The sequence below is a fragment of the Malus domestica genome, chromosome 13 (assembly GCF_042453785.1).
Source record: "Malus domestica chromosome 13, GDT2T_hap1".
NCBI lineage: Eukaryota > Viridiplantae > Streptophyta > Magnoliopsida > Rosales > Rosaceae > Malus > Malus domestica.
Genome location: NC_091673.1, coordinates 38,262,050 through 38,334,138, shown reverse-complemented (window position 1 = coordinate 38,334,138; position 72,089 = coordinate 38,262,050). Strand labels below are relative to the sequence as shown.

Sequence of the window (72,089 nt, the reverse complement as noted above, 5' to 3'; positions counted from 1 at the left end):
GGCAATTTGAAAAACTGCCCAGAAACCGGCGAACCAATCCGGCGAGCCGAGGAAGAAGACGCGCGTGGGGGCGCGTGGACCGCCACTTTGGGTGGCGCGTGGGGGTGCGTCCGGCCTCCGACCGGCGCGTGGTTGGTACTTACGCGTTCGTGTCGTCGAGTAGATCGATTTTACATATTTATACCCTAGGTTTGAGCAAATTATGAGCGTTTTATTTAGGTTTCTGTTATGTGCTTTAATTAATGTTATTTAGTTATTTCACATATAGGGGAAACTTATTCCGTGGATTTTCGAGGCCAAGCTAGGCTCGGGGGCTACGACCCAACGACGTACTTGTGAGTGGGCAGTTGTTTATACCTATATATATTTATAGTTTCCATAAATGCGTATTTACTTCATTTTTACGCCTATATTGCCTAGTATCATTATTGTGATATAAATTGTGATAAATGCTGCTATATGGTTGTGATATTACTGTCATGGCATTCATACATACTTGTGTACATGCTCATCTTGCTGCACCCCGTGTTAGTACTCGCCCCAGGGCCAGGGCCAGTCCTTCACGTGTATGTTCACATCCGCACCATTCGCTCACCTTGGATCCAAGTTTAGGTGCCAGTCTTGTCGGGTAGATTGCATTAGGCGATCCGACTTGTATGTGATGTGCTTTTGCACCAGTTTTCACGTGATCGTAGTACTAGAGCATATTGATTACACCCAGTCCTGTTCGTGTCAGAAACCATATGTCCGAACTTGTGTGTCAGCTTAGATGGATGAGCACTTAGTCGTATTGATTATCACTTGATTATTATTGTGGCATATGATCCATCGTTGACTTGGCATAATTCTGGTTATATGGTTGATATATATTGGATTTCATACTTACGTAGTATGTTTTGAGGAAACTATACTTGTTTTACGGCGAGGGGTTAGTATATTCAAAGATAAAGGTTTTCTTATAAGCATTGTTTTACTGACCCACTCAAATTTGTTTTGCGCCCCTCCAGGTATAAGATAACAGAGCTTTGGTGGCCACAAGGAATCCAACGATGTTCTGACATAATTCATAAAAGTAGGACTCACCCTCGGGTGTTTCATCTTAGTAATTGTATTCTTTAAAGCTTCCGAACTGTGTAAATGGTTACGTCACTCTCACGTGACGGCCAGCATGCCCTCCTTTGGGATGGGGTGTGTCAGGTGTTCATTGTATACATCATTATGCTTGTAAGCCAACAAAAAAGGTTTACGCAACCTTTTTTTTTTAATTCAAAATCCCACCCATCCCTACATATTTAAAATTCAAAAAACCACTTCATCGTTTGCATCATTATGGTTATCAGGCAATAAAAAAGGTTTACAAAACCTTTTTTAAAATTTAAAATCCAGCTGATCCCTACAAATTTTTTAAAATCCAATAAAACCACTACAGTGGAGATGAACCAAAGAAGGAGCATCCCAATATTCTTCGGGCGATTAAACTTGCAAATCCAATTGTACAACCCAAAAAAGTTCTTCTACCCATTTTCTTTCGGTGGATTACTACGATTTCGAGGTGAATACATAGTGTGAACCACTAACTTGTTTCGATTGACACCTTTTCCATAGACACGTAAACCCATTCTTGTTTTTTCTATTTTTCGTGCTCTCGATGTGCTGGGTCCTGGAGCAATCTCTAAGTAAAACAATTTTGTCCCTCGAAGTTGTTCTTCTTTTCGAGCTATTACCAAGCTTCTTAAATCTTTTACCAAAACCCCTCCTAAAATTTGTTGTTCTTTTCGATCGATCTCTTTCACCATTTTATTTTCTCTGAATCACAAATTAAATATAATGTTAATAAATCAAAAAATAAATAAAAAATTCGGTTGACTCAATAGACACGACCAACATTGTTTAAAATCTTAAAAATCCAAAACAACAAAGAAAATAAATCAAAATTTTTTTTATAAGCAAACAATACGTGAAGGCAAATATTTATAAATCTTTATGAATAAATCGAAATGAAACCAAACTGTTTTTTTTTTCCAAACATTACATATTTACTTACACTTATCAAATGCAAGTGTTAATTTATGCTGAAAATTAATAAAATAAGATCATCTGCATGTTTTCACTTAGCCACAAAGGAGATTCGTATTTTGCAACAGAGGCTGATTAGCATAATAAAGTCTACATTGAACATGTAAATGAGGATGGGAAAATTGTTTATAAGTCAACACTATATTTGCTTGTAACAGTCGACATATATTCCAACTCCATATATATATATACAACACACTTGTTTTTACACCTTTAAATGTGAATTACAACCATGGCAAAATACCAAAAAGATTGGAAATGAATGTCATTCTATAGTTAGAAAACCGCTATGAATGAATATACCTCAAAAAGCCAAAGCCCCAAGTGTTCCCTTCGAGTATCCAAATTTCTGAAATTCACAAACATAGCAAATCCAACACCACTAATCCTGTATATACACACACATGCACATCGAGAGCACGAAAAATAGAAAAAACAAGTACATACAGCATGTACATACACACACACGCATACAAATGCATGCATACATACATATACATGTACATACACATAGCATGCATACATACATATACATATACATGTACATACACACACAGATGCATGCATGCATACATACATATACCTATACATACACACATACACACAGATGCATCCATACATACATATGTATATACATATAGTTATACAGGTACTTATACATGTACACAGATATACATATAGTTATACAGGTGCCCATACATACATATATACATGTACACAGATATACATATAGTTATATAGGTGCCTATACATATATCTAGACATATACTTAGGTATACACTAACACATATACTTGCACATACATTTATACACATGCACACATATAAACTGCACTTTTCAGCAAATGGGAGTGTTTCACAGTTTTAAAAATGTGTAGTTAGTTAAAGAGTTTTTTACATGTACACATACATACATATAGATGTGCACACCCTAAAAACATGTGTAGTTAAAGGGTTCCAATTAAAATCACAAAAAAAAAAAAAAACTTTTTAAAAAAAAAAGGTTTTTAATGCCAATCACCAAAAAATGGCAGCAACTTAACAACAAATAACAACACTCTAAAATTCATTGGCCAAAGATAAACAAATACGGAAAATGAAACCAAGATTAATCCACAAACAGTTAAACTTCCCATCGTTTTTTAAAGGTTTTTGAAAGAATCCCAATTAATCACATCGTTGTCCAATAATAAACACCAAATGAAAAACGTTTTGCACAAACAACACAAAAATATTTTGGACAACACAAATAAGTAAGCCACAAACAGTTATAGTCGCACAACATTAAAAATTTAGGGTTAGTGAATGAAACCTGTAATGCAAAATCCCGAGTTGGCGGTACGTTTCCTGCAATCCATAAAAAGAGAAGAAAAATTAGTTTTCTTGTTCTTAAACAATCGAAATAAAAATATCGCATTCAAATTAGTCAAAGGGTTTTACACACTCATTACCAATTCAAATCACAGAAGAAAAACTTCTTTAAAAAAAATAAAAAAATTTACACTAATTACTTAAAAATGGCAGCAACTTAACAACAACTAATAACAGTCTAAAACAGAAGCTAACAATATGCTCAAAGGGTTTATTATAGGCATAAATATTTGCACATACACACAGATATGCACATACACAAACACAGAGGCAAAAATACAAATAATTTAAAACAGAGCTCAACTTAAATATGGCATTTTTTAAGAAAATCACAGATTGTAAATCAATCTGCTGTGTTTACTAATTTTGTTCCAATTCAAATCACAGAATAAAAACTTCTTTAAAAAAAAAAAAAACTTTTTAATACTAATTACCAAAAAATGGCAACAACTTAACAACAACTAACAACAGTCTAAACAGAAGCTAACAATACACTCAAAAGGTTTATTACAGCCATAAATATTGTAATCAAACACGAATGGCAAAAGCTCAGATGAAAAATTTGAAAACGTAAAAACAAGGTAAGGAACGAACCTTGGAAAAATTATCTGACAGAGAGAAACCGAGAATGAGATGAAAAACCCAAAAGCAACCAAGTATATAGAGACCCAGAAAATCCCCAAATCGATTAAAAAAATACAGAAACCTAACCTAATCAAACATGGAAAAAAGATTTGCAAATTTTTTTTGACATTTCAATCACCATATGCAGGCAACCATAAATGCAAGAAACAATAAAAAAAGTAAAAATTTGAAACAACACTTAATTGATGCAATAGAGAATGAGCAGTGATGCCGACCCCTACCTCTCCCCTCTCGCTTTCTCTCTATCTCTTTCTCTCTCTCTCTCTTTCTCTCTCTCGATTTGTCTCTATCTCTCTGTGACGGCATGGATTGAAGCATAGATGGGCAGTCATCCCGCCCTTACCGCTCCCCTCTCCATCTCCCTCTCCCTCTCCCTCTCTCTCTCTCTCTCTATCTGCCTCCATCTATCCGTTTCTGTCAGGGCTCTATATCTCTCTCTGTGTCACGGCTAGCTTGAAGAAAGAAGAAGGAAATGATGGGAAGTGGGAAAACCTAACCCCAATACCTGTGAAACCCCAAGAACGAAATGACAACTCCACCCCTCTAACTTGTAATCCCGATGGTGAGCCCAGATGGGCAGTCTCGTCATTTAGACTCCCAAAAGGCCGGCCTCACACCAGCAAATAAGAAAGCCCAGGGAAAGCATCATGCGTGGCCCAAAACAACTCAGCCTCAATACCAGGCCAAACGTGATGGGTTTCTTGTAAATAAGGTGAAATTGGATGGCAAACCTGTGACTGTAGCCAAGCTACAGTCAAATCCTTCCTCAATTTTAGAATGGATAATGATAAGCTTAATAGTCCCGATGATTATGACCAGTTGGTGCAGGCTGAAATACCAAATCCAAATGAATAGCTTGAACTGTATAATGTTATGTTAAGGTATATGATACATGGTCCATGTGGAAGGCACAATTCACAATCACCCTGTATAAAACATAGGAGCTATAAACGAAATTATCCCAAGCCATTTGCACCAACTACAATTCAAGGAAATGATTCTTATCCAATCTATCGTAGAAGAGATAATCATGATCATGTTCCAGTAAATCACAATGCACGTATAATGGTGGACAATTGGTGGGTCATTCCGTACAACTCATGGCTACTCCTTAGATATGATTGTTATATTAATGTTGAGATTTGTTGCAGCTAGGGGTGGGTTCGGTTCAAATTGGTTCGGTTTTTTGCCAAAATCGAAACCGAACCGAAATTTCGATTCGGTTCGGTTCGGTTCAATTTTTTTTCGGTTTTTTCAGTTCGGTTTTTTTTCGGTTCGATTTTTTCCGTTTCGGTTTCGGTTTTTTTTTTTTAAATGAAAAAATTTGAAATCTTAAATTTTAACATATCCAACACAATCATAACATAAATATTTCGACTAGACTTAAAGATAATGAAAATAAATATTTAAAGTTCAACTAGAATTATAACATAAAGGTTTTTTTTAAAATATTTTGGGTTTAAAGTTTAACTGTAAATAGATTTCTTTTTAGACGATGATGATGGAGTACGACCTTATTCATTCCTCTCTTTCTCTCAATCTCTCTCTCTCTCTCTCTCTCTCTCTCTCTCTCTCTCTCTCTCTCTCTATATATATATATATATATATATATATATACATGTATTCTTCACTAGCAATAAGATAAACATTCTATAATGTACTATTTAGTTTGATTATTGTCTAGGCAACAATTTTTTATATTTTCTTTATCTTTATGGTCCGAATTTTTTTTATCCATATATGTGGTTACATAATATAATTTCTACATTCTGTGTTCAACTTCTAGCACCAGCAAATTTTGAAGAGGTGTTCATCAATTTTTTTTTAATATATTGATATACTTTTCAAAATTGTTAGGCCACGGAAGCTACCATACTTGGCCATAGGTGAGAAAGTTTGAATTTTGTTTTTGATCTCGTAGTGTTTAATAAACTCATGAGACTTTTATACGTTGTTTGCTTTCCCTAATCAACTGCAGTGCAGTTGAGATATGTGTTCTTATATATGTGTTGCACTTAATGATATAAACTAGAAATATTGCATGTAATGGTATAAATTCTAATTTTTGTTGTAGATGGAGAAGCTGAGAAGACAATTTGAATTGGAAAGCAAACAAGTCCTACCAAAGCAGTAGTCCGAAGTATCATATTCTAATATAATAAAATCAAATAATTAAATAAATTAAATTAAAAAAATATTAATTTAATTATTTCGGTTCGGTTCGGTTTGGTTCGGTTTCTAGACCACCAAAACCGAACCGAACCAAAAGAGTTCGGTTCGGTTCGGTTTTTTCAATTCGGTTAGGTTTTTCCGTTCGGTTCAGTTTTTTCAGTTTCGATTCGGTTCGGTTTTCGGTTTTTTTAACCCACCCCTAGTTGCAGCATTAAAAGCATTAAGTATTTGTACAAATATGTTTGCAAAGGTCCCGACAAAGTAGCTTTCGAAGTTCATCCGGAACCTATTAAAGATGAAATAAAGCAGTTTGTTGATACAAGATGGGTTTGTGCATCTGAAGCTTTGTGGAGAATATTCGAATGTGTACCTAATTGACTTTATCCATTGGTTGAACGACTACAGATTCATCTTCCCAAAGGACAAACTGTTCACTTTTACCCTCACCAAACAGTATTAGATATTTTGGCAGATGACACAAACTCGAATACTATGTTGACAAAGTTTTTTTTACCAAGAATGCCACTTGCACGGAAGCACGACAATACTTATACCTAGAGTTCCCTGAAGAGTTCAAATGGAGTCAAAAATATAAAATCTAAAGTGAAAGGAACAATAACCAGAAAGTTATTGGCCGAATATATGCAATCTCTCTGAATGAGGGTGAAAAATTCTACTTACGCATCCTTCTTAATCATATTAAAGGACCAACATCAATTGAGAATTTAAGAACAGTTAATCACATCGTTCAACCAACATTTAAGAAAGCAGTGCAACGAGGTTTTCTAAAAGATGATGATTGCATCAAACAGTGTCTTTGTGAGGCCTCTAACATTCGAATGCCGTCAGCTTTACAAAGGTTGTTTGTTACCATCTTGGTTTACTGTGAGCCACATGGAGTAAGAAGATTGTGGGATGAGTTTAATTCATTTATGGTAGAAGATTATTCTGTTTCAAGTACCATAAGTAATAGTTCTATCTTGAACAAGCTTTTGCGAGACTTAAACGAGCTATTGTGCAACATAGTAAGTCTGTGTCCGATTACGATCTACCACATATAACACAAGATTTTGTTAGAGACAACACACTTCCAAGGATAATACAAGATAAAGTTTCACTTGACATCTCTAAAGAAGACCTCAATGCGGTGCATAATCCAAAGGAAGATCAAATGGCGGAATATGACTTGATTGTATCTGCAATTCAACGTCGAGATAATGCCATATTTTTTTGTGGATGGTCCTGGAAGGAAGGGAAAGACATACTTATATTGTGCATTGTTAGCAACCTTAAGGAGAAATAGTCATATTATATTGGCAACATCATCTGAAGTTGCAGCAACAATATTGTGAGGAAGAGCACAATCAAGATTTAAAATTCCTCTCAATCCAGATGCATTTTCCACATGCTCTATTAGTATTCAATCAAATTTGGCATAATTGATAAGAAGAACATCAACTGTTATTTGGGATAAAGCAACAATGACACACCGATTTGCATTTAAGGCTCTTGATCGAACATTCAAATATACAAAAGGAGTTGACTCGCCATATGGAGGAAATGTTATGATTTTTTTAGGAGATTTCCTACAAATTCTTCATGTTGTTTTGAAACATACAAGGTCTGAATTGATGCAAGAAAGTTTTATTAATGCTTCATTTTGGGGACATGTAAAAATCCTTCATCTTAGGCAAAACATAAGATCCATCAACGATCAAGATTTTTCAAAATTCTTACTTCGTGTTGGTAATGGGGAACAAGAAACAGTGATTGACAACATGATGCAATTACCATCATTAATAGTCATACAATGGAATGTCGAAGAATCCATTGTCTAATTGGTTAATCAGTTTTTCCCGATTTGGAATGTCATGTAAATGATGCAAGATACTTGGTGGAAAGAGCGCTTATAAAAGGATGCTGGCAAACTTAATCAAATGATCATTGATAAATTTTCAGGATCTGAATACATATTATACTTTTTCGATCCAGTTGAGGACGATGTGAGAAATTTGTATCAACAAGAATTCTTGAATTCAATTTCACTTGGTGGCATGCCCTTTCATCAATTAACTTTAAAAATAGGTGCCCCCATAATGCTATTAAGAAATATCGATACGAACATGGGGTTGTGCAATGGTACAAGACTAGCTTGCCATGGAGCTTATAATAATCTAATTGAAGCTGAAATCTTATTTGGCCAATTTGATTGAACTAGAGTGTTTTTACTAAGAATCTGTTTAAAGACCACAGAAAGTGCTGAACTCCCATTTGAACTGATGAGAAAATAGTTTCATGTGAAATTGAGTTTTGCACTAACCATAAATAAATCACAAGGGCAGACATTACCAAACGGGGGTATTTATCTACCAGACCACGTATTCAGTCGTGGACAATTGTACGTGGCTTTATCAAGGGGAGTATCGTCGTCTTCAACAAAAATCTTGGTGAAGAAAGGAGAATTACACGGTCACGAAGGAGTCTTCACAAGAAATGTTGTGTACAAAGATATTTTGCTTCCATCAAATATATGATAAGGTTACATTCATTCTTTTGATGTTTAATTCACTTTTCAAATCCACGTAGATAAATACATTTAAATTGTATAAGTGGCGCGTCGAATGCCGTAATTATAAAAAGGAAATTTTATGTGATGGCACAAAGCAATAACAGGCATGGTGGTGGGTCTAATGTTCCAATTAGACTTTCAAAAGTGCATTGCCATATCAAGATTCAACATGGTGAAAGAAAAAAAAGTTAAACAAAATTCACCATACAAGACTTCAAGTCACACCTCTTACACATGACAAATGTATGTTTATGTTGTGCCTTGAAGTGGGGGCATTTGTAGGCACCGAAATTTCAGTGAAATAGATATCACCGACTAATTAAGTTTTTTGACATGTCAGGGTTTACGTGGCATATGTCACATGTCTCACAAATTATACACATAGCATATGCCTTATCAAGAAACCAGACAAGTCATCAAGGGTGTCACGTTTCGACATTTGGCGTGATCAAATTAAAGATGAGATGTGAAAGATAACTTGATCAAAGATTATTTGGTGGGCTCAAGTCACAAACCACACCTAAAGCAAGGCTCGGTCCATTCGTCCATTAACCAAGCCCAAATCAAACATCAAGCCCAAATCAAGACTTCAAAAGTCTTTAAATATGAGGCTCCAAGACAAAGAAGGGACTCTTAGAAAACATATTTTTCACACTTAGACGCTCAAGCCTCCAAAAGCTCTCCAACACTTTAAAGAATCAGAAAGTTCTCTACGTTCTTCGCCACACTCGTGAAGAACTATCAAGCACCACTACACGTGCCAGTTTGTCCGTCGCCACAATCCAAATCCTTGCGACGTTCATCGGTTCGAGATCAAGTCACTACGACCCTAGAATCACTCACCTACACTTTGCATTTTTTTTAGATCGAAACAGAAGGGTCAAATCTTGTAACAGAGTTTGTAATCCTAATTTTTCATTAATACAATTATTTTGTACACATGTTCTTATGCCGTTCATTTCAGGAAATTTCGTGTTTATAGTCATGAACTCTAGCAGCAAGATCCTTGCCACAGCGGGATCATGAGTTGTGATGGGTAGGATTGGTTTGATGAAGAAGATGGGAGGGCTAGGGTTAGGGATCACGAATTGTGAGGTGTGAGTATACTTATGGATACTCCTCTTGAGTTTGACAGAACTTCCAAATGAGAACTACAAGCATTGCATATGAATAGTTAGGCATACGAATTCCTCAGACAAGCTTCTGGAAGGTTAACTTTGGCAGTGACGTTGTGTAGAGGTTAGCAAGGTTGTATGGGATCAGCTTGCATGACTTCAATCTCCTAATGCTTTACTGATGTAGATGTAGACGCAATATGTCTTGGTGTTGACTTCGTTGATGTATCATGTCTTGGTTGAGTTGATACATGAGGCATAGTCTTCATGGATCGTCATTGGGACTTAACGATGGATGAAAACAGCAAGTACTTCAAATGTGCTTAACAAGAACTCCTAACCATGTCTCACATATGGCGTAGTGAAGTAAGGTGAGTCTTGGAACGATCCGAAGATTTCGTAACTAAGGTCATATTGACGACCTCCAAGATATTGCGATATCCCTAAAGGTAAAGACATAACCATTTGGGGGCGTGCCTTATGCGAGTTTGATAAGTAACCAGCATCAGCATAATAAACAAGGCAATTATCATTCCGAGGATCAGGGGGGTTAGATCTACTAGAGATGCGTTAGGATTAGCCCAAATATGTAGTACCTTCAGGGTACGTCTTTAATACCAATTCAGTGGTTATGTGTAGGCGCGATGCTGCATCTTTACCAATAGATTAACATCTAAAGAGATGTCATGTCTAATATAATGAGTTAAGTATAACGAAGCACAAAGTTGGATAGAGAATTTCGGATTCCATAACCTCTTCAAGGGCCTCATTTGGATACAACATATGGACGATCACAGGTATACTTAAAGGTAACACCTTCAAGGTGTAGTTCGACTGGTAGACCAAAGTACCATCAAAACAATGCTTCAACTTCAAGTCAAGGCATAAATGAGTTTTCCCAAGATCCTTCATCTTAAATTTCATCTTCAGGTGCGAGTCAGTTTTCTCAAGCTATTTCAGAGTCTTAATGAGATTCATGTCAACGACATAAACTGTAACTCTAGCAATTCGGAATAAGATTTCACAATTTAACATGCAAGGGCATTCATTCATATCCCTGCCTGATCAAATAATCACTTAGACGGGTATACCACATCCGTCAAATTGTTTCAATCCATAAGGGAATGCCTAAAAAAGAGTTGAGAGGGTGTTCCGTGGTTTAGAACTATTTGAACCAGTCCATGTAATTCTTCAAGAGCTTACATGTAAATCTCTGTATCTATATCCCCATGGAGAAACACCAACCACATTTCATAATGCTGCAATCAATCATAGGGCGTTTGAGAGAAACCTTGCACCGTAAGGCGTGCACCATATCGCATTATTTCATTCATCTCATTACCTCTTCCTTTCCCACTTGTAACACAACAAGGTTACCTTGGGGAGTGTAGGAACGATAAGTCCAAAACACACTTTGGTAAGGAATTTTAACCTGGATTGTAATTTCGGTTGTCCAATTAGTTCTACGTTGTCACTTAATCAATGGAACACGGTTCGATATCGTCGCTTTTCATTTATGTCGGTAGCTACCATATAAGTTAGGGGTGGGTTCAAAAAACCGAAAACCGAAAAAAACCAAAAATCGAACCAAACTGAACAGAAAAAACCGAATCGAACGAAAAAACCGAACCAAATTGAAAAAACCGAACCGAACTGAATTCTTTTGGTTCGGTTTCGGTTTTAGTGATCTAGAAACCGAACCAAACCGAACCGAACCGAATTAATTAAATCAATTTTTTTTATTTAATTATTTGTTTTGGGTATTATTTTCTAAACCCAATTTATAAGTTAAAATGTGCTAAACCCAATGTGTTGCCAAACTTTAAGCTCAAAATATTTAAAAAAGGCCTATAAAAACTCTAAACCCTAACCTATTATTTCTCCCCATATAAGGTTCCAGACCCAAACATCCTGAAGTACCTACATCCATCTCCATAGCACTGTCTCCTTCTACCCCAGCTTTCTTTTCCAAATCTACTCTTATATAACATGTAATAGAATCCATAAACATTTATTTCGGATAGATTACTTGCGTAATTTGTGATGGAAAAGAATCCAACACACACTAAATAAATCCACCGACGAATTACTTTTACTAATCAAGTTGTCAACATGCAGTTACAAGCAAACATCCTTGATCCTTGAACAACATCATACAATTTAACTTTTCTAAGTCATTTGTATGATTTTTGTGTTGTGAGGTTGTTAGTTTGGACTTTGGAAGACTTGATTGATGATTTTAGTTCCAACTTTAAATGTTTATTTTCATTGTCTTTGATTCTAGTTAGAATGCTTATGTTATGATTGTGTTGGAGATGTTAAAATTTAAAATTTCAATGTTTTTCATTTTTTTGAAAGAAACAAAAACAAAAAACCGAAACCGAACCGGAAAAAACAGAACCGAAACCGAAACCGAACTGGAAAAAATCGAACCAAAAAAAACCGAAAAAAAATGAACCGAGCCGAAGCGAACAAAAATTTTGGTTTGGTTTCGGTTTTGGCAAAAAACCGAACCGATTTGAACCAAACCCATCCCTAATGTAAGTGAAAATATCATCGATGGTAATCTCATTTCAATTCCATAAACTCATCTAAACTAGTATACTAGACCAAGAACTTCAAGTCTCGGGAGTAATCCGGATTAATCTCATGAGATGGAAATGATTTGAGACAGCGATCAAGTATAGATTCATTGTTGTGTCGTGACCTTCCTCTTCTTGGGAAGGGAATCCTATGAACCGAGTGATCTGTCATGCTCCAGGCTAAGACAAAATTGATTGGCTATCTGTCGATGTACCAGATCATCCAACAGGGGTATCCAAACCGTCCAACAGGGGCAGAACACGTTTTAGGGATGTTAACTCGACATCTGTTAAGTACATATATCCTTGCAGACATGTTTGCAGCTGGTATATGATCTCGTCACTTTAGCTAGATTAGATGAATGTGTCTAGAGCAACATTCTAAAAGCTTGAATTCATCGTACTTGCTTATCATACTTGTACGGTATGGGGATCGAGATAAGACATAGTGGGCAATGTCCACGCAAATTCGCACTGTTCTATAGGAATGTTGACGTTCTTATCTCCCCTTAATGGCGAGAAGACTATCTCATTGAAGTGACAATCCGCAAATGAGCGGTAAAGAGATCGCATGCAAGAGCTCCAAGAGAGCTAGTGTGAAGGAGAATCATAATCGACAAAGATTCACATTTTTCTTTAAAGACCCATATTGGTACGTTGCGGCAGTGCAACTTGGCACATGGAATACACATCCAAAACGCGTAAATACGAAGCATCAGGTTCGTACCTAGTAACCAATTGTAACGTCAAATAGGTTGGGTGGCAATGTGCCTCAAGGCGGACTAACATACCTACATACAAGATTGCATAGCCCTAGGTAGAAACCGAAAACTTGGTACGTTCACCAAGGTCTGGGTAATCATTTAAATTGCGCTTTACGATCACTATGCGAGACTGTTTTAGGGTGAACATGGGAATTCGATGTTCAATTATAAACCCAAAAGACATGCAATACTTATTGAAAACCGTTGATATAAACTCTTAAGCATTATCTAGTCTTCCAGACTTTATGGGATAAGTAGGGTGTTGAACCCTTAAAATTGGCCAGGAGGTTTAGCGGCAATGTGTGTGGACAAACATATGACCAGTTTGTCGATTCATCAACCAAAACCATAAGTATTTATATGGTTTGCATTTTGGTTGGATTAGTCCACATATATCCCCTTGAATCCACTATGAAAAGAGGGTCGTTTCGTATCTTTGCGAGGGATGATTTAGAAAATCAATTTTCCTAATGAGCAGGCTTGGCAAAGTGTGCTTGTAGGCACAAGATCCATAATCGGGTAAGGAGATGCGTCGTGGCATCATTGTTTGACCTAAGTATTCCAAAAGGTCGTGCCAAAGCAAGTAATTGCTCGAATCACCCGGCTCCAGGCTGGCCACATGTGGCGTGTTCCCAATTAAGAAATAGCTCATTGGCCCCAAAGCAAAGCTTCAGGCTCATTTTTTGGAGGTGGTGCAAAGATATTTGACTCTATATTCTTCAGTGGTTTCATTGATGAACATTGTCATCTCAAATATCCTTTAAAACTCAACGACGTTCTTCTGGAATTAGGAGAATATAAGGTCATTTTAATGGTAATGTAGTACCATTTATACAACGAGGAGCGTGCCAATGCTCTTAATCAGGTTAGATAGACCTAAAGTCGTTGCTAGAGATGTGATTTAGGTGTAAAGTTAGTGTGCGTAGTGTCGCATTCATCCAAACAACTAACTTTCCCACATTCATACCTAATCACGTGTTTAATTGAACTTGGTCACATGTATACAAGAAACATGATTCAATTAACTCATATTTGGGGACAATATCAATAAGTTTATCCATAACGAAAAACAAACACCAAACTTGAATCCAAGAACATGGAAAAATGTTCACAAAGTAAACCAAAGTTACTAAGGGGATTCGGCAAACAAGGTCATTCATGTCAAAATTTTGCTCTTCCAATGGTGTTTGGTGGAGCAAAATCAATCTCACATATTGACTACGAGAATGGTACTCCTCAACGACATTGGTAGGGGCACAAACAAGTGCATAACCAATGATGTATTCTATCTAGACGGAAGTAGATTTTGTAGGGTTGAGGTTCGGGAACAATATCCCTAATTCTTGAAGTTTTAGGTCTTAGGTGCCAAGGATCATGCTTCGGGCATGATGCCACACCTTGGCAGTCCCTGATTCTACCATATGTTGTAAAAACAAACTCGAAATTGGATTGTGAGAAACATACCCAAAATTGGCTTCGGTAGGCTCCAACCGAAGCTGGAGGGGTCTATTCGGTAAGCCTCTGTAGAAGCAAAGCAGTATCGTTCGGTGCACCTCTGTCGAAGCAGAGCATGCCCTTCGGTGCATCCCTGTCGAAGCAGGGCACCACCATTTGGTAGGCTATGACCAAACTAGGTTGAGCCATTCGGTAGATTCCAACCGAAGTAAGTCTATACCTTTGGGCTCCATTATACGATTGCCTAGTAGCCCAACTTGATTGCAAGTCAATGGGCCAAGGAAGGAGGGCAAAGCCCAACAACGATAGGCTTATTGGCTTTGGGCAGTGGCGTGAAAGGAAGCCCATCTTTCGCTGGCTTCTAGTTGACGCAATACAAGCCTAGCAAGCAAAGGCTTGCTGGCTAATTTGGGCAAAGTGCGCGGACAAGCCCAGCATGGACTGGTGCGAGCTGGACCATGAGAAAGCCTAGCAAACAAATGCTGGTATGCTGTTTTATAGGGTTGCGGGCCTAACAACTTTCAAAACCCCAGGCCGTGGCTCAGCCAAATATTTCCTAAGAATTTTAAATTTTTTTTCGAAATTTATAGGGTTGGAAAAATTCTAATTGCTTCTAATTTCTTTTGACTCACATATTCCACATAGCAAAAATTGCGTAATGCATGAATGTATATATATTGACAAATATATGAAACATATACAATATATATCGGAAGGTAAATATAAATGTAGAGGGTTCATGCATCATGGGAATGTTTTCATACTTCATGGTCATTTCAAATATCTTAATTTATTTAAAAAAAACTTGATTGGCAGAAAACAACTGAGCATTTGAATTAGTAGAAGATCATTCTCTGAAAGTCGGAATTGTATCTCCAATACATTGTATCACGTTCAACAAAGAAAAATTAAATTGAATTAATAATATGTAGATCAATTCAATAAAATAATAAATTAATCATAAAAAGAATGATTAAAATGTAATACTATCCTGATTAAAGATCAAATTCTCTTTAGCGTAGCGTCAAGAGCGTGTTGATAACGTATTGTAGACATAATTTACTGAACAATTATGGAGGCCATAAAGAAAGAGGGGCTGCGGCACATATAGAAAAAAGAGATGTGTAATTGTGAGGTGTGTTATCTCACCCCATTGTGCCTTATTTATAGTAGTAAGAAATGTTAATTCCTTACCCTAATAGGATTACAACTCTAACACTATGTTTGGATAAAGGAAATAAAATTAGAAATTGGATAAAAGTCAGAATTTATAAATTGACATGTATCAATTCCCTTGTTTGGATTCATAAACATAGAAATTTAAAATTTCTACATGGAAAAAGAACTTGGAATTTAGGATCTCCAATTCCCAAGTTTAAATTTCATGTAAATAGATGTCATTTCCCAATTTCTATAATTGAGAGTTTAAAAATAACAAATTCCGAATTCAATTTCATTGTTCTTTTAGGTTAACTAAACAAGAAAATTCATAAATTATAGAAAATAAAATAATGTCATTTCAATTTCCATTATTTTAAAATTCCTCAGTAATCTTAAATCTTTTCATCCAAATATAGTGTTAGAATTTCCAAGTAACAAAAAAAAAAACTTGGAATTTAGGGCCTCCAATTCCTAAGTTTAAATTCCATGTAAATAGGTGTCATTTTCCAATTTCTATGATTGAGACTTTAAAATTAACAAGTTCCATTCTCAATTTCATTGTTCTTTTAGGTTAACTAAACAAGAAAATTCACAAATTATAGAAAATAAAATCCCGTCATTTCAATTTCTGTCATTTTAAAATTCCTTAGTAATTTTAAATTTCTTTATCCAAACATAATGTAATTGGATAATATCTAACCCTAAAGAATATTCCAAAATATCCCTTGATACACTAGGATCACAACTTTAATAGAATAACCCTAAAGAATATTTCAAGATATCTCTAAATATATTGTAATTTACACAATCACATCTTTAATCTAATAGGACTGCAACAATATATCATTTTTTTCTATTTCCCATTATTTTTTTTTACCGCGTTTCTATCTTTCTCGCCTAAACAAAGCAGCACCAACGGCCCATTTGATTCCTCAACCCAACCACCCGCTACTCTCACTAGGGTTTTAGACTTTTAGTTTTTCATCGTACTGTTCCGGACTTTGGAGGTTTTGCCACTCGAAGCCCTCCAGTTGCTGCGGAGGCTCTTCTCTCTTATTTGATCCGAATCGTCGAGAGCCATTCTTCTCCTTTCCTTCTCCACCCGATACTCTCCGAGTTTTGTTGCCGATCGAAGGCAGAGCATAAACAGCACTAACAATGGCGGGCCTCGTTCCTCCTCCTCCAACCGCGGCTGATACGATTCCGAAGCCGAAAGAGGATGAGAAAGTGGATTACTTGAATCTTCCTTGCCCTATTCCGTATGAGGAGATCCACCGTGAAGCTCTCAGTCAGTCTCTCTCTCTGTTCCCCCCTTTTTTGTTTCATTTTTCTCTCTCTAGTTTACACTGATTTGTTCTTTAATTTGAAAAGTATGTGGATTTGTGTTTATTCTTGTTAGGATTTAAACATCTGCTTTTATGGTCTTTTATTTTACATGCAATTGATGAAAGTTTTATTGTGAAATAATATGTTATATAACTTATATTTGAATTATGAATTCTCGGAGAAATAAAAATGTATTAGGTCTTGTAACTATCATTTTTGTGTCTCATGTTACACAGCCCGATTTTAGAAATCGAATGGAATGGGTTTTTATTTTTGGGTTTACTTGGACAATAAAGAAGTGCTCCAATGTTGGGTCTAAGAAGAGATTATTTGTATGTGTATGCAGTGTCTTTAAAGCCTGAACTGTTTGAAGGGATGCGCTTCGATTTTACTAAAGGACTCAATCAGAGATTCTCACTCAGTCACAGGTCTGATCGGACTTCCAATTCATTCCCATCATCATTCTATTTAATCCTTATTATTTAGACACTGATCTGAATCATAACGCTCCTATGCCATCAGCGTGTTCATGGGACCTACGGAGATTCCTTCACAATCTCCTGAAACTATTAAAATTCCCACTGCTCACTATGAGTTTGGTGCCAACTTTATAGATCCAAAGGTAACTAACCGTCTTATGATATTAGTCATCTGGGATACTTTTCTATGACAAGCTGAATTTAAATTCTCATTTAAATATTTGGTGTCATGCAGTTGATGCTTTTTGGGAGAATGATGACTGATGGAAGGCTTAATGCAAGAATAAAGTGTGATTTATCTGAGAATCTTACTTTGAAGGCCAATTCTCAGGTGATTTGAAAGACTGTTGAAGAACTTTATCTCTTTTTTTATTTTCAGAGTTTGTGCAGATAATCTGTAATGTCTAAGCTTGTTTGTTAACTTCTCTGTGCTTTTTTCCAGCTTACCAACGAGCCTCACATGTCACATGGCATGGTCAATTTTGATTACAAGGTAAGACATTGACTTTGGAATATCTTTCAGTTACTTTTATTTTTATATAATGGTGTTCCAACCAGGAAGAGGTTAAACTTCTCGCTGAAACAAATTACATGCATTGCAGTCATTGTGAAAGAACTTTTATATAGCTATTTTAACTTTTAAGTACCTGTTTGGGACAACATTTTGAGCAATGTAGAAGTTTTGCTGCAGTAAAGGTGCTTTTTTGTGTTTCCATATTTTGCTGCACTCAAAAGAAAACTTCCTGTTGGGTCATGCAAAAGCTAAAAACTGCTTGTGATAGAAAATGAGACAGTTGTATTAAATCTAGCTAAGAACTTTTTGTGGAGAACCATTAAGTTGTAGGCTTTATAGCTGAGAAGCATCTTATGGTGGAAGCAGTTACCCTCTTTAATAACTTTTTGTGCAGAACCATTAAGTTCCCTGTAATTTTAATTTAATTTCATCACTCCCTTTTACTTTTGACAATAATCAGTAATATGGATGGCTACTTGGTTGGTTTCAAAAATTGTTGCTTGATGGTTATTGGGTCAAATCAGTTTTTATTTTCTTGCTGTCTGGTAGTTGGTAGTGTGGATAGTATGAGAGTTTGGGAAGAATTTGGGTGGATGAATTTACTTTAAGAAGCTTGTCTTCTTGGTTAATTTTATTGTTGTCCAGGTAGGCAGGTACCATAATGGAACCATTTAGCCTTCATTTGACATATCTATTCTGGTGAATTGGGATTTTGGTTTTAGACTTTTAGGAGGTACTTAATGAGGTGGAGGAATTATCTTCTTTCCTGGTTATTTTGGATAAGGGTAGGTTTCGGATGCTAGAGTAGAATCAAGAAGATTGAATCTGGATCTTCAGCTTCCTACTTGTATGTCTTATTTGGAACTTAGTTTCACTATGACACAATTCTAGAATTTCTACCAGCAGGAAGGGGAAGCTTCTTTCATGGATTTTGCTCCTGGTAGGGTTAACATGTGCAATTTAATTCAAAGACAAGCAAATTGATGTATTTCAATTTTCACCTCATTGGTGCATTTTGTATAAGCAGGGTGAGGAGTGCTGATGATATACATGTTCTCTGTCCAGTATCTCGAATATTGCAGAATATATTCAGGGAGGTCAGTGAGTCAGGTGGTTACAGCAGGTTTTTATCCGCTGTTAAGTGATAAGGCTTAAAGCCCTTTGAGATTTTTTTTGTGCTGGTAAGTGAAGGAGGTTCTAGGAGTATATAGGGGTTTGTGAATGACCAACAGTCTGGCAGATCCATATAGGGGCCCGAGTGGTCCCGGGACCCTTCGGAAGCCTGAAGAAACACTTATGATCGACCTTCAGGACCCTTCAACAATTTGGGCAAGTGCAGTGGAGAGGCTTGTTGCCTCCATGGATGTGCAGGCAGCAGTGCTTATAAACAAAGAAGAAGAGGTTTTTAATTTTTATTTTAAAAGACCTAGCCAAAACGACAGCGTTTTTAAGCTAGGTCATTATAAAAAATTAAAAAAAAACTAAAATATCTCTGTTTTATCTATAGAGCCCGAAAACCCCAGTCTTTTCAAGTATCCCCAAATTATATTTAACAACTCCCAGCCCCAATCGTCGCAACCTTCCAACTTTAAACCCAAGTTATTAGGGAGAATGACAAGTCATCTAAGTCTGCTACTGTTAATAATTCTGTTACTGTACATTAACTGATTGTATTAGTTGTGATTAGTTAAGATAGTTATAAAGTAGTTAGGGGTATCTATGTAAATAGCCAAAGGCTATATATATTCCTACACTATGTGTAAAGTTCTCAGTCAAGTAAATACAATCAAGAAAACTTACTGTTGAAGTTTTCTGTTTCTATATGGTATCATGCCATTCCGCTTCACAGCTTCGATCTTTCTCTTCGCTTGCTGCATCGATCGACTCTTGATTGATTTTTCTTCTCTGATCGTCACTTCTTCCCTTCCGATCTTGTAGTATTTCTTGATTTCTGTCAGTAATGGCGGCTCAATCGACTGGTCATCTTCTCCGGTCATCTCCCCCTCGAGCCCAAACCCTAATTTCTCTGGAAACCCTAATTCCTCTGGAAATCCGAGTCCTCTGACTTCCTACACTTCTCTCACAATTCATAACATTGGCAGCATGGTGCCGATCAAGCTCAAAAGATCCAATTACCTACCATGGCGTGCCCTGTTTGGCCTGATTTTCCGGCGATACAAGCTTCTTGGAGTAATCGATGGTACTGACGTCTGTCCATCTCCATTTCTGCCTGATCGTAGCATCAATCCTGCTTTTGAGGTATAGTCTTCAACCTTACTTTCATAGCAAATTGGATCCCAAGAGCAAAAAGTGTGTTTTCTTGGGGTATAGTCTTCAACACAAAGGATATAGGTGCCTTGATCCTATCACCAATCGCATCTACATCTCTCGTCATGTTGTATTCGATGAAAGTACTTATCCATTTCAGTTGTCCCACAATCAACACTCTTTTCCTGTTCCAAGTCCTCCATCTTCCTCACCAACAATTTCATCCTCTCTGGATCTTCATTTTAGCAAACACATTCCTCCTGTTTTCAGTCAGCCATCTACATCACCATTATGTGCTTCTGTGCCTGTTCCTATTTCTTCATCTTCATCCTCCCCTGCACCTGTCTCAGTTGGCTCTTCTTCCAGTTTTGTTCCTCCTTCAACACATTCATCTTTCTCCCAAAATCAACAGAGTCATCCTCCTGCCCCTGTTAATTCTTATCCAATGATTACTAGATCCAAGGCTGGTATACTCACGTCGAGAGCCTGTGCAGCAACTAAGCACCCACTTCCAGTTGATATGGATTATGTTCCTACAACATACTTGCAAGCTTCTAAGCATGCTCATTGGAGGCAAGCTATGCAAGATGAATTTAATGCCTTGCTAACCACTGGTACTTGGTCTCTTGTTCCTTCTCACCATTCTCAAAACTTAGTGGGCTGCAAGTGGGTTTTCCGGATTAAGAAGAAGCCCGATGGCACTGTTGACAGATATAAAGCCCGGCTTGTGGCCAAGGGTTTTCATCAACAAGAAGGTATTGACTTTCAAGAAACCTTCAGTCCAGTTGCCAAACCGGTTACAATTCGGATCCTTCTTACCCTTGCTGTGCAATATAATTGGTTTCTCAATCAATTGGACATTAGTAATGCCTTTCTTTATGGAGACTTAAAGGAGGATGTCTACATGCAACAACCCCCTGGTTTTGTTGATCCCTTACACCCTACATCTGTGTGTAAGTTGAGGAAATCGTTGTATGGCCTCAAACAAGCTCCTCAAGCTTGGTTTGATAAACTGTTCCAAGCTCTTCACTCTCTTGGATTCACCCAATCATCCTCAGATGCTTCTTTATTTGTTCTCAATGGTCCTCAGTTAGTCATTGTCCTTGTCTATGTTGATGACATTCTTGTCACCGGACCCTATCCTCACCTCTGTCAACACTTCATTCAGCAACTTGGGGCTCAATTTCCAGTAAAAGACCTTGGTCCTCTTCATTATTTCTTGGGATTAGAAGTACATCGATCTTCACAGGGTATATTTCTCCATCAAACAAAGTACTTATTGGATCTTCTCAAGAAAACAAATATGGAGGGTGCAAAACCTTGTTGCACTCCCCTTGGCTCTAAGAAATTAGATCACAGTGGCCCTCTTCTGTCCAATCCTACTGAATATCGCTCCATTGTTGGTGGTTTACAAAATCTTACTTGGACTAGACCCGACCTTGCTTTTGCTGTGAACCAAATCTGCCAATTCATGCATGCTCCCAGGGAACAACATCTCCAGGCAGCAAAAAGGGTTCTCAGATTTCTCAAAGGCTCTATCTCACATGGTGTGTGGTTCACTAAAGGTCCTGTCCATCTTTCTGCCTACTCGGATGCCGATTGGGCTGGTTGCACAATTGACAGGAGATCAACCACTGGTTATTGTGTATTTTTGGGTTCCAATCTTATCAGCTGGAGTGCCAAGAAACAAAGTACTGTTGCAAGGTCCTCTACAGAGGCTGAATATCGCTCCTTAGCTCACACAGCTGCTGAGATAACTTGGGTTTGCAAGATTCTCAAAGATCTGCACTATCCTCTCTCTACATTCCCTACTCTTTGGTGTGACAACATATCAGCAATATCTTTAGCATCTAATCCTGTCTTTCATGCTCGAACAAAGCATGTTGAGATCGATTATCACTATATTAGAGAATTGGTTTTGGCTCAACTTCTCAAAGTCAAGTTCATCTGCAGTGAAGACCAATTAGTTGATCTTCACACCAAGTCTCTGTCTAAAACCAGATTTAATTATCTGTGTTCCAAGCTTCCCATTGGCCTCATTTCTGATCCCCCTTTCTCGCTTGAGGGGGTGTATTAGGGAGAATGACAAGTCATCTAAGTCTGCTACTGTTAATAATTTTGTTACTGTACATTAACTGATTGTATTAGTTGTGATTAGTTAAGATAGTTATAAAGTAGTTAGGGGTATCTATGTAAATAGCCAAAGGCTATATATATTCCTACACTATGTGTAAAGTTCTCAGTCAAGTAAATACAATCAAGAAAACTTACTGTTGAAGTTTTCCGTTTCTATACAAGTTACCCTATTCCCCACCACCATTTGCCGTTCCACTGCCCTTTAGCTCCCTAATTTTATTTCTTCCAAATTCATATAAGTTTTTTAATCCTAGACTCTAGTCCCAACTCCCAATTAATAATATATATGTTACATTAACAAATTTTATCTTTGTAGTCACTAATTGCGTTATGTTGTTGAGGAGAATTTGTTGGTTTTATTATCTTTGAGATTAATCTTGATTTATTCAATGAACCAAAATTACCAAATTTTATAGAAATAGTGGTATGGAACCAAATTAGTCTAACATTTTTTTGAACTTTTATGTTGGGACCCCCCGATCTTGAAATCCTGGATCCGTCATTGCCAACAGAGTTAGGTTTTGGGATTTGATTTGGTCATCTGTTTCAGTTGAATTTAGGGGGTGTTCTTTTCTACTCATCTTCTAGATTCGATGGTAGTTGTGCCTTAGATGCTTCTTATTCTAGTTTTATTTAAATTTTACAAGTTATATGTAGTAAAGACTTGGATCTAACGGAGGACATGACACAGAACCAAGCGCAATGGCGTTCTAGGATTCATATAGCCAACCCCACTTAGTGGGAAAAGGCTTTGTTGTTGTTGTTGTATATGTAGTAAAGTAGGTCTGGTGTTTTGCTTTCAATTTGGACTTCTCCACAGTATTAAAAAATACCAGGATTTTAAGGATAGCTATTAGAATTTGATTGGATTGACCTTTGATCTGCTTTAGGGATTAAGCGCAAGGGCTTTAAGAAGAAATGATTTAGACTTCCTTTCCTCCTCCCATCTGTTTACTTTTCCTCATTTTTTCAACAACTGGAACTCAATACACATGGGGGCGACCAAATGATGTGGCACTTTCTATTTGAAAAGATTGTCCAATGTATATGGAGTTAATGCTCTTTTATTTGTTTTTAAATAACATGATTATTTATTAATTTTTGTTCTGTATTTTGAGCTAACCACTTTGGTATTAATTTTCTAATAATCTTTGTGTACTTATATTGCTTTACCCAACATTGACTTCCTCTGTACAGGGCAAAGATTACAGGTCACAGTTTCAACTAGGAAATGGTGCATTGTTTGGAGCAAACTACATTCAGGTAAAATATTGGATACCGTATTCTCTGTTTAACCTTTTCATTAGTTTATGACCGCATTAATCAGCACAAAATGGATTCTACAAGTTTCCTTTACGTGAGAGGGTTCATTATTTGCTTCCCTTCTACGCTTCTGTATCTTCGAATTTCTGGATAACTTATTTTCTTGTCATGTGTTAATTGGCGAAGATGCTATAGTTTAAATATGTGATAGGGTTTTTTTTTTTTGTTTTGTTTCATGTAATGCTTTTTTCAGTTGGTGACTGAGCTGTTCTGTAATTGTTTATGGGCTTGCTATCGGTGGATGCCTTTTCCATGGTTTCTGTAATCTTTTTCATTTCTCTAAATTTCTGTGTTCTTTTCTTTCAGATACAAGAGTTTATGTTTTCTCTTAATGAAGAAAAGAGTTATTTTGATTTTTTCATGTGTTGTGTATTTCACAACATTTTGGGAGAGCACTTAATACAAAGACAGAAATGTATAATCTGTATTAATTATACTAAACATAATTTAACTATATGATGACCATGTCTTTTTGCCAATTACTATTAACTGCTTGTTTTCTAGCATTTATTTTTCATTTCCTTCGTTTTCCCAGCTTTTATCATTTCTATGATTCTATTAAGATGTAGAAGCTGTTATTGGCACTCCATAAAGGTCATCCTGCTCTCCTCGCTTATAAATCCAAGGAAGAAATTGCACTTCAAGTGAAGGATGACTTCTAGTGTGCCAATAACTGTTTCCTAAGATTTTGTCAAAACTCTTTTAGCTTTTAAAGCACTTGGATTTTATTTGAGCATGAACCAAAGGTAAATGGAGCAATAAATGTAAGTGTATAAGATAATTACAGGAATGACTCAAAATTTATCATCTTACTATTAGTAGTGACATGTATTATGAGTTATACTTGGCATTTATTATGTATTCTCCATTGTTTTTCTCTGTAATTGATTGTTCCATTTTAATTCCTAGTGATAAGCATATTTTGTTGCCTTTATGTCAATGGCACACCTAGGGGATCATTGGGAAGTGCATTTAAAATGATCGAAAGAGTTTTTAGTGAAAATGTTTTTGGAACTAATCCTTTGTAAAAATGTAAGTGAATCTTGGAAGAGCACTTGAAGTGCATGCTTCTTCCACGAAGCGCTTCAAGTGCTTTTGGAATCCAAAAAACATTTTATTTAAAAGTGGTTTTAGTCATTTTAAAAGCACTTCCAAATGAGCCCTAGTTCTCTCTATTGATTTACCTAGCGCATTTTACCAATCTTCAAAGTGCTTATTACTTTTCAGAGCGTGACCCCCCATATGGCTTTGGGTGGTGAAGTGTTCTGGGCTGGTCAGCATCGTAAGTCTGGTATTGGCTATGCTGCTCGGTACAACACAGACAAGATGGTAAATTCTTGAAGCCTTATTATAACTTCCTGGTTATCCGACATAATGTTTTCATTGCTTCCGACTGTTGTTTACTCATTTATTCTTGTATGGAAACAAGATATTAGTTTGTTTTTTACATTCTATGGCACCAGAAAGGCATCAAGATTTGTGCATCTAGAATGTATCTAAAGTTAACTGTATGCTTGCTCACTCTTGTTTCTTTTTTCAAAAACCTTGTTTCATGCCACAATTTTAGGGTGAAGTAAGTCTTGGCCCATGATGTAGAGTTAAAACATCATGAACATTTATTGCAATGTTTCCTTATGAAATTAATTTTATGAAACTCTACCATTATAAGGGTTAGTTCAAAAATGATGTTGAAATAATTGGAAATAAAGGAAACTAATGATATGACAGAACAATTGGAAATGAAGGAATACTTTTATTTTTTTTTTTTTCAATAAACCAAATAATTGCATACTAATAATAGGATGGGGTTGCAGGCTCATTGTCTCTATTGTAGAGGTATGTGGCTAAGATCCTCCACATTAAACATTGGACTAATGCTACTACTTTCATGTAGTTCAAGCCAGCATTACGCCTTAGATCCACCATTTGAGTACTGCAGGGCCTTGCTTTCCTTCTTTTTTTGGTCTGAGGGTCCTGCTTTCCTTGAGTGAAATACAACAAAGCCTTTTTCCACTAAGTGGGGTCGGCTATATGAATCCTAGAATGTCATTGCGCTCGGTTCTGTGTCATGTCCTCCGTTAGATCCAAGTACTCTTAAGTCTTTTCTTAGTCTCTTCCAAAGTTTTCCTAGGTTTTCCTCTTCCCCTTTGGCCATGGACCTTTGTTCCGTAGTCGCATCTTCTAACTGAAGCGTCGGTAGATCTTCTTTGCACATGTCTAAACCACCGTAACTGATTTTCTCTCATCTTTCCTTCAATTTCGGCTACTCCTACTTTACCTAGGATATCCTCATTCCTAATCTTATCATTTCTCGTGTGCCCACACATCCAACGAAACATCCTCATCTCCGCTACACCCATTTTATGTATGTGTTGATACTTCACCGCCCAACATTTCGTGCCATACAACATCGCCGTTCTTATTGTCGTCATATAAAATTTTCCCTTGAGTTTCAGTGGCATACAACGGTCACACAACACGCCAGATGCCCTCTTCCACTTCATCCATCCAGCTTATATTCTATGGTTGAGGTCACTAATTCTCCATTCTTTTGCAAGATAGATCCTAAGTAGCGAAAGCGGTCGCTCTTTGGTACTTCCTGATCTCTAATCCTCATCCCTAACTCATTTGGGCCTCCATTAGCACTGAACTTGCACTCTATATATTCTGTCTTTGATCGGCTTAGGCGAAGACCTTTAAATTCCAACACTTCTCTCCAAAGGTTAAGCTTCGTATTTACCCATTCTTGAGTTTCATCTATCAACACTATATTGTCTGAGAAAAGCGTACACCAAGGAATATCATCTTAAATATGTCCCGTTAATTCATCCATTACCAATGCAAAAAAGTAAGGATTTAAGGATGAGCCTTGAAGTAACCCTATAGTTATGGGGAAGCTTTCGGTTTGTCCTTCATGAGTTCTTATGACAATCTTTGCTCCATCATACACATCCTTTATAGCTTGGATATATGCTACTCGTACTCCTTTCTTTAAAATCCTCCAAAGAATGTCTTTTGGGATCCTATCAAACGCTTTTTCCAAATCTATAAAGACCATGTGTAAATCATTTTTTCTATCTCCATATCTTTCCATCAATCTTCGTAAGAAATAGATTGCCTCTATGGATGAGCGCCCTGGTACGAACCCGAATTGGTTGTCCGAAACTCGTGTCTCTTGCCTCAGTCTATGCTCAATGACTCCCAGAGCTTCATTGTATGACTCATTAGTTTAATACCCCTATAGTTCATGCAATTTTGTACGTCACCCTTATTCTTGTAGATAGGCACCAAAGTGCTCCTTCACCACTCATTTAGCATCTTCTTCGTTTTCAAAATCATATTGAAAAGGTCTGAGCCATGTTATACCTGTCTCTCCCAAGACTTTCCACACTTCGATCGGTATATCATCTGGGTCCACTGCTTTTCTATGCTTTATCTTTTTCAAAGCTACAACCACTTCTTCCTTTCTGATTCAGCGGTAAAATGAGTAGTTTCTACATTATTCTAAGTTACTCAACTCCCCCAAAGAAGTACTCCTTTCATGTCTTTCATTGAAAAGATTATGAAAATAACCTCTCCATCTGTCTTTGACCACATTCTCTGTAGCAAAAACCTTTCCATCCTCATCCTTGATGCACCTCACTTAGTTTAGGTCCCTTGTCTTCTTTTCCCTTACTCTAGCTAGTTTATAGATGTTCAACTCTCCTTTTTTGGTATCTAGTCGCTTATACATATCGTCATAAGCTGCTAGCTTAGCTCTCCCACAGCTTTCTTCGCCTCCTGCTTCGCTATTCTATACCTTTCACCATTTTCATCGGTCCTATTCTTGTATAAGGCTTTACAACATTCCTTCTTGGCCTTCACCCTTGTTTGTACCTCCTCATTCTACCACCAAGATTCCTTTTGATGTGGAGCAAAGCCCTTGGACTCTCCTAATACCTCTTTTGCTACTTTTCAGATACAACTAGCCATGGAATCCCACATTTGGCTAGCTTCCCCCTCTTTATCCCACACGCATTGGGTGATTACTTTCTCTTTGAAAATTGCTTGTTTTTCTCCTTTTATATTCCACCATCTAGTCCTTGGGCACTTCCAGATCTTGTTCTTTTCTCTCTTTTGATATGTACATCCATCACCAACAAGCGATGTTGATTAGGCAAGCTCTCCCGGTATAACTTTGCAATCCTTACAAGTTATACGATCCTCTTTCCTCATTAGAAGAAAATCTATTTATGTTTTTGACGACCCACTCTTGTTGGTGATCACATTTCTCTCCCCAAAACCATGGCCACCATGAAAACCTCCATAGTTGCCTGTTTTCTTGCCCACGTGTCCATTTAAATCTCCTCCTATAAATACCTTCTCCGTCTGAGCAATTCCTTGCACCAAGTCTCCCAAGATTTTTCCAAATTTTCTCCTTTAAACTCGTATCCAACCATACTTGAGGCGCATACACACTAATCACGTTGATGAGTTATTATCCTATTACAATCTTGTTTGCCATAATTCTATCTCCTACCCTCTTGACATCTACAACATCTTGTGTCCAGGTCTTGTCCACGATGATGCCAACACCGTTTCTCGTTCTATTTGTGCCCGAATACCAATGTTTAAAATCTGAGTTTTCTAGATCCTTTGCCTTAAGACCAACCCACTTAGTTTCTTGTCGGCACATATTACTTATCCTTCTCCTCATCATAACTTCCATAAATTTTCCTGTTAAGGTTCCTATATTCCACGTTCCTAACCGCATTCTACTCTCTTGAACTCTACCCTTCTGTCCTAGCTTCTTCACCCTCCCCATCTAATAGGATCAAAATACTTCTTTTGTGTGTCATGTGTAAAGTTGATATGAGCATAGCTTCTAAACAACTTTGAGTGTAGTCGTTCAAAAAGAAGTTTCTATGACCCCCTTACTCATTTAACACTGTATCCGGGTGCCGATGGAGATACAGTGACCCTTACTCACTTATCACTGTGCTCGGACCACACAGTGCGCCACTTACGAGTGACGCCTTAGCTTTAGCGCGATTTCGTTGTCGATTCATTTTCATAAAGATTCGACGTAACCTAGGAGTGTCGGCTGTCGACTACTTGACGCCCTCCCCCTCCTCCTTTATCCGGGCTTGGGACCAACAATGTAAGATAAACTCTTCATCCAGGACCAGGAGAAAAGTAGCCCACTTCTAAAAGAAAAAAAAAACCTCATAACTGCAGTAACTCCGTAATTCTTAGAGGAAGCTTCAAAGCAAAACAGAAAGCAAGGATTACAAAACATTGTGAATGGTCTTCGTAATCATCTTAGGTACTATTTCGAGCGAGACCTGCCCGTTCTATGAACAAAGGTGATACAGGGTTATAGGAAATTAAGCCCCAAACTGTTGAACCGTGAAAGGTCAACCTCAGCTTATTGAACCTAAGGAGCATGCTAACTGGTGCGAAAATTAACTTAACACACAAATTAAACCCTCTTGTTGTCAAATTGTAGTATAAATGCAAGTAGGGATCGTTCTAAATCGGGGATTAGGAGGGCTTGCTAAAACCTCTAAACTGACTTAAAAACATATAAACAAAGTTAAAAACACTAAACTAGACTCAAAGAACTTAAAACAAACTCAAAGGACTCAAAACAAGCTAAAAACACTCAAATCTGCCTAAAAACACAAACTGGGCAGATTTAGACTCTTAACACACTTTTGGGACACCTAAAAACACAAATCAAAACAGATTTTGACTAATAAAACACTTTAAAGTAAAGGGGGTTTTGGTTTTGACGAATTTGAAAACAAAACAAGTAAATTAAAGAACTAATGAAATCTGCACGAATTTGAGTAAATTGAATGGATGGAAGGTTAGCTAGGAGGTTCTTCTCCACATATGACATACTTGCACATAAACCAATTTTCAGTTGTTCTTTCGATCAATCATGAAACTCAACACCCCAGGTTAATTAAGTCCGCTTAAATTAACCTTCAAGTTCTCCTTAAGTTATTGAATTGGATGGGAAAGCGCATACAACAATTCAAGCATTCTTCAAAAGTTCTTTACGTAAACAGCACAATAAAGATACAATCAAAGATCATTAAGTATTATGAAAACTATAAGTATTGACGAGGCATTCGTTACTATGATGAGCATGAAACTCCTGCCAAGAATTTATTTAACGCGATCGTTTATAAGCGACCTCCACTACTTGTGAATATAAGTTTGTAACTATTAGGTGAAACTCCTTTATACTCTAGCATCATATTCATGCATGCAAACCAAGTGTGCACTCTTAATAAACATACACGAATAAGTTATCAATCAAGCAGTTAAACAAATTGAATTCACAACTTATGAAATCACAACTGAAGGTAATCAAATCATATTGCAAGCATGAACATGGTTTCGAATTCCCCCTAGCTAAGGGGGGTTTAGTTCCTCATACTCACAAAGCAAAGATAAACAAATTTAGACATTGAAAACAAAAGAATGAAAACACTTAAAAACGCTCCAACAATCCAACTTGAATGGCAAGCACGTCCAAGGGTCCTCCTTCTCTTTGTTGCGGCACAAGGTGTGGTTTGATGGATGAGTGGTAAATTATGGTGGTGGATGGGTATAGGTGAGTTATGATGAAGGGTGGATGGGTGGATTGTGTTCTCCCGGCCAAGGAATGAAAGTGTAAGTGTATAGAGTTGTGAGATGTGAATGTAGTGTCTTTTTATGGATCTTTTCTCCTCCCCCCTTGTTATGGTGAAGGGTGGATGTATTTATAGGCTAGGGAGAGGACCACCATCTAATTAAGGTGGTAGTGGTGTATGTTGTGGTAATGAGTGGATGTAATGGGTATAGTGGGTGAGTGTTTGGTAATGAGTGGATGTAATGGGTGTAGTGGATGGATGTTTGGAATTGTAGGTCAACACACTTGCACACACATGTTGATTTCTAGCCTTCAAATCTTCAAAAACGTCCATCCTCCTGTCTCCATGCTTGCACTATCCAATCTTGGCCCAAAAATGCTCCAAAATGCTCCAAATAGCACTTTGTTGCTAACTTTGTTATTTGAACTTACAAACACACGAAAATAGCTTAAAATACATAATTAACTAAGAAATAACAACATAAATGCACAAGAACAAGCTAACTAAGTCGCATAAATATGCTCTTATCACTAACCGTTGTATGACCGGGCAACTCTGAAACAAACTCCACTAGATTTGTTTTCATATGAGATTTCCTTTGTATGACTGGGCAACTCTAAAACATATTCCACTGGGTTTTGTTTTCATATGAGATCTCCTTTGTATGACTGGGCAACTATAAAACATACTTCACTGGGTTTTGTTGACATATGAGATTTTGACTCAAGTAGCTGTTGAGGGATTCATACCCTAATCCAACTTTTCTTTGCACCCCCAGGTTGCTACAGGGCAAGTCGCTAGTACCGGAATGATTGCTCTTAGCTATGTACAAAAGGTGTCTGATAAGGTGAGAAAAGTTGATCCATTTTAACTTTTTATATTGTTGGATATTTTGATTGAGTTTTCCATTTTTATGGTTTCTCCGAAGTCTTTCTTACAGTCTTTCTTTCTTGTAGGTTTCTCTTGCATCAGATTTCATGTACAACTACATGTCAAGAGATGTCACGGCTAGTTTTGGTTATGATTACATTCTTCGACAGGTAGCTTACGTATTTTAATGTCCAAATATTCGTGAATCATTATAATGGTGTAGTGGGAGATGTATAAATCAATGATTCCTATTTCATTGCAATAAACAGACACTCTTTTTCTTCTTACGTTGTGATCTTACTAGTAGGTGAACATTTTAGGGTTTAAGTTACACAACCAGTGCTATCGGATTGCTGCTGGAGTATGTTACTACCTAGTAGGTGAACAGTTTCATGAAACATGATTTCTTAGACAGTGTGGCCTGTTTAATTCTGTGCGGACCTTGATGATCCAGATTCAGGTTCAGTCTGGCCTCATAAGATTGTTATGTATATATGCAGTGTATCCATGCAATACACAAAAAACGCTGCCTTGTCTATTGAAAACCATATGCACTTCCTATATATGGATTTTTTTCCTTGGTGTTCTATTGCACTGATATGAAACCCAGTTCATGTCTCATCATGAATTTTATTTGTGCCCTTTGCCGTGATGGTGTCAAGGAGGATTGTGTGCTTACCTAATTTGTGTTGTTAAATCAAATATGAATTTTTAAGCATTGACTGTTCTTGGCTAACTTTTATCATTGTTGCAGTGCCGTCTTAGAGGAAAGATTGATTCCAATGGCACCGTAGCTGCATTTTTGGAAGAGCGACTAAATATGGGTCTTAATTTTGTTCTTTCTGCAGAGGTGAGGATTTAGCAATGTTGTGTGTGCCCTTCTTCCTCTTCTCAATTAGATGAACTTTTTTTTGCCACTTCTTTGTCAAGTACTAAAATATACGCCTTGCAGATTGATCACAGAAAGAAAGACTACAAATTCGGGTTTGGATTGACTGTCGGGGAGTAAAGTGCAGGACCAATGCTGTTTCGTCATTCTTGCGGGCAAGATATCTCTTTATTTTTCCATTCGAGTTGAACTAGAGATCCCTGTATACTTAATCCCGGGTAACATTATCACAGGGTGGGATCAGTTGAGCCCGTTTTAGTAGCCGGTGTCTGTTTGGAGTTCCCTTTTTTTCAGTTAAGAGTTGTAGAATAAGATTTCTAAATAATTCAAATTGTATTTCTAGTCACAACATTAACCTTTGTTCGAAACAGGAAACTTTATTTCTTGAATGAATCTGATGATCCTCTGCTACAATTGCTTCAGTTTCCCCCTCCTGTTGTTCAAAATCGTTGATTAATTTGTATGACCAACGGGGAACTTTTTAATTAATCCACATAATCTTGTGGTTGCAACTTCTTTTTTACTCGCACATGATTTTGCAAAGTTATCCATGTTAGCACACGACCACCTTATATTTATCGTACCAAGCCATGTTGGGACATTAACATCGTACATAATTCACATTCACGCCTGCTAAAGGGGGTGCAAGCCGTATATCAGGGCTTGAAAGTGAATTGTGGTTTGGATGGTTGCAGAAGTTTATTGAACTACGTGAAGTTAAGGTTATGGAAAATTGGGCTACTTGGGAGCACCAAAAGTTCAAGTCCATAGTCTGAGAGAACAGACCAAGTAGCCCCTTCTCTTGCAAACCAAATAGGACACTTACAAAACAGCCAAAACCAAAAACTGAGCTGCCTAGAGAATCATGTTCAAACATAGAGCTGTGCGCTTCATTGAGGAGAGAAGGCATCTTTCCCTTCCAAGCTTATACAGTAAAACAAGGAGCGTTGCCAAAAGAGAAGTCCGTGGAAATCGACTATGGATTTTTCCAATTGCTATACACATTAACCACAAGAAATTTATTTTGTTATGGATTTTTGCATTTATCATCTTACGAGAATGGAGCATGGTATAGATCAACCGGAAGAGGTATGCATAGAAGTATTTGCCCCAAGGAGGAATCCTATGGGAAATATCCATCACCCTTTGTGCTTATAATTTTTCATGCAAGAAAAACAAGCAACATCTGAGTTCCTAAAAACATTTAGATGAATTTGATGAAGTACTTTGGAAATGGTTGTTTATAAAATAAAAGCCATTAATTTGGTTGTAGTTTGATCCATATCCTAATTAATAATTGTGTAAAGATGGCCATATTGTACGTTACATAATTTGGGATTAGACTAAGCAATTGGCTCTTAAGATAGAAAGTTAAATGGGTCATCTACATAAAATGCACAAATTATAAGATCGATTTCAAGCTAGCATTGTGACATTTGAAGACAACTCTTTCTCAAAACTCACGGAAGTTTTACATTTAAGCACATCCTTTTGTTAGACCATTTATATGTTTGTAGAGTCTTTAGAAATACGCTCCCAACTTAATATCAAGCTTATAGTTTACTGCGAAGCTGGAACGGCGCAAAAGAAAATGCCTTACAATGTGCAATTTGTTCTGCTTCAAGTTCACAAACAAAGCAATGGAGCTGCTGGGGATGTATAATGGTACACAAGCAAGGAATACCATCTTCTCAGCACCCTATGAAGCCTTCGGGTTGGGATCATGCAACGTGACTACACGTACGGTCATCTCATTCACCTTAAGCCATCCGCCAACTCTCTGCGAGGTATCTTGGCTTTCATGGTTTTGCAAGAACAAGGCAAGTTAATCACAAGTGGGACCATGTACTGCAAATTAAAGAATTGCATGCATGAGAATTGAAATGAAAGGGTTATGTTGCGGTGCCTTTTCACATACTAAAACTGAAATCCCACAAAGGTGCATGCGACTGTGCTAGATATCAGACACATGATGTTTACCAGAAAACTAAGGCAACTGATCAAATATATGCAATCATGATCTCATTCTGAAAGGGCATAAGTTGACAAAATGACTCTCCAAAGACTTTGAAGTTAGAATAACTAAATATAAGAAGAGAGCTCCTTCTGCTAGACCAAAGGTGCATATAAAATTATAAATCAATGTTAATGGGAACTGGTCATTTATAGCACACGGTGTGGCACCCCAGAGATTAAACAAGATTACGTAACTTCGTAGGTAAAATCCTATGATAGGAAGGTGACTTATCTTCAGCAAAGGCAGTCTAAGAATTGGCTGAAGTATCTATAGGTCAATCTGTAAGAATTCTTCAATTCCTTGAGCTTCAAGGAGGGACCTCAACTAGACTGGGCAACAAGTAGCAGTTGATAAATAAGGTTGAAATAGTAGGCTTGTGATATTTCAGTTATAACCCCTAGATTAATATATTGAACCCGACACCTCATCCTTGAAAAATTTTAAAGAATATAAATGGATTCCAAATATGTCCTTGAAGCATGTATGTTAATAGCGAGTCCAGAAGAAAAGTTCAATGACCAACATACAGATCTTAAGGTGCAGGGCTTTAAAGTGAGTCTGTGTCTGCGTCTCTGTTGCAGTAGTGTAGATTAGTCCTCATACTGTTAGGAGTAGACCATGAGTCCTAGTACTATATCAGTGATTGATACAGCTAGAATACATGCTTGTAGCTAGATATGTTATTCCAAAAAAACAAAAAAACAAAAAGCTAGATAATGTTTGGGAATCTTACTGGAAGATCAATGGAAGGCCTTACTTTAAACCTGACCTTTCAGTATGCTGTTGAGTCGAACTGGTATGAAACAAATATAAGCGATGCATTTAGAAGGTTAATGAAAAGGATGCATAAAACTTCAAATGATAAAAGAAAGTCATAACTGAGGGACCACAGGTTGATGTTTCCTGTTCTGCAAAACTTGATATTTGGATTCTTTGTCATAAAGGTCTACTTTAAACTAATCTAAATTGCAGGGACATGGATTCAAACTCGGGTGCATAGAGGGTTGCATATCTGCTCTGACCAATGTGGCTACACCCATTATTGTGGAAACATATATGATATTAAGAATTCAACTTAGCTCGTCTTTAGTTTTAACTTTTTATCATTCTTGTATTACCTCAGAAAGTACAAAGTGTTAAGTACCAGAAGGAGAACAGAGAGATCGTAGAGGAGGAAGAAGATAACAGGAGAGGTTTAGTTAGAGAAAGAGAGAGAGAGAGAGAGAAATCACAATTGTATTTTCTTGATTAATTGAATGGTTACAAGGGGCAGTTGCTATATAGATGAGTCCTAAGCTAACTGCCTTAACCAACTCAATCCCTTACCAACAATCCTAACTAATTATTCTAACATTCACACTCCTCATTGCCTTATGTATTTGGTTAATCACATGTGTCATGATCCACACCCTCCATATCCTATATACTCTAACATCCCCCCGCAAGCTCATGGTGGTCCAAGCATGAGATTGTTGCAATGAGTCTTGAACAATGGCGAACTCAGACCTTTGGTAAGAATATCAGCAAACTGCTCGGAAGAAGAGACAAACTGAACCAAGAGCTTCTTACTTGCAACCCTTTCTCTCACAAAGTGAACATCAACTTCAATATGTTTGGTGCGCTGATGTTGAACTGGATTAAAGGATAGTGCGATTGCCGAAAGATTGTCACAAAAAAGAACTGGTGGGTGGGGAATATGAACGTGTAGAACTTGAAACAATTGTTGCAGCCAATCCAATTCAGCAGCAGTGGATGAAAGGGCTCGATATTCAGCTTCAGTGAATGATCTTGATACGGTTTGTTGTTTCTTTGAAGCCCAAGAGATAGGATTGTTACCAAGAAACACAACCAAACCTGTTGTAGACCGCCTATCATTAGGGTCTCTAGCCCAATCAGCATCACTAAACGATCTAAGTATTAAACTGCCTTTTCTATATCGAATTCCATGTGTCATAGTCCCTTTGAGATACCTCAATATTCTCTTCACAGCCAAATAATGAGAAGCCATGGGAGACTGCATAAATTGACAAACTTGGTGAATTGAAAAGGCTATGTCAGGTCGTGTAAAAACCAAGTATTGTAAGGCACCAACAATACTTCTATAGAGGGTTGGATTATTAAAAGGTTCCCCATCATCCTTCAATAATCTGTTATAAGGTAAACAGGGAGTTGCACATGGTTTAGAATCAAACATTTCAATTTTCTTCAACAAATCTTTCACATACTTCTCTTGAGATAAGAATAACCCTTCATCTGTTCTTGTAATTTGTATCCCAAGAAAATAATGGAGAGATCCCAGATCTTTGAGATCAAATTCCTTTGTTAAATCTGTAATAACCTGTGCAATCATCTTAGTGTCATTTCCAGTGATGATGATGTCATCTACGTAGAGCAACAATATCACAAGTGAAGAACCAGAACACTTGACAAAGAGTGATGAATCAGCATATGTATTGTGTAACCCCAACGTAGGCAGAAAACTTGTGAACCTGTCATTCCAAGCCCTTGGGGCTTGCTTGAGTCCATAGAGGGACTTGTGTAATCTACAAACTTTAAGAGGGTGATGATGATCTTCAAAGCCAAGAGGTTGGGACATATAAACTTCTTCTTGAAGAATGCCATGAAGAAAGGCATTTTTGACATCTAATTGATATAGGGGCCAATCATGATGAGTTGCCAAAGCTAATACTAACCTGACAGTTGTTGGTTTAACAACCGGACTGAAGGTTTCTCCATAATCAAGTCCATGCTCCTGATTAAATCCTTTTGCAACAAGTCTCGCTTTGTACCTCGCAATTGTCCCATCAGAATTCCTCTTGATTTTAAATACCCACTTACAGCCAACAAGGTTTTTGTTATGAGGAAGATCTACTATACTCCAGGTTCCTTGAGAATGTAAGGCTTCAATCTCTTTAGTCATAGCCTTATTCCACACTGGTTCTTTAAAAGCTGACTTATATGTTGCAGGCTCGATTGTAGTAAGATCAACCCCTCCAGAATCACAAACTGATGCATATAAGGCTTTATGCTTCACAATGCCACTTTTGGATCGAGTCTGCATCGGATGGAGATTCATAGGTGGAATCTCAAGAACAACTTGAAGTGTCTCAGGACAGAAGTCAAGTGCCACAAGAGATGGTGTAAAGGAAGATGGAGCAGCAATAATGGACTGTGGTGTGTTTGATGTATTAGTCTTATATGGGTTAGAAGAGTGGGACAAATCTGTGGACTCAATAGATCTTTGAATTGACCCTGTATGCAGGAGAGGTGATTGACAATGAGATGGAGGTGACTGTGCATGTCCTTAAGGTGATAAAGATGGAGTATCTCTAAATGAAGATGAAGTTTGCACTCTAGAAGTTGAAACTGGTGAAACAAGAACATTTTGAAGGTTTGGAGTTGGTTATGGTGCAGTGTCAAGTGATGGAGTGGGAGCAATGACTTTAGATTTTTGGGAAATTGGTAGTGATGGGAATGGAAACTCAAGTTCATTAAACATGACATGCCTAGAAATGTAGGTTGTTTTGGTTTGTAAATGATAACAGATATAACCTTTATAATGAGGAGTATATCCCAAAAATAAGCATCGGGAGGTTCTAGGTTGCAGTTTAGAGATATTATATGATTTAAGGAGAGGATAGCACGAACAACCGAACACTCTTAAGTGAGAAAGGTCTGGGACAGCTTTATATAGTAGTTCAAATGGTGATTTGTTTTGAAGGACAGTGGTTGGCATTCTATTGATCAAATAGGTTGCAGTATGACAGGCATAGGTCCAAAATAATGAGGGTAAATGAGCAGTTTGCAACAAAGTAAGGGCAGTTTCTACGATATGTCTATGTTTTCGTTTAGCCTACCCATTTTGTTCAGGTGTATAGGGACATGACATCTGATGAAATACACCTTGAGCAGTAAGAAAAGCTTGAAACTTTTTGCTTATAAACTCTCCTCCTCCATCACTTTGGAAAATCTTAATTTTGGTTGTAAATTGAGTGCAAACATAATGATAGAAAGAGACAAATGTAGGGAAAAAAATCAGATTTATTTATTAAGGAAAAGATCCAACTGAATCGAGTACATTCATCTGTGAACAGAACATAGTATTTATAACCATCTACAGATTGACAAGGTGATGGACCCCACAAATCACTATGTATCACCTCAAAAGGAACCACATATTTTGATTGAACAGACTGAAAGGGTAACTTGCTAAATTTCCCTTCTAAACAATTTTGACACAATGTGGAAAGTGTATCATGGACAGTGACTATGTTCGACTTCTTAAGCATTGTAGAAGAAACTGAGTTGGAAGGATGACCTAGTCGATTGTGTCAAAGAGTTGAATTGACTAATTTCCCTAAGCAAGCCATGAGTTTTGCATTTGATGCAGATTGGTTTGGTAGAAGGGATGGAATAGGATAAAGTCCATTATTGCATGCTCCCTATAATAGAACTCTCCCTGTGGCCTTGTCCTGGATCCAAAAAGAGAATGCATCGAATATTAACCAACAATTATTGTCTAAACATAATCGATGCACAGATAAAAGATTATGAGACAGTTTGGGCTCATAAAGAACTGAGTTCAATTTCAAAGGATAAGGAGAAGTCCTTAAGAGTGATGTGCCAACGTGAGACACTTGCAAACCTTCCCCATTTGCAATCTGAACAGTTTCAGTGACTAGTTATGGTGATGCCAAGCTTAGAGTCCTCATATCAGCAGTCATATGGTTTGTGGCCCCAGAATCCGTGAGCCAAACTTCAGGTGAATATTATGTTGTGGTGGCCAAAGGGACAGAGTTGGACATTGTAGGAGACATCATGTGAGTAGATGGCATTGAGTTTGAGTATGTGGTATTCATTGCAGCCATGTGTGGGACTTGATTAGGAGATTTATTCTTGAAGAAACAAGTTCTGGCAGTATGGTTTTTCTTGTCACATATTTGACAAGGCTCAACAGGTTTAGCATCTCTATAGTTACAAGTTGCAGCAGAATGACCATGTTTAGAGCAAAACTGACAGATAACATTTGAGGAAGAAGCACCATTATGATAGGAAGATGGAGTCCCAAGAATTCCAGGAGCAAAATCATGTACCACAGGCTTATAATATCTCTGTCCTTGATTGTTGTTAAACTTCCCTTTATACTTTGATCGATTTCCACCATTGAAGAAATTGGATTGACCAGATTGACCATTAAATCTGTTTGTACCATACTTGACCAATCCCGAAACTACCGAGCACCGGCCAACGCTATACTGTCAAGGACCCAGAAGAGTTCCCCTCCGACCAGGAGGCCAATCATTACTCGACACGTGTCAAGATTAGAAGCCAATCAGAGCGCAGCACGTGTCGACATCAAGAACCAATCATAACATGACACATGTCAATGTGACAAAGCTACAAGTTTTTCTATAAATAGGGGTCATTCCCCCACAATATTGCCTAATGCCATTTTGGATTAAATCATTCACAAGAACTCACTAAATTGAGAGCTTGATCCTTTGTACTTGTGTAAGCCCTTCACTACTAATAAGAACTCCTCTACTCCGTGGACGTAGCCAATCTGGGTGAACCACGTACATCCTGTGTTTGCTTCTCTGTCTCTATTCATTTACGTACTTATCCTCACTAGTGACCGAAGCAACCAAGCGAAGGTCACAAAACCTGACACTTTCTGTTGTACCAAAGTCTTCGCTGATTTTGTGCATCAACAAAATCCAAAATTACCACCATTGTTGATTGTCGGAGAATGACTATGAAGACCATTTGTAGAAGAATTCCCAACAGCATAACTTTGTGATCCTTGACTATTGTTCTTGGCCATCATTGTAGACATAAAGGGCATCGAGGCATTGTTCTCAACAGTGGCTTCCTCTGCAAGTAATTGAGAACGAAACTCCTTGAGAGATATAACGTTTTCCCTTCCACGAATAACACATCTGAACGTGTTATATTCTGCAGGAATACCATTGAGAGCCAAGATCACAATATCTTCATCGGCAAAGATGACTCCTGCAGTTGCAAGAAAATCCCGTGCTGCTTTAATGCGTTGAAGATACATGGATACAGAATCAGAGCCCTTTTTTATGTTCTGAAGGTCAACTTTCATCTGAAAGATGGATGTACGACTAATAGTAGAGAATTGTTCTTGAAGCCGAATCCAAAGATCCCTTGAGCTAGTACTGCCTATGGCACAAGAAATGGCTGAGGATGACAAAGTTGCAGTAAAAAGTTGCATGAGAGCCCTATCATGCATCTTCCAAATTTTATACTCATCAGTTTCAGTTTGTGGAGTTGAAGACGCAGAGGTTAGGTCCGAATCAGGAGACCCAAATGAAGAAAACTGAGGAGGACACACATTGGTGCCATCGACGAACCCCATGATTCCATTTCCTTCAAGCATTAATTGCAACTGAAACTGCCATTGAAGATAATTGGAATCATCCAACTTCACAGTAACCGAATTAGAGACTGATGAAATCAAGTTGGTAATCGGTGATTGCAAGATTTGCAATTGATTCGCAATGATCATCTTGAGAGAATCTGAGTGAGACAAAAAATCAAACACCTGGTGTGCAAGAATTCACCAAGAACAAATCAGAGAATTGGGGCAAGAGAGAAGCCCAAAATTCCTAGAACAAGAGAAGGAGAATCAGTATGTAGAGATAGTAGCGGAAGCAGACCAAGAATCGAGAAAGCACGAACGGCTTTCAAGACAATGATACCATGTTAAGTAACAGAAGGAGAACAGAGAGATCGCAAAGGAGGAAGAAGATAACAGGAGAGGTTTAGTTAGAGAAAGAGAGAGAGAGAGAGAGAGAGAGAGAGAGAGAGAGAAATCACAATTGTATTTTCTTGATTAATTGAATGGTTACAAGGGGCAGTTGCTATATAGATGAGTCCTAAGCTAACTGCCTTAACCAACTCAATCCCTTACCAATAATCCTAACTAATTATTCTATCATTCACACTCCTCACTACCTTATGTATTTGGTTAATCACATGTGTCATGATCCACACCCTCCATATCCTATATACTCTAACACAAAGAAAGGGATGCTGCATTGCCAATTCAACACTAGAGCATATGTGGTGTCAAACAGCATAAAAGCAGCATATCATTATGCAAACAGACCAGAGGGTTCGCTGGAAAAACAATTGTAATAACAAGAAGCTGTGCAACAGTAAACAAAAGTGTGATGGGGCAAACGAAAAATATATACAGACTTGGAACAGTACCTTAACATGCATCTAGATTTTATATTTTCATATTCTTAGACAGCAATACATATTTATTGCTATACACAGAAAATTACAGAAACAAGCATTCCATTTCAAGTTGCACAAGCATGCAGTTTTCTAATAAGAGCAGAAACAACACATATTTTCTCAGTTATATTTTTCTAGAAAATTACTAGTTTTTAGACACAAGCACCTTCTCATACTGATCCTCTAAATCTGCAGGGAAGGAAACAACGGCCACCAAACTGCTAATGCAGATAAACAATTGCAGCAAAAAGCAGAATGCAAAGTTCATGCTTTGATGCATTTATAATCGAAAAACCAATATAAAACCATAATCTACAGCAACGATAGCAAATGACCATCATTATATATTACCTATAAATAAAAGCATACCAATGTAGAATGCAGCAAAGATTTAAGAGAAAAATAAGAGTGCTCAAAATCATATTCTCATTTAAATTAGGCCTCAAGCATCTGATGAACACAAGTGCAAGTTCATCTAATCAAAACGAACAACTCATATTACAAATGGGGTTTTTCCTAATCCTGGTTAAGAGTCAAAAGGGTCCCGACATCAAATCGAAAACTTCAGGCCCTCGTCATCCCCCGTAGTCCCCTTGAAGATTGCAAGCTTCCCTTTCTGCTTCAGCAGTTTCAAAGCCCTCATCAGAACCGTCCGATCAATCCCATGAAGCTCCGTCCCCCTAGACTCAATCCCAGATCGGATTTCCTCAACCGTCATCACATTATCCTCCAACCCATTGTCCTTGACGAAATCTAGGACAATATTAGCCCAGTCCTGAATCCGATGCCACAGCACAAGGCACTTCCGGCGACCCTTATCCAGCTACTCCGCTCGGCCCTGCGCCACCAACGCCTAAAGAAAGGCTTCCGGGGCTTCGTGGGTGAGAGATCGCTCGATCGCGGGGTTCGAGAAGAGCGGAAAGTCTTGGTCTTCCAATCCGATCACGAAGATGCTATGGGTTTTGCAGTAGTCGAGGATGAGGTTATTCCATAGCTGTATCTGCTTCTTGCGGGTCTCTCTAACGGGCTGGAGTGTGAAGTATGGAGGGTAATTGAAGAATTGGGGAAGCTTGAAATCTCCTAGTTTCTGCATCTGATACTCTCTTGGCGGCGATCGGAGGGCGAAAGCTTGACTGCGGTGAAGGACAGTCAGAGTGGGTGGTTTACTGGTGGAGGAGATGATAGGGTCCGGTTTACTGGTGAATGAGATGATAAGGTCCGATTTGATCTTAACCTGTAGCTACCATTCAACAATGGAAGACGGAATCACGGAATGAAGAGGAAGAGGGAGCAGAGCTCCAGCCGCCATTGTGTATTTTTGTATTATATTTTGTTTAATAAAAGGCAAATATCCAGAAATAGGATTGACTTGGAATTTTGTTTAATAAATGACTTGAAAACTTTGAGTTTTAACGATAAGAATAAAATAAAGGTTAATATGAATAGCATGAGTATCGACTTTTTAATGTAAAAATGTGGTTTTTTGTTAAAGCGAAAAGTACCGCGGACTTTTTGTTAAAACTCCCTTAATTTTAGGACATTTCGAATATGCACATGCCATGCACAATAATCAGACAGAAATATGATTTTTTTTTCTACACTTTGAAATGACCAAATTATCCTCCCATATAAATAGGTTATCTAGAAATTCCAGCCCTGATTTCTCATTTTGTAGAGAGAAATAGAGAGAGAGAGGAGAAAGAGAGAAAATCTCTCTTGCCCAATTCCAGTTCGAAGAACCCTAACTCATCCAACTTCTTAACCTAAGAGCTCTCTCTCTAACCCACCCATCTTCTTCATCCAAGCTCTCTCTCTAACCTACTCATCCTCTTCATCCAAGCTCTCTCTCTCTCCACCCAAGTAATCGACCTCACAACTCCCAAATCCACAAATTTGAGCTTGCAAAATTTGTTCGAGTTCGAAGAACCCTAACTCATCCAACTTCTTCACCTAAGAGCTCTCTCTCTAACCCACCCATCTTCTTCATCCAAGCTCTCTCTAACCCACTCATCTTCTTCATCCAAGCTCTCTCTCTCTCTCTCTCTCTCTCTCTCCACCCAAGTAATCGACCTCACAACTCCCAAATCCACAAATTTGAGCTTGCAAAATTTGTTCGAGTTCAGTTCAAAGTCTCCAGTCAGCGGCGAGTACTTAGAATTCGAGCGAAAACCACAAATTCTAAAGCAAACAGATCCGAAACCCGCCACCCTGACCCTGGATCCAGTTCGCAAAGTCAGTTACGATTCAAAAAGAGATTTTGAACAAAGAGAAGAAGAAACACTGTCGGGGAATCTGACAAAGGCCATTGGATATGAGAAGGGTGATGGAATCGCCAACGTGTGGGTCGGTTTCCTAATTTCGATTTTTACCTTTTCATTTATAGATTTTATGAACTAGGTTTGCTTCATTTTACTTTTTGGAGTTAAAGTGATTGATTTGGTGTTTCTTGGAGGAGACCCAAATCATTCCATTTTTATTTTTTGATTTTTTTTTATCATTTTTATAATTTATATGTGGGTTTTCATTCTTTTGTCTTCTCCCTCCCTATGTTCCCTCTCTTGATCCAAATTTACAAGCACTAAAATAGGGTTTGGCTTTGGCTGCAATTAAATGACAAAACGTATTAAAGGTTAGTTGCCTTTTGGAGAAGAGATAAATTTGAGGAAAAAGAGAGAAATCAGAGTGGAAAGAAGGAAGAGAAAAGGATATGGACAAAATTGTTTAGCGTACTCATTCCCTCTCTTCATATTAAACTTGCTCATACACTGTATGTACATGACATGCACTATATGTTATGCTCATAGATCTGATCTCAACCCATAGTTCACAACTCTCTCTTCCAAATAAAAAAAAATGACGCAATTAGATAAATGACTCTAAACTTTATATGAAGAATCGAAGATTCATAAATTTGAATTTGGTATCAAATATTTCAAGGATTTGAAAATTGTAGTTTGAATGGGCATGAAAGAGCCCAACTAAATCAAAGGAAATTGTTTCATGAACTCGTTTGTTTTTTTTTTTTTTTTTTTTTTTTTATATTTGCAGGGCCTGCCTTTGAATCAAAGAAAAAAGTAGTAAATTACGCTAATGCGAAGTGTTGATGCACAAAATCAGCGAAGACTTTGGTACAACAGAAAGTGTCAGGTTTTGTGACCTTCGCTTGGTTGCTTCGGTCACTAGTGAGGATAAGTACGTAAATGAATAGAGACAGAGAAGCAAACACAGGATGTACGTGGTTCACCCAGATTGGCTACGTCCACGGAGTAGAGGAGTTCTTATTAGTAGTGAAGGGCTTACACAAGTACAAAGGATCAAGCTCTCAATTTAGTGAGTTCTTGTGAATGATTTAACACAAATGGCATTAGCCCATATTGTGGGGGAATGACCCCTATTTATAGAAAAACTTGTAGCTTTGTCACATTGACATGTGTCATGTTATGATTGGTTCTTGATGTCGACACGTGCTGCGCTCTGATTGGCTTCTAATCTTGACACGTGTCGAGTAGTGATTGGCCTCCTGGTCGGAGGGGAACTCTTCTGGGTCCTTGACAGTATAGCGTTGGCCGGTGCTCGGTAGTTTCGGGATTGGTCAAGTATGGTACAAACAGTGCTCCCCTAAGTTCCCGAGTGAGGGAAACTCCTCGGTTGGGGACTTGCAAGATCCAATCCCTTGAGTAATCACGAAACTTCTAAGTACCGAAGTGTGGTCTGATCTTCATCTGCCCTTCTTTGGAAGTACCTTTCCTCCATCCGGGAATGGTGTATTTAGCTGATGAAGATGCACAAGGTAATGTATCAATTTCACTTTGAAGCTTACTTGTAGTTTCGGGCTTGGTCAAGTGCGATACAAACCCTATAGTAGGAGTCTCCCAAGTCGCCGAGCTAGGAGATCTGCCGAAAGAGGTGACAGACAAGGTAAGCAGTCAAACTTCCAAGTAAGCAACCCAGGATCAGAGGTTTGACTTCGGCTTCCGGTTGATTGTTCTCCTTCTCCTTGTCTCTCATTCAACTGCCAGGATAAGGAGAAGCAAATGGATAAGAGATGATATGAGATACTTTTGCTTTTGAAGAAGTAACTTTCCACAGGCTTATTCTTGAACTGTGCTGGAGGGTTTTCTGGTGCCCTTCAGAGTATAAGGCCGACTCAAAAATTTGAGGGTCAAAACAAGTCCATCAAATCTAGAGTACGTTCGACCTTGATGATATGGGATACTTTTGCTGTTGACGGAATAATGAATGTGGTATGGAAAGGTGTCGTGCTGTAGTGATCTGTTTCAGCTCACCGTTGAACCTTCTGCTTCAATCTTTTGCATGGCAGAAGTGGTGTGCAACCTTTGCATTTAAATGGTCCTTCAGAACATTCCTTCATAGTGACTCATCCACGCTTGGCAGCTTCAGTGTAAAGAGCCAATATCTGATCAACTGTCATGAGGTATTTGCCGGTGGAATTCGTGACCTTGACAGCAGTTGAGGATGAGTACTCGAGAGCAATGCTAAGTAAGCAACCAGGCAAAGGCTCCAGGCAGTCAGTTCCAAATTGGAGGTTTGATTTCAGGTTCCGACTGACTGCTCTCTTTCTCCTTGTCCTGCAGGTGTGGACAAGGACAAAGACAAAGACAGGGAGAAAGCATGATATGGGATACTCTTGCTTTCGACCCTGATGATATGAGATACTCTTGTTCTTGGTGTGGCTTATTTGCTGAGGTATTATCATGGGGAAATAAAGCTGAGTATTTCGAGAGGTTATGTTGAGGGTGCCTTTTCGAACGCGAGAAAGGGTTGAGCATTTTTGCAGGTTTGCCTGTCCGTTGAGGAGGGAGGTCAATGTATATAGGGATTTCCCAATAACAAGTAGTAATGCTATTCCTTTACCCTTCTTGGTCACAGCAATGTAGTGGGAGCTGCCAGCTTCACGTGTTTTAATTTTGTCAGAGCACTTTGAAAAAGTGGTATGTGGTATCTGGAAAGCTGATGTTACGTGTGAAGATTACAGACAAGCTTTATCTAAGGAAATCTGGCTCTCGAAGTTCTGAGAGTTGTGCCTCTTCGGTTTTCGAACAAGCAATCCCGTCGAGGATCTGACTCTCGAGATTCGGAAAGCGGTGCTACTCCGGTTTTTGAGAAAGTAATTATGTTGGGAGTCTTTTCTCGAATGTGAGTAAAGGTTGGACGTTCTTGCCAACCTGTCTTGCCGCAAAACACGGAGGTCGACACACATAGGGACTTTCCAGTTGTCAAGCAGTGGTGCTGTTCCTTTACCCTTATGGGTAATAGTAGGGTAGCTGGAACTTCGAAATTCTCGTGCCTAAACTTTGTCAGAGATCTTTGACAAAGTTATATGTGGTACCCGAGGAGTTGGTGGTGCATATGGAGAGCGGTGATTGAACAGTAAGATTCACGTGCTTTCTACTTCACCAGAAATCTTCGACAAATTGCCCGTAATTTCCGCAAAGCTGAGTGTGCATGTGACAGGTGCTGACGAGGCTGAAAAAGCAGGTGCTTCTTCGATTTCTGAGATCGGCCCTCGTGGTCTCTGAGCAGCCCAGCTTTTGAGAAAGCAAACGCCTCTTCGATTTCTGAAGCTCCGTCGAGTGCAGATTTTTATAGAGGCTGGCATTAAGTTCCACAGCACACTTGAATCTCTACCAGTAGAAGCTCATTTCTTGCACTTCTAAGATCTTGATTTGTCTGACCTTTTCCCTCTTCAACACATTTGAAAATGTCTGGACCCTCCGACCGTCGTTTTGACTTGAACCTTGGAGAAGAGACAGCCACGCCTTCTCCAGACAACATATGGCGCCCATCCTTCATATCCCCTACTGGTCCTCTTACCGTTGGGGATTCTGTGATGAAGAATGATATGACCGCTGCAGTGGTGGCCAGGAACCTTCTCACTCCCAAAGATAACAGACTACTTTCCAAACGGTCTGATGAGTTGGCTGTTAAGGACTCTCTGGCTCTTAGTGTTCAGTGTGCAGGTTCTGTGTCTAATATGGCCCAACGCCTATTTGCTAGAACCCGCCAAGTTGAATCATTGGCTGCTGAAGTGATGAGTCTCAAACAGGAGATTAGAGGGCTCAAGCATGAGAATAAGCAGTTGCACCGGCTCGCCCATGACTATGCTACAAACATGAAGAGGAAGCTTGACCAGATGAAGGAATCTGATGGTAAGGTTTTACTTGATCATCAGCGGTTTGTGGGTTTGTTCCAAAGGCATTTATTGCCTTCGTCTTCTGGGGCTGTACCTGGTAATGAAGCTTCAAATGATGAACCTCCAATGCCTCCTCCTTCTGGGGTTTTGTCAAGTACTGAGGCTCCGGATAACCACCCTCCGGTGCTTTCTCTTTCTGGGGCTCTACCGACTGCTGAGACTTCCCCTAAGCAACCTTTGTGAAGGCTCCCTTTTGTTTGTTTATTTTGACTCATGTATATGTACATATTTGTGGCTTATCGAAAATATTAATAAATAAGCTTTGCTTCATTTCAACATATTGTGTTAAATACACCAAAGCCTTCTTCATAAAGTTCTTTGAATTTTTGCTTTTGTTGAAACCTGTATTGTTGAAGCTTTGTGAGTGAAGCATGTAGTTTGAGGTAGTGTTCCCTTAATTTCCCGAGTGAGGAAAACTTCTCGGTTGGAGACTTGAAAAATCCAAGTCACTGAGTGGTTGTGAGACTGCCGAGTATCAAGGTGCAGTAGCATATGGTGGGAGTCCCCCAAGTCTTCAGGCGAAGAGAGTTGCCGAATGAGGTGTCTAGCTAGTAGTCAATGTCATGAGTAGGAAAACTTCACTTGTTTCTTTTCGAAGTGGTAACCCAGGGCTCTTTCTTCATATATTGTTTTTTTTTTGTTATGAAGATGTGTTAGGCCCAAAGAAGTGGAGGCCTAGGCCCTTTTTTTTTTTTTTTTTTTTTTTTTTTTTTTTTTTTTTTTTTTTTACTCCCTCCCTTTTTCTTTGGAATGTTTGTACAGATATCTATAATGTGGCCTTTGTCATGATTTTGGAGGATGGGTGTATTCGAATCCAATGAGGGGTAGGGTATGACTCATTATCATGTGCCATGATTTTGTCTTCCTTTAGCTTTTCTTTTGCTTTGCTTTACCATTTTTGCTTTCCTTTAGTCTGCCTTTAGCTTTTCTTCAATATAACACCATTTTCTGTGGCTCAGATCGCAAAACCATCTTCATAAAAGTTGTTCCTTAGCTCGTGAACTACAACATATCCGAATTGGAGATCCATCGGAGCAGTACAACTCCAGAAATTCAGGTACGATGAGTGATTGTTCGTCATTTGTATATCAACGCGTCAGACTTGTTGTGAGCTTCAAAAACTCCCTTTTCTCTTCTCAGATCAACATACTTTCTTCATCGAAGTTGTTCCTTAACTTGTGAACTACAAAATATCCAAAATTGAGATCCCTCGGAGCTGTATAACTCAAGAAATTCAGGTATGATGAATGACTGGTTATTATTTTTCTGTCAACCCGTCAGATTTGTTGTGAGCTTCGAAACTCCATTTTCTATTGTTCAGATCAGCATACTTTCTTCATCGAAGTTGTTCCTTAACTTGTGAACTACAACATATCCAAAATTGAGATCCCTCGGAGCTGTATAACTCAAGAAATTCAGGTATGATGAATGACTGGTTATTATTTTTCTGTCAACCCGTCAGATTTGTTGTGAGCTTCGAAACTCCATTTTCTATTGTTCAGATCAGCATGCTTTCTTCATTGAAGTTGTTCCTCATCGTCTCTTTCATAACATATCAAAAATTCAGAATGAACTAATGGTTAAATATTTCCAGATCTTCGAAACATCACAGCAGCTTCGAAATCTGCAAGAATCCGACTGTCATGTTTGGAGCTTCAACACTTTAATTTCCGTCGCTCAAACAGAAATAGTTCCTTCTTGAAAGTTGTTCATATGCTCAAAAACTATAGGGTGTCCAAAATTCAGCTCCATTGGAGAAGAGCAGAGGTTGCAGAAATTTGATAGATGAAAGGAGGCGGAAGAGGGAGAGAGAGAAAAAGTCTCTTGGGTTGGATTTCTATTTTGGGGCAGATTCCAATTTTTGTAGCACCTGCATTATTGATGAATTGTTTGTACTTTTGTCCATTAAGAAACCTGGGACTTTGGCTTGTTGTTGGATCTATTATAATATGTTTGGGAACATATATAAGTGAATAAATAAGAAGGAAGATTTTGGGTCCTTGTGGGTGTAAAACAAAAAATGTTTATGTTTACCCAAGTGTTTTTGTACAAGTTCAAGGGCATCTTGGGTTTTGTGAACAAAATTTGGTTATTTGGAGCAAGGTTTTGTGTTGAAGCTTTGTAGGTGAAGCTTTGGTGTTGAAGCTTTCTAGGTGAAGCTTTGATGGTGAAGCTTTGTAGATGAAGCTTTGTGGGTGAAGCTTTCTAGGTGAAGCTTTTTTAGGTGAAGCTTTGTAGGTGAAGCTTTTTTAAGTGAAGCTTTCCGGGTGAAGTTTTTTGGGTGAAGCTTTGTGGGTGAAGCTTTTTAGGTGAAGCTTTGTGGGTGAAGCTTTTTGGGTGAAACTTTTTGGATGAAGCTTTTTGGGTGAAGTTTTGGAGGTGAAGCTTTTCGGGTGAAGCTTTTTGGATGAAGCTGTTTTTTTTTTTTTTTTTTTTTTTTTTTTTGGCGCTTGACACGGTCTTCATTTGCTTGTTTTGTAGTGACTGTGGAAGACGGATTGCTTTCTGATTGAGAAGGGTTCCGGCATCGCTTTGCACCATCTTCATGTGGGTAATATAGGAACTTCCTTATGTTTTGATCATGCATGTAGTGATAGAATTTGTTTCTTCTTATTGTAGATGTCAGAGCCTGGAAGTTCTAGTGATGAGGGCTCTTCTAGCTTTAGCTCTAAGTCTGAGTCTGCAATGTCGGAGTCTTCAGGGTCTTTGTTAGAGTCCTGTACTAGAGAAACATTGGATGATCTTCCCAACCGTCAAACTTTAGCTATTGCTAGTTCTTCCTCCATGGCGTTGGGTGAGGGGGTTGTTTTTTATGCCATACCCATAGTTCGCTCTGAGTTCACAGCAGACCATCTAAAGAATAACTTGTTAAATAATGAGAAGCAGGTTGAGGCGCTAAGGCAGTCATGTAATATCCCTCGTAGTGTAGGGATACGTTTGGTACATGATGAAGAATGGCCTTCTGAGCCTCCCCAGGGTCATGTTATGTTCTACACCCAGATATTACTGACTTTAGGGGTGAGACTACCTTTACATCCGTGGTTGCAAAAGATGTTATCTTTGATCGGATATGCACCTGGGCAACTCAATCCTGGTTTCTGGATACTTTGATTGGATTTTATATCATTTGGATGGAGTGTGGGTTGTGTGAGCCTTCCTTCCATCAGTGGCGTTACTGTTACAAGATGCGCCCAGCAAAATCATGCACTGGTTATGCCGAGTGTGCATGTCGGAGTGAGAGAGAGCGTATTGTGTATGGTAAGAAAAAGGCATACTACACATGGAAAAACCGTTGGTGCTTTCTGTATAATGATTGGGAGTATGATAAGGGTGTCACGCCTGAGCGACGTGTGCTTACTCACTTCCAGACTGTAGGTTGTAACGTATCAACCGTTCGTACTATTTGCTATTTGTTGTGGTCTTTTCTTGCTTCTAACACTTTGCTTCATGTAGTGACGCGGGGCACCATCCAACTGTTTGGGCAGGAGCTATCTGACATAGAGAAGGTGTTGAGGGTGCCCAAAGAGGATAGACACTTAAGCAAGCTACGACCCTTATTTCGTCGGTACGGTTTCCAACCCTTAGTTTCCGAGAGCCAGGGACGATCGAGTAAGTTGTATCCTTCATGTAAACTTAGCTCAATTCCTTACTTTATTTGGAAAGTTGTATTTCTTATTTTGATTTTCCTTATGCAGTGGAGAAGGTAAGCAAGAAAACAGGGACTAGCACCAATAAAAGGAAAGCACCAGTGTTAGTTCCTTCGGAAGACATCCTACCGCATAAGAAAATTCATAAGTTCCGAGGGGAACCATCCGTTAGACCTAAGTCCCAAGATGGGGTCCTTAAGGGGCCTACCTTTAGGAAGACTGGAGTTGAGGCCGTTGAAAATGCTGCTGCCGTAGTTGCAGGAGAAGGGAGCCGACTGTTGCCTCCTCCTCTTACTATGGAGCACACTGTCCAGGAAAGTGATCCTGGTTCCCGCCATGAGGGGAAAGGCAAGGAAAGAGCTGGCAGTGTCCCGTGGAAGGACTTGAGGGTTGCCACGCGGCCAAAGGATTTTGGGGATATCAACAATTGCTTGGCAGGGCGTCGATTCGCCTTCGATGAGCTCGGAGAGCCCTTAGCTAAGGATGAATCGGATTGCGACCGGATGTTGAAGCTGTCTTCATATGTGAGTGTTACTTTGTCATTTCCTTACTTTTTCCTCTTTATTATCATTATTTAGGTAGTGATGATCGTCTTGCCATGCAGGTCATGGCCGAGTATCACGACAGACTGCAAGAGGTTGAGCGGTACAAGGCAAAACTGAAGGAGAATAAGCAGCTTGTGGATGAGGCCCGAAGGAATAAGGGACTTTTGACTCAGGCTCTCCAACTGAAGGACGAAACCATGGAGAGCTTGAAAAGGCGAAATGGTGAGAACCTAAGGCTTAAGAAATTGCTTGAGGCAACTAAAAAACAGTTGGAGGTGGCTACCTTGGAGGTATCCAAGGTTAGGGGAGAATTGGATGGTGCCTTAGTTGAGATTTCTGAACTGGAGAAGAGCATTCCAACTGAAAGGGAGGCTGCTGTGCAAGAATACTTAAGTTCTTCGACCTTTCATCTTGCTATTAAACCCTACTGTGCTCAAGAAGCTCGCTTTGAAAAAAGGAAATGGATGGCCGTCCTTGATCGTTATGATGATGGGAGCATTCTTCGAAAATACCACGAAGATATAAATGAGCATCATCGAAAGGGCGAGACATTTGTCCTTGCTGTTGATCCTAGCAGCGAAGATGAGTCTGATAATGAAGGTAGTGCTGATGCACAGACTCACCATGGTGAAGAGGATCTTGGGGATGCAGAGGATGATGGTAGGACGCGGAGTGATACTGCCAGGGGTTCGGCTTCAGATGAGAATGAATAGCAGTGTCTTTACTATCTGCATGTATTCTGGATGTAGTAGTCTGATGTGTGTATAACATGTGCCCATGTTATAAGCTTGAGAGTTTTGGATTTTAGGTGTTTATGAGTGTTTGCACTATTATTAATGCATGTTTGGCTATGTATGAATAGATCTATTGTTTGGATATAAGCCCTTGTTTGGTTGTTCCTTTCTTTGTATAGTCTTGTCGACACATACTTAGATTTTGTTTCGTGTTGGATATATCTGCTTTGAGGTTTCAACACTTGAGTGTTCCATTGCTAGGAATGTAAAAGAGTGAGGGCTGAGTTGGCTAAATTACCTCTTTATTGAATTCATTGCCAAATGGCCTTCATTACATAGGATGCCGAACAACTATAGCTCAACACTTGTACATCGTGAGTCTATTTGTAGTAGTACTTCAAGTGATCAGCGTTCCATGGATGGCCAAGGGTCTTGCCATCGGAGCTTCTAAGTGTGTAAGAGCCAGGGCGACTGATGCCAATGACTTCATACGGTCCATCCCAATTTGGACTAAGTGTGCCTTCACTCGGGACTCTGTCGCATAGTAATCTTTTCTTTAAGACCCAGTCTCCTATTTTGAAAGAACGAGGCTTGACCCTAGAGTCATAATAGTTGGAGATGCGCTGCTTGTAGGCGACATTCCTCAAGTGAGCTTGGTTTCTGTGTTCCTCGACTAAATCCAAGTTGAGGGTGAGTTGTTTGTCATTTTCACTTTGAATGTAGTTCTGGACTCGGAATGTTGCTTGCTCGAGCTCAACAGGGACAACCGCCTCTGTGCCAAAGGCAAGTGAGAATGGAGTTTCTCCTGTTGAAGTCCGATATGAAGTGCGATATGACCAAAGAACTTGGGGTACAAATTCTGGGCAACAGCCTTTAGCTTTGTCCAAGCTGGTTTTCAAAGTGCGCTTGATTATTTTGTTGATGGCCTCAACTTGTCCATTAGACTGGGGATGAGCTGGAGAGGCAAAGCATAAGTTGATGTTGAACTTAGAGCAGAACAACCTGAACTTCTTGTTGTCAAACTGTCGCCCATTGTCAGTGACTATCGCATTGGGAATGCCGAATCTACAAAGGATGTTCTTCCACACGAAGTCTTCTATCTTTGCCTCAGTAATGGTTGCCAAGGGTTCTACTTCGGCCCACTTTGTGAAGTAGTCCACTGCAACGACTGCGTAACAGACTTTGCCCTTCCCTGCCGGCATTGGGCCGATCAAATCAAGTCCCCACTGGGCGAAGGGCCAAGGGCTGATCATAGGAGTAAGAGGCTCTGGAGGGGAACGAGGAATAGTCGCATATCGTTGACATTTGTCACATGAGCGGGATACTTTGATGGCATCCTGGTGGAGTGTTGGCCAGTAATATCCTTGGCGAAAAGTCTTGTGTGCTAGGGACCGAGATCCAGCATGATCTCCACAGACTCCCTCATGTATTTCCTGAAGGACGATTTCCGCCTCGGCAGGCGTAAGACACCTTAAGTATGGCAGGCTAAAACCTCGCTTATAGAGTTGATCATTGATGATCAGGTAGCGGGTAGACTTGTATCGAATTTGCTTAGCCTGGACTTTATCATTTGGGAGGGTGCCATGAGCAAGGAAATTATAGATCGGGGTGATCCAACTATCCCCCTGTTGTAAGTTGTATACTTCTGCGGCCATGGTGCTTGGTGTTGCCAATAGTTCGACATGAATTTTTCTTCCAATCTTGTCTTCCACAGCTGAGGCGAGGCGAGCCAGGGCGTCTGCATGACTGTTTGCCGCTCGAGGAACTTGGGTGATCTGGTAGTGGAAGTGCTTGAGCAAAAGTTGTGTTTGCGCAAGATATGCTGCCATGGAGCTGTCCTTAGCATCAAAGTTGTTGGTAACCTGGTTGACCACTAATTGGGAGTCACTGAAAATATTAATTTGTTTAACCCCGAGGTGTTTGGCCAAACGTAATCCTGCTAGAAGGGCTTCATACTCGGCCTCATTGTTTGATGCCTTGAATTTGAAACGAAGAGCATACTCCATTGCTACTTTGTCGGGCGTAGTCAAGACTAGTCCCGCTCCACAGCCCTGTTGGTTGGATGAGCCATTAACATACAAACTCCATGCTGAGGTCGTTGATTCTACCTTCTGAGCTTCCGATGGTAATGAAGCTACTGCTTCAGGTGTAGAAGCAATGTCAACAGGATATGTGAAGTCGGCGATGAAATCTGCTACTGCTTGGCCTTTTTCGGCTGGTTTTGGTTGGTAGGAGATGTCAAACTCACCCAATGCTATCGCCCATTTGATCATTCGTCCAGACGTGTCAGGACTCTGGAGTATCTATCGAAGAGGGTGATTGGTAAGCACGATGATGGCGTGTGCTTGGAAATAAGGGCGAAGTTTCCGAGCAGACATGACCAATGCTAGAGCTAATTTCTCAATGTTGGAGTATCGTGTCTCCGCATCTTGTAGGGCCTTGCTAGCGTAGTAGACGGGCCGTTCGACACCACTGTCCATTCGAATAAGAACAGAATTGACTGCTGAAGCCAAAACCGATAGATAGATGATGAGAGTGTCACCAACTTCTGGTTTGGAGAGCAGAGGGGCTTTACTCATGTACTCTTTGAGGTTCCTAAATGCCTTGGCACATTCCTCCGTCCATGTAATGTACTTCTTATTTCCCTTGAATGCTTTGAAGAAAGGAGCACATCTGTCTGTGGCCTTAGAGATGAATCTGGTTAAGGCTGCCACCTTGCCAGTAAGGCTTTGGATGTCTTTTGAAGTTATTGGCTCTTTCATGTCGAGGATTGCTTTGATCTTTTCAGGGTTAGCTTCAATGCCTCGTTGGCTAATCATGAAGCCTAAGAATTTGCCAGAGCCCACGCCGAAGGCACATTTGTTGGGGTTCAACCTCATTCGATACCTCTTTAGAATGGTGAAAATTTCAGATAGGTTGGTGATGTGTTGGTCAGCATGTTTGCTTTTGACTAGCATATCATCAACGTAAACTTCCATGTTCTTCCCAATTTGTTCGGCGAACATTGAATTGACCAGTCTCTGATAAGTTGCTCCTGCATTCTTTAGGCCGAAAGGCATGACTTTATAGCAATATAGTCCCCTGTCAGTAGTGAAGGCCGTGTGTTCTTGGTCTGAGGGGTTCATGAGGATTTGGTTGTATCCTGAATAAGCGTCCATAAAGCTCAAGAGCTCACACCCTGCCGTAGAGTCTATAAGCCTGTCAATAAGAGGAAGAGGGAAACTATCTTTCGGACACCCTTTGTTTAGGTCGGTGTAGTCAACACACATCCTCCACAAGACCTTTTGAAGCGAAAGACTTTTTTTGGTCGGATTTTTCCTAACAAGGACCACATTTGCTACCCATGTCGGGTAATTGACTTCGCGGACAAAGCCTATGCCTTTGAGTTTTTCAACTTCTGCTTTCATTGCCTCGTATCGTTCAGCGTCATAAGATCTTCGCTTCTGTCTCACCGGCTTGATCTTGGGGTCAATACTCAAACGATGACAGATGACATCGGGAGAGATGCCTGGCATGTCCTCGTATGACCAGGCGAAGACTTCAGTGTTCTCTTTCAAAAAAGATATCAATGCTAACCGAAGGGGTGGTGACAATGTGGTGCCAATATTCACCATGCGGTCTGGATGATCTCTTGAGATAGGTACCTTCTCCAACTCTTCAGCAGGTTAGGCTTGCTGGGTGAAAGAGTCATCTCGAGGATCATCAGGTTGATTGTTGCTATCAGGAAGATCCAAGTTCGCTTCATCTAGGCTGGTCTTTGTGACTTGGTCATGTACAGACAGGGTTTCCTTGGGTCCGGGCAAGTGTTGTTGCTTAACTGAAGTGTTGTAACATGATCGTGCACTAAGCTGATCTCCTCTGATGTAGCCGTTGCCATGGGGGGTTGGAAATTTCATCAACAGCATATGCGTGGATACCATAGCCTTGAGATCATTGATGCCTGTGCGCCCAAAGATGACATTGTATGCCGTTGGGCAGTCAACCACTAGGAAGTTAGTGGTAATGGTAGCCGTGTAAGGGCCTGTACCAATAGTAAAGGGTAAATGTATGCTCCCTAAGGGTTGCACAATATCACCGGAGAAGCTTATCAGAGGAGAAATCGAGCGATCGAGCAAGTGTTCAGCTACACTGAGTGCCCTGAAAGCTTCGGCAAACATGATATTGACCGAAGCCCCTGTGTCTACGAGGATTCGTCGAACATCAAAGTTGGCTATGTGAGCCTCCACGATCAATAGGTCGTGATGAGGGTAGATGATGCCTCTTTCTTCCGTAGATGATGCCTCTTTCTTCCTCTGGGTAGAAACATATCGGATCCCAGTTAGGCTTTTGATACTTCCCTCCCCTGATGTCTTCCACGTGAAACACTCGGTGACCAGGCCTCAGAATTCGTTCACTGTTTTTCATGGCCCTATTGGAAGATTCAGATATGGGTGTGCCGCCGCTTATGGAATATATGACATTCACCTGGCGTTGGTTACGGTTATCCCTTTGAGGGTGAAGAAGGAATTGATCAATTTTTCCTTCTCGTGCCAAAGCTTCAATACGATCACGGAGGATGATACATTTCTCGCTATCATGGCCGTTATGCTCATGGTAGCAACAAAACATGCCCGCGTTATTCGGGGGCGTGTAATCTGGGTGCCTCGGCTTTGGCTTTGGTATCAGGTGAGCTATGCTGGGGTAAATGGCCGCGCATGTGGCATTCAAGGGCGTGTATGTCTCATACCTTGGGGTAGGGGGTATCTTGACGCGGGTTTGACCCACTGCATTGACTGCCTGGGGGCGAGCGTTATTGTGGCGATACCCTTGGTTATCGGGATAGTGTCCCTTACTCTTTTTACTGGAAGGAGAGTGGTGAGGATGGAAATCCTTCCTCTTGCCTTGAAATTGATATGTCTGTTGATTCGGTGAAGCATTATGCAAGGCATGGGGAGGTGCCACTGCTGTTTGGAAAGTCGAGGTCTTCTCATTTAGGTGAGTCTGGCTTCCACCTCCCACTTGTTGATAAAGGATGGTTGTAGGGGGTTTCTCCTGATATGTCTTTGCCTCGGCGGAGGCATGGTTATAAACCTGCGCCATCACCTCAGAGTAAGTCTTCCAAGTATTGGCATTGATCATGTATTTAAAGAAACAATCACGTAGGCCTGCCGTGAAGGCTTTGAGGGCAGTCTTGTCGTCTGCCTCGGCACACCGGGAGTATTCATGGCTGAAGCGGCCAGCATACATACGTAATGACTCGTCTGGCTTCTGGCGGATAGTGTACAAGTCATCTGCAGAGTGCAAGCGATCGGTTTGGAAAATGTGTTGGGAAACAAATAGTTTCCTCAATTCCTCAAATGAGTCTACCGTCTCAGGTGTAAGACGACAATACCAATTTAGAGCTCCACCAGAGAGGGTGGAGGGGAAGAGAAGACATCGCTCTTCGTCGGTGTGCATCCGGTATGCCATGGTGGACTCAAAGAGGTTAAGGTGCTCAATCGGGTCCTCTTTTCCAGTATAAAGTTGCAAGCCAAGCTTTTGCTTTGTCTTTGCTTGAAGGAGGGTGTTGAGGATCCTCCTTGTAAGAGGGCCAGGCCTGGGTTGGTTCCAGTCAGGTATTTCAGCCTGACGTTCAGCCTTCAACTTGTTTACTTCCTCAAGAAGTTGTAGGACAAGGGGGTCCTGAGCGGAGTTATGTGTCACTGGAGCTTTCTTTCGTAAATCTCCATCTCCTATTGGAATTAGGAAGGTTTGATCAAGGGCATGTGATTTTTCCCTGGACTCGCTGTACTGGCTTCCAGGGTATGTCTGTCGGAACACCTCTGAGTCCCCTGTACCCTCATGTCTCTCTAGGACTTGTTGCCCCTTCCCCAAATTGGTGGCCGGCTTGGGCCGTGGCAGGGGACCGAGTCTCTCAGAAATCCTTGGGTCATTAATCTTTGAGCTTATATGGATGGAATTCTCTCGACGTTGCTTCAGGAAATCCCGACAATCGCGAAAGACGGCTTTCGATCCTTCTGCCCCTTCAGCAAAGAGGTGTCTCCCTCCACTTCTCATGGTTCGGGTCGAAGCAACTGGGTTAAGAGAAGCCTCATGTTGATTATCAAGTCGAGGGGTAATCTGTTCCCTATCAGGGATATCTATGTCGAATGCATGTGACCCTCCATGTTGGAGGGCACCCAGTTGATGGTTGACTTCCACGGGGGCAACAAGCTCGTGAAGGAATTATTTTGTGAAAACATGTTCATTTGAGCAACATCATATAGCATGCAATTAACAATTAAAGGCGGAATCATGCTTGTATGCACTCAAAAACAAAACATTACCATGAAATTCAAAGCCTAGTAGATTGGTGAACCAATAATCAACTCAAAACAAAGTGAGTTGAAATTAATACCTTTGTAGATTCCTCTTTGCATAAGCAAAGGCTAATCACCCAAAGAGATAGGGCCTTCATTCCTTGCTTCTTAGATCCATGGATTTGGATGGAAGAATAGGTTCTCCAAGTTCCCAAAATTGAGAACCTCTAAGTCTCTTCACCAAGGTTAGATTGTAGAAGAAATGAGTGACCTTGGAGTAGTAGGATTGCTAGATGTACCCTCCAAGGTGTTGGCCTCTTTAGAGAGAAAATGGAGAGACAATTCTCACCAATTTTCCCAAAAATAAACCCTTATTTTTTCTTAATGAATTTTTAGTTATAAAGTCATTTATATAGTCACTTCTTTAAGTGACCTAAACAACCAAAACCCTAATTCATCACATACATGGCCGGCCATTTAGGGAATTTGGGCCTTTTGGGCTTTAATGAATCTTTATTCATTAAATTGTCATACAACTTAAGTTAATGGGCTTGACGTTCGAAGCCCATTGGGCCTTAAGGTCCAAAACTATCCCGAGGTCTTTAACGAACTTATTCGTTTGACTAATTAACATATTAATTAATCCTTGCCATAAATAAATGATTAAACCATTTAATCATTCTTACTCATTTCCGTTTAATCTTCAATCTCCACCTTTTATGGTGTGCGATCCATTAGGTTCCTTTTAGCGAGGTAGTGGGCGATTAAAACCATTTTACATCGATTGTGAATTGAAACTATTTTCAATTCTCCCTTTAGTGATTACACACGTTTAGGGCTTCCACAAACCATGAGTGATACCTAGCAGCATATCATGGTTACCCAAGCTAATCAGAAGAGGATAGAGAACCTATTCAGTTCGGGATTACAAATGCAATACGGTCTTTCTCTAATCTAATACTCTTGACCACATTGTTTGGTATGATAGTTTATTTACTCATGTCTACTATCCAATATGAATCGTTTGCTTATATGATTTCCTTGAATGTGATTTGGAACGCATTCCCTAATCTCATTCATACTCTGGCCAGAGATTCCAAATCATATCATAGAGTATTCTCCCTCAACTGTTTGAAGGTTAGAGATCCCTTGTTGCGCATTCACTTGTCTCCATAGCTAAGTGGCTTAACCCCAACGATGCCGTGGACACCCCGAGGGGGTGACTTTGACATAATCAAAGATCAAGGACTTAACCACAAGACAACTGTGATGCCTCAGGTCAAAGGACTACTTTGCATTATCCCAACCATGAGTTCTTATGTGACATGGAATATGAGAACTCTTCGTTGATCACGTTCAGTGTATTCATTCTCTATTGAGCACCTACGTACTTGTCTTGATGTCACACACACCAATGACTCGAGACTAATCACTCTCCTTGAGAGAAGACATAGTACGTACTGATCTTAACGGACTGTCAACGCCCAATTGGCAATCCTATGATCAGGAACGTTTAGGATGTGTCTACGAAAGAATGGTCTCATGAATCTAACTTCATTAGATTACATTCTCCCAATCACATATTCCTTGGACTTTATCGTTTAAGCATATAACATTTATATGAGACGGCTCAAACAATAATGTATGCCCTTTATATGTAAAACTAGATTAGTTTAACATGTGAAACGTCCGTAAAGTATCATCACATGATTGGCTTTAGGGCACATTTCCAACAATCTCCCACTTGCACTAGAGCCAATCAGCTTGGTCATCTTGATGATACCTCTTCTGTAGTCATTTCATAAATGGCTGAATAGTAGGCCTAGGCAGTGGATATCTATATGTGTTATCCACAGAAGCAACCTTGAGAATAACGACGTCACCATTATACATGATTCTCAATCATGTGGTTCAGTCTCTCATTTGTGTTCGGATCTTGATGAGACCTTGATTCCCAGGCTTGAGCTATCGCCCCATTAGTGTCATACACTTTCTGGTTGGAATCGAATAGAGAGTTCATAAATGAACTTTCCCATCCAAACAACATTGTTGTAAACTTCTATATGGCAATATATCTTGCATTCATAATGGAATACACTAAAGTCATTACTTTAATGTTTCCATCCAAATATCTCTTTAGTCATAATAAAGAGATATTTGTTTATCTCTTCATTCATAATGAAGAAACATCCAATGATGGATTAGATTCATAATCTAATACATTTACGCTTCCATTACGTTACTCTAATTCTTCCTCATTCTTTGAGGAATCTATCCTTTAGTATTTCTTAAATACTTAAGGACTCACTTGACAGTTGCCACGGTTCTGATCCTGGGCTTGCACTGATATCGTCTTGTACCGTTCTAGGTACAACTCATATCAATGTTTTTCATACAATATGAAATACATAAATCACCTTTCTGCTTATGCATAAAGGATTCAATTTACGCATTATTTCTATGGGAGTCAAAGGGTACGTTCCCTTTGAGAAGGGCAACTTGCTAGTCTCACTAGAATCGTCCTTCTTATTGAAGTTTATCATCATATGAGAAACTTCCTAGCATCCATTGTCTATTATTAGGGATTGATATAATCCAATTATATCATGAAATATATCATTATAGATTTCCATCCCATGTATATAGACTATATCTCCCATATACATTCCATCTTCATATAGTGTATTAAAGTCATAACTTTAACGAAGAAGTATTCTTTTCATTTCCAAAATTAATATATCATATATACTTAAATTTTAGGAACATGATTAACTCCCACTAATCTTTTGTAAAACTCGTAAACAAAAGATTCATTTACATCTTGATGAGAAATCAAACGATTTGATCCTTTTTCCTCATAAAATGCAAATAGCTCCCACTAACTTGCTAAGATCCATGATGGATGGATCTCTACAACTTACATGTCTTGTGATTTATAGTTTTGGACATATATTATCAAGACTATCTTAATAATGGTTTCGGAAACCCATATTATGTCAAAACATTGAATCACCATTTTAGTTGTAGCTAGCAATCTTCGAATTAATTGAAACCAAGCCTATCTCAAAGATGGTTTCTTCAAAGTCAACCATTCTCTTTGATTGTAGTTACCTTAAGCTACCAATTAGCTATGAAGGTTTCATTATTTCGAGTCAAATGGTACTTTACCATTTCCTTGAGTATATATCGTATATGCACTCAATGTAGTCATAAGGATTTTCATTCTTATCGACTACCTTGGAGCTTGTGGTATAGGAACTAGGTTGTTATATTTGTTGATTACTATCTTGTCTCTCAAAGAACCCATTCTTTGAGTTCTATCTCTCGTTCATTTGCTTTTAGGCAAATCACATTGTATGATTACAATGAACTACCCAACAAAACAACATTTGTTAGTTGGTTTATAGAAGCGATATCCAAAAGTTATTTTAAGGATATCCTACAAGATTGTTATCAAACAAATATTGCTTATTAGCACACAACCCCAAATCTTTAACATGCTTAAGATTTGTCTTTCTTTTCCAACTACATCTTATGGAGTCATGAAAATATTGGAAGATCTTCTCATTGACAATCATATTGTTTTAGAAGTATATATCCTATATATGGGTGATAGATAACATTTAATGAACTAAATCTTATTCAAGTTCGTTCTTCTCCTAATGGAGAAATACATTATCTTATGATGCTATTTTCCTTGATATCTTTCAAGGAAACTTATCTAAAGTGTTACCTTTCCTTGGATCAAATCTAAGGAGGTAAATACTTTAGATGTCTTACTCATCAACTTACATTACTTGAATTCTTTGAAACATTTTACAAAGTATTCAGACTTGTGTTTATTCAAAATAAACTATAGTCCAACCGAGAGTGATCTTCGGTGAATGTTATTCAACATGAGTAATATTATGTTTGTGGACAAGTGCCACTAACATCTAAGTGAATTAACCTCAACAACTTTGTGATTCTTTCTTCTTTCCAAATGAATAAAGATTCGAACATTTCGCCTCTATACAATTTTAACAAGAAGGTATTGGATCCGGATCTAACGATCCAAAGCATCCTTGTTTCACCAACTCGTAACTTATGTTTTTAGAGGTATCACAATTTAGTTGGGATTAGTCACTACCTTGCAACCTTTTGGGTTTTAAGCATCATTATATTCTAAACAGTTAACACTACCATATCATCTCTACTATAGAGACAATCAATTAGATTACTATAATCCAATTTCTTTGGTAGTTCATATGAGGAAGTAAGTACTATCTGCTTTCGCAGAGATCTATATCTTATTCACGTTCCGTATGTGAAGCACCTTTTCTTCTCTCATATATCTTCTACTTCTTATTAGTCACACTTTTACAACGATTTGTAAAACGTAGTTACTAATACGGAATCATACATTCAAGTAGAAGAACCAACTGTTTTGAACTATTCAAGAACAATTTACAACACCTTCGAAAGGTGTGTCCTTGACACTTGCAAGACATTTCTTGCAAATACCCCTTCCAATGTCCATCCTTTCATAAAGAAAGTTTGTTCCCTTGGAGTTATTTATCTTCTTTATTTGACTTTCACCTTTGACTACATTAGTCATGGTCCCTAAACTCCCACTATCTCTCTTGAAACCTTTTCAATTGTGTTATACACATCAAACAATTTGGAGAGTATGTGGTTATTGTTCACTACATAGTTTACAATAAACTTAGTGAACGATTAGGATAGGGAAACAAAGGTGAAGTCCTTGCCTAGTTTCCGTCTCGTTAAGTGGTTTATCACTTCAACACTCAATAATTCAAAATCATCATAAGTCCATGTTGATGGACTATTTTTGTCAACCAACCATTATGTTCTAAACATAATTACAAACTTTAAAGAGTTGTACAAGGCAACTCTCAATTTCTTCATACAACAATTTGTAAGTGAAGAATCATGTCACATAAAGTGTCCATGCCTTTGTGCTTTCTTCTCAAGTTCTTTGTTCATTTAACAAAGAAACAAGCACTAAGTGTTTGCATTGACTAAGGGTTGTTCAAAGCAACTCCTATTTCTTCATACAACAATTTGTAATTGAAGAATTATGACATTAAAAGTGTTGTCCTCTTTATGATAGACCTTTTCTAACATATTCTTCTAATGATACATTATCAATAGGAAGATTGTGAGGATGAGACTACTTAGGTACATTTACAAGCCATTAAAGACAATCTATGGTTTTGTAGTACTAAGTCCGTAAACTAAACGTTCGGCTTTTATTTGTCAAGTGTTGGATAACGTTTGCAAATATATTGGTAATCAAATACATAACGAATATAAATTGATTGATTTTAAGCCATTTGATTCGGGTCTTTAAATCAAAATAGCACCACCCACTATTTTTGGCAAATTCCATATCCCTCATTGGAATTCGAGAGTTTTGGATGAAACTCTTAGTAGGTTATGGGAGGCTCACTATTACCAAGCCCACCTCAGAAGAACTCCATATTGGCTAGCAACAATAATAATGAGAGAGTACGCTTACTCATTTGCAACTAATGCAAGTACCCATCTTGTTTGGCCTCTAGAGAATGATGCCTCAGAAGAACTCCATATTGGCACCATTGCACTTAGTTAAGTCATTCCCACCATGCTAGTTCAAGTAGGGGTTCAAGAATGGCCTCAGAAGAACTCCATATTGGCCACACTCGTTGCCTACCTTTCACTTCATCATATGTTTATAGGCTTCTCCTGAATGTAAGCACATACTTTGCAACCCCAGAACTGGACGAATACATTGTACGAGTCACAAACGATTGAAGCCCACCACGGTGGAAGGCCACGAAAGAGTGTTCTAAGCACTCTCACGCTTATCAACTTAATAATGGTTTGGTTGAGGGTTTTAGGTCTCATCACATATAAACATACATTTTAATCTCTATTAAAACTATTTTGGTCCTATTACAACTATTGGTCCATATGATTGTTTTAGTTGTACATAATACTCCCACTATGCTTTTAAAACGGTTTTTAAAGCAAGAGTATATGTTACTACTAACATAAGGTTTGCATTCATTTTATGGACTATATAGTTGCCTTAGGGCCTTAGGATGACTATGAACCTTTGTTTAGATTCAACACGAGCCTTGTGTTGAATCTCGGTCTAGGGATGGAGATTGATTTTAGTTACGCGTTTAATCACATTAAGGCGTGTTGTCTTAGGGGCGTTGGACCCAATTACTTCATTTTCATGCATATCATATAAAGCAAGAAAGAAATACTTCAAAGTAAAGGATGAGCTTATGCTCATTACAACATTTGCATAAAACAAATTACCTTAAAGTAAAGAAGGACTTATGCCCTTTTACAACATTTGATCAAATCAAATTACAACCAAAATCTAATCTACACATTCCCATGGTTCAAACAAATTTGAAACGCCTTTCACATAGCTCAATTATATTAGGCTTAGGTTCATAATCATCCTTTAATTAATTAACGCTTTAACTAATTAATTGAATGCAACATTTTCATTTGGTTTTTGTATCCATAAAATTGATTTAAGTGGAGCTAAACAAAATGAAAATCCAATTCTCATTTAAAGAGACAAAACAATTTTGTTCTCATCCTATTTGGGCCATCATGCAATAACCACAACTTTTTGGGCCATATTGCGAAAACATAAACTTTTGGGGTCACTTTGTAAAAACACAAAAGTCACTACTTCATGTAAATACAACTAGAACCCAAAATTTAAATAAATTCAAAAAACTTCATTAAAGGAGCAAAACAATTTGTCCTTTAGCGTTTTTAGGCCTTAACGTCAAAACGTAAACTTTCGGGTCAAAGTACAAATACACAAAAGTATCAAAACTTTATGTAATTGCATAAAAGCCCCAAAAATACCCTATTTTATTAGGGTGGCCGGTTTTTAGGGATAAAAAGGAGTGGTGGGTGTTTTGATTTATTAGTTTTGTCAAAAAACAATCAAGTAGTGCTTTCACCTTTCATAAAAAAAAAATATATGTTTTGATGATTGATGTTTCCATCATCATTTATACAAATATTTAACACTTTAAATACTTTCATAAAATTAATATATGTTTTGATGATTGATGTTTCCATCATCATTTATACAAATATTTAACACTTTAAATACTTTCATAAATCATTTGAAAAACATATATCATAAACTTTATGAAATAAATCAAAACTTTGAATCAAAACACAAACCTTTGTGTTCTTGGCAAGAACATCAAGAACATATGAAGAACATCCATGAAAACCCATAAGAGCTCCATGAATGTTTTCATGCAATAAAACTCAAATTTTTATCATTCAAAATGAGGCTAACATCCTAGGGTACTTAGGGGTTCCAAAAGTCACCTTAAAACCATTTTAACAAGACAAACATGAACCCAAAAAATCACCCTTTGGATTTGGCCGAAAATCCCTAAAATCATGGCACCAAATTTTAGCTCCAATATTCATCCTCATATGAACTACATCTACAACATTTGAGATGGCAAATTTTCAGACAAAATTTACATTCAAAGAAGCAAGAATAAAGCTTGTAACAATTACAACTTTTAAATCATAAACTTATGAACTACAAAACCCAAAAGGATTCACCAACTACTAGACCTAGGCTCTGATACCACTTGAAGGAATTATTTTGTGAAAACATGTTCATTTGAGCAACATCATATAGCATGCAATTAACAATTAAAGGCGGAATCATGCTTGTATGCACTCAAAAACAAAACATTACCATGAAATTCAAAGCCTAGTAGATTGGTGAACCAATAATCAACTCAAAACAAAGTGAGTTGAAATTAATACCTTTGTAGATTCCTCTTTGCATAAGCAAAGGCTAATCACCCAAAGAGATAGGGCCTTCATTCCTTGCTTCTTAGATCCATGGATTTGGATGGAAGAATAGGTTCTCCAAGTTCCCAAAATTGAGAACCTCTAAGTCTCTTCACCAAGGTTAGATTGTAGAAGAAATGAGTGACCTTGGAGTAGTAGGATTGCTAGATGTACCCTCCAAGGTGTTGGCCTCTTTAGAGAGAAAATGGAGAGACAATTCTCACCAATTTTCCCAAAAATAAACCCTTATTTTTTCTTAATGAATTTTTAGTTATAAAGTCATTTATATAGTCACTTCTTTAAGTGACCTAAACAACCAAAACCCTAATTCATCACATACATGGCCGGCCATTTAGGGAATTTGGGCCTTTTGGGCTTTAATGAATCTTTATTCATTAAATTGTCATACAACTTAAGTTAATGGGCTTGACGTTCGAAGCCCATTGGGCCTTAAGGTCCAAAACTATCCCGAGGTCTTTAACGAACTTATTCGTTTGATTATTTAACATATTAATTAATCCTTGCCATAAATAAATGATTAAACCATTTAATCATTCTTACTCATTTCCGTTTAATCTTCAATCTCCACCTTTTATGGTGTGCGATCCATTAGGTTCCTTTTAGCGAGGTAGTGGGCGATTAAAACCATTTTACATCGATTGTGAATTGAAACTATTTTCAATTCTCCCTTTAGTGATTACACACGTTTAGGGCTTCCACAAACCATGAGTGATACCTAGCAGCATATCATGGTTACCCAAGCTAATCAGAAGAGGATAGAGAACCTATTCAGTTCGGGATTACAAATGCAATACGGTCTTTCTCTAATCTAATACTCTTGACCACATTGTTTGGTATGATAGTTTATTTACTCATGTCTACTATCCAATATGAATCGTTTGCTTATATGATTTCCTTGAATGTGATTTGGAACGCATTCCCTAATCTCATTCATACTCTGGCCAGAGATTCCAAATCATATCATAGAGTATTCTCCCTCAACTGTTTGAAGGTTAGAGATCCCTTGTTGCGCATTCACTTGTCTCCATAGCTAAGTGGCTTAACCCCAACGATGCCGTGGACACCCCGAGGGGGTGACTTTGACATAATCAAAGATCAAGGACTTAACCACAAGACAACTGTGATGCCTCAGGTCAAAGGACTACTTTGCATTATCCCAACCATGAGTTCTTATGTGACATGGAATATGAGAACTCTTCGTTGATCACGTTCAGTGTATTCATTCTCTATTGAGCACCTACGTACTTGTCTTGATGTCACACACACCAATGACTCGAGACTAATCACTCTCCTTGAGAGAAGACATAGTACGTACTGATCTTAACGGACTGTCAACGCCCAATTGGCAATCCTATGATCAGGAACGTTTAGGATGTGTCTACGAAAGAATGGTCTCATGAATCTAACTTCATTAGATTACATTCTCCCAATCACATATTCCTTGGACTTTATCGTTTAAGCATATAACATTTATATGAGACGGCTCAAACAATAATGTATGCCCTTTATATGTAAAACTAGATTAGTTTAACATGTGAAATGTCCGTAAAGTATCATCACATGATTGGCTTTAGGGCACATTTCCAACAGCTCGCGTGTCTGAGCTTGCCTAGCTTCGTGGAGTGTCTCGAAGAGCTTCTCATATTGCTCCTGGAGGACCTCATTCCTCATTGCTATCTTGTTGTTATGAGCTTCCAATTCATCGACTTTAGCTTGAAGAAGAACTCGTTTTCCTTCCTTCTTTCGTTGTTTCGCACTATGTGCAAGGGGGGTGTCATTCTGTGTGCTGTGGCTTCCTTCGCTTCCCATGCTGGAGAGGGATGCCTGATCAAAAGAAAGTGTACGAACGATAGAAACCAGCTTGTCACAGCTGAAGAGAGTAGGAATAAGTGTCGCTTCCCACAGACGGCGCCAAATGTTGATGCACAAAATCAGCGAAGACTTTGGTACAACAGAAAGTGTCAGGTTTTGTGACCTTCGCTTGGTTGCTTCGGTCACTAGTGAGGATAAGTACGTAAATGAATAGAGACAGAGAAGCAAACACAGGATGTACGTGGTTCACCCAGATTGGCTACGTCCACGGAGTAGAGGAGTTCTTATTAGTAGTGAAGGGCTTACACAAGTACAAAGGATCAAGCTCTCAATTTAGTGAGTTCTTGTGAATGATTTAACACAAATGGCATTAGCCCATATTGTGGGGGAATGACCCCTATTTATAGAAAAACTTGTAGCTTTGTCACATTGACATGTGTCATGTTATGATTGGTTCTTGATGTCGACACGTGCTGCGCTCTGATTGGCTTCTAATCTTGACACGTGTCGAGTAGTGATTGGCCTCCTGGTCGGAGGGGAACTCTTCTGGGTCCTTGACAGTATAGCGTTGGCCGGTGCTCGGTAGTTTCGGGATTGGTCAAGTATGGTACAAACACGAAGAGTATCAAAGATGTAAATACGCACCATATACACTATATGCACACCACATGCACATAATATGTACAATACATGCACATGATATGCACAAAATGGGAGAAACTTTAACATCAACATATTGGTATAGTGGATACAATTAAAACATAATTGTTACGTATATAAGGTTATAGTGATAGTTTGAAAAATCTTGTTACGTATATCAACCACCGCTTAACCGTGCACATGGAAAACATGATACTCGTTGTCATTATTTTATGGACACACATGAACCTTAACGTCCTCTAAGCTTTTTCTTAATTTTGTTTTTTCACCAAGGCCAACTAGGTTGTGGTTATACTCGCTAAATTCCAGGGCACAACAGATGTGCATCATAACTAGTGAACATTCTCGCTTCTCATATTAAGATGTAGCCATGCACACCGCATGCACATTATGGAAAAAATTTCACAAATTTCTGCAATTGAACACTTGAATCAGAAATTGTTCCATCCCAGTTTTATAGCACATCAAAACTTAAAATTTATTCCATAACCCATAAGCCCAAACATGAAACATAAACCCTAATTTAACTTCTAAGTATTAATTCATCTTACAAACAACCCATGTATTCCATAAATCATTGATGAAGTAGCTTGTGATGACCTAGGCCGGCGAAACACAGTCGTTATGTTGGAGACATAATTGCACTTGCCCCATCTTATATTTAATGTTATAAAATAGACTTTTCGTGTATTTAGCAAACTCTTTTTTGGGTAAAGCTCAGTTTACTACCCTGAAGTTTCTTGATTTTCAACATTTCATACATGAAGTTTTTTTCATCCTAGTTTGGTACATTTCAACATTTAAATACCAGATGGGATGAAAAAAACTTGATGTATGAAATGTTAAAAATAAAAAAACTTTAGGGTTGTTGTCACAGCCCATCCCAAAATTTATTTATCGTGGATGTGAAATGACGGAATTGCCCTTAAAGGCTATTAAGGTACGTGTGATATATTGTTTGAATATTGCATACTCTCCTAAATTCTGGGAAAATTTTAAGTGGATTAAAAGTTGTATACAATTTGTGTGGTTAGGGACTTAAAGGAATTTGTATTACGGTTTGTTTTGGGTAGACCACACACACACACGGGACAACACACTCACCCCGTGCCCTTTCTCTCTTCCCTCTCAGTTTCTCTCTCTCCCTTCGAATTGTACGGATGAGCACCAAAATCCCTCAAAACATCACGGATCGACGTCAAAAAGGTAAGTTTTAGAATCCTTGCAAGCTTGTGAGTTCATTGGTACCATTTTTGGAACTTAGAACCTTCGAAAACTCCTGAAACCCGAACCCCCAGTTTTGAGTACTGTTCATGTGGACGTGAAATGTTGATTTTCAGGGAATTCTAAGCTTACAGGGAGCTTAGTGAGGTCCCAAGGAAGCTCGGAGTACTTAGTTTGAAGGTTTTGGACATCGGGATCGTAGGGTTCGAAGTTGGCCGGTTTTCTTGGATTTTCTCCGGTGAGATTTCATATGTTTTTTAGCCTTAAAGTAGTATAATGTGATTCTACATGCTTAGGGCTTCATTTTGATGTATATTTTGTAAAAAATGGTGGAGAATCGACGGAGAAAATGGAGTTTGAAAAATCTCCAGTTTTTCAGCGCCGGCGACACTAGTCCGGCGACTGGAGGAAGAAGATGATGCGTGTGGGGGCGCGTGGGTCCGTGCCCCTCCCAGCGCATGGGGGCACGTGCGGCATTGAAAAAAATTGCTAAAAATACCTCGACGTTCGTGACGTCGAGTAGGTCACTGTGGTATATTCTTATACCCAATTTGAGCATCGTATGAGAAGTTATTACGTATTGTTGGTTGTATGCTTTAAATAATGTTTTTATAGTTGTTTCGCATATAGGTGAGACCTATCCCGAGGACGAGCGCGTTCAAGGGCGTCACGGAGGTTACGACCCTTCGACTTACCAGTGAGTGGGCAGTATTTTCTGTATTTACCTATATACTATTGATTTTTCCCCAAAATTGAATTTAAATGAAAGCATGTTTTAAAATGCCATGCATACATATATATGAAATATATGAATTAGTAATTGTTGCATATATATGTTAAATGGTGTTGTGGACGCACAGGTGAGTATCAGGTGAGTTTATATTGTTCATATGATTTATTGATGATGTGAATTGTGTTGAGAGCTCATAACATGCACCCTTGGTGTTAGTGCTTAAATTATTCACCCCACACCACACGCTCACCTTGGATCCAAGTAGGTGCATGTCGTACAGACCATTAGAGGGTTTCGACATGTCGTACAAACCATTAGAGGTGGTTCCGACTTATAGGTGATCTTAGATTATTATACAGCTGTTGATGAGAGAAGCACTAGAGTGTATTCTTACACCATTCTTATCGTATAGACTACTTTAGGTAGTTCCGATTTATGTGCAGAGTAGCGCCGTACAGGTCACAGTGGTGACTCCGGTTAGATTGGATATTGAGCTATAGAATTGACCGTACAGGACATCTGCAGGGTCTCCGGTTGATTCCGTATTTCACCTGTTATTTTGATGCATCCTTATTCTGTTATTGATGCTTACAGCATGGCATATTTTCTGGTTTTTTATAAAGATTGGTGAATTGAGATATTTGAAGATTTATATGCATATTATGTTATTTTGTGGGAAAGTATACAGGTTTTACAGCGAGGGGTTCGAAATGTTATTAAATGAAATGTTTTCGAAAAGTTTTGGTTTAC

At 38.7% G+C, this 72,089-nt stretch overlaps 2 protein-coding genes, 1 long non-coding RNA gene and 1 pseudogene across 4 annotated transcripts; 3 read left to right on the top strand and 1 right to left on the bottom strand.

Annotated features, from left to right (window-relative positions):
* The first annotated feature begins 16,819 nt into the window (after window positions 1-16,819).
* LOC108171861 (mitochondrial import receptor subunit TOM40-1-like) lies at window positions 16,820-32,754 on the top strand. The gene is made up of 11 exons (XM_029091318.2): window positions 16,820-17,197; window positions 17,582-17,663; window positions 17,758-17,857; window positions 17,950-18,045; window positions 18,157-18,207; window positions 23,830-23,895; window positions 25,183-25,284; window positions 31,360-31,428; window positions 31,538-31,621; window positions 32,206-32,301; window positions 32,404-32,754. The coding sequence occupies exons 1-11, from the start codon at window positions 17,068-17,070 to the stop codon at window positions 32,458-32,460; spliced, it is 933 nt and encodes a 310-aa protein (XP_028947151.1). The 5' UTR covers window positions 16,820-17,067; the 3' UTR covers window positions 32,461-32,754.
* A 9,281-nt stretch (window positions 32,755-42,035) lies between these two features.
* On the bottom strand, window positions 42,036-42,958 carry LOC139190624 (vacuolar protein sorting-associated protein 25-like; annotated as a pseudogene).
* A 5,670-nt stretch (window positions 42,959-48,628) lies between these two features.
* LOC139190553 (uncharacterized) lies at window positions 48,629-49,839 on the top strand. Of its 2 annotated transcripts, XR_011574856.1 has the most exons (5): window positions 48,629-48,669; window positions 48,800-48,897; window positions 48,981-49,078; window positions 49,162-49,259; window positions 49,435-49,839. It is a non-coding gene; the product is annotated as an uncharacterized lncRNA (long non-coding RNA). The 2 variants fall into 2 exon arrangements; XR_011574855.1 differs by lacking the exon at window positions 48,629-48,669 and having other exon boundaries at window positions 48,758-48,897.
* A 520-nt stretch (window positions 49,840-50,359) lies between these two features.
* On the top strand, window positions 50,360-52,938 carry LOC139190552 (uncharacterized). Its single transcript, XM_070810915.1, has 4 exons — window positions 50,360-50,387; window positions 51,294-51,449; window positions 51,536-52,011; window positions 52,092-52,938. Coding segments are annotated over exons 2-4 (1,131 nt in total). The 5' UTR covers window positions 50,360-50,387; window positions 51,294-51,448; the 3' UTR covers window positions 52,746-52,938.
* The last annotated feature ends 19,151 nt before the right edge of the window (window positions 52,939-72,089 follow it).

Coding starts and splice junctions, on each gene's coding strand:
- LOC108171861 (XM_029091318.2), top strand. CDS start 17,068: ATGGCGGGCCTCGTTCCTCCTCCTCCAACCGCGGCTGATACGATTCCG. Junction 17,664..17,757: donor AGATTCTCACTCAGTCACAG/GTCTGATCGGAC, acceptor CTATGCCATCAG/CGTGTTCATGGGACCTACGG. Junction 18,208..23,829: donor TGGTCAATTTTGATTACAAG/GTAAGACATTGA, acceptor TCCTCTGTACAG/GGCAAAGATTACAGGTCACA.
- LOC139190552 (XM_070810915.1), top strand. Junction 52,012..52,091: donor TGTTGAAGCTGTCTTCATAT/GTGAGTGTTACT, acceptor CTTGCCATGCAG/GTCATGGCCGAGTATCACGA.